Genomic DNA, 72089 nt, shown 5'->3' with positions numbered 1-72089 from the left:
ATTTTTGAACACAACATGCCCTAAGATCACCCCATGTTTAACCTAAAATTGGTGTTTAAGGGGGTTGAGGAAAATTTTAATATAGGTGGCACCTCTTGAAGACTAGCTTGAAACATATGAAGTGGTCATCAAGTGCACAAATCATCAAGGAATACTTCTAGAAACTCCCTCAAATATTCTTTAAAGGCTGTGATCATCAGCCTTTGGAATGTCGTGGGAGCATTAACGAGTCTAAATAGCATTACTCTTGAAGCATAGACTCCCCATTCCATATAGCGAACACCATTTTGTGTTGATCAGCCTAAGCTAGAGATACCTAGTTGTAACCAAAGAATCCATTAATAAAGTTGTAGGCTTCTTTTCCTACCACTCTTTCTAACACATGCTTCATGAACGGTAGTGAATATTGGTCTTTTTGCATGCAACATTTACCTTTTTTATATCAACGCATACTTGTTCATGTTTTGAATTTCTTCTCTCACAATCATCGCGCATTTGGGATTCATGGGGTATGGTCATTACCCAACCAGTTTGACATCATTCATGATAAGAATGGTGTGCTATACAACCTAAGGAGCCACACCATTCATATCCATATTCCATGCAAAGCAGTCCTCGTATTCTTGAAAAAGGGAAATTAAGGCCTCTTCCTGTTTTGGCATGAGATCATCTATGATGTAAACCGGTTTAGGGTCTGCATTCAATGATGCTAGGGCCACTTCTTTAACCTTGACCAAACCATCAAAACCTTGCTGATCTCCGTCTTCTTCCATTTTTTTGGCTTGCTCTAGAAGTATTTTACAGTCTTGGACCATGTAGGACTTAAAATGCTTTGGGACTCAGTGTGAACCAGTATTCTTCTCTTCATCATCTTCCAAGTCTTGCTAAATAGGCTACTTCTCCTTTGAAGAAGTCTTTTTGTTTTTAGCCTTTGGGGCCTTTGTTCTTTGGAAGTGGCTTACGTCTTGGTGAAGATTTAGACTCTTGTGGGGGATCTTCTTTCACTTTCATAGACCTTAATTGGACGTTTAGTCTATTCAATCTAGCTCCCCAATTGGAGAAGACCTCTTGGTGGGCGGTAACAGCACCAACATAATTGAGCCAATGAAGGTCAAACTTTACCTTCATTACCCCTTTTCTCTCCTGAAGTGCTTTCAATATATTGATCATATTTAAGGGGACTATAGTCCCAAGTGCCTTGGAATCATGAGCAGCCAATAGTGTTCTGCTCTTTTCAGGCACATCTCTGGTTGCAAGGATATGCATCCAGTTGTGGGAGAACTCGTGCTCTCACAATGGATCATACTAAAGTTCATCCTATCCTCTCCTATAATCTTTTCATTGTATGCCTAGGACACCTTGACTGAAGTGGTCTACTGAGCAATGTCCGACTAGGTAGCAAATTTATTACCAGACATAGGATGGGCTTTTCAAGTCTGAAGGTCAACCCTCATGACCTGCTTGCCCTTACATAGATATATCATGTTTGAACTCTAGTCATGGACCAATCTTGCAGTGCACATGAAAGGTTTTCCTAATATAATATCATTGCCATTCGGGTAGTCATGGAAATCCATTACTACAAGCCACACTTGATAGGCTAGATCAAAGGTCTTAATCTTAAAGTCCCTTAGTACTCCTACTAGTTGAGTTGTAGCTCCATCAACTAGCTTGGCCACTAGGTTTGTATTTTCCATTTTTGGCCGTCCCTACTTGGTCCACCACTATTTTTTGACTATACTCACACCGCCTCCTATCCAAGATTGCCATGGGGTGACCAATTTTCCATAAATGATTGGTCTAGATTGGTCTTAAAGGCTCTAAGGAAGGGTAGAATGTGCTAGGTTGAATCACCATGAGATCCAATTTGCTCCTTCCATGCCCAATAAAATGCCTTTATGATTGGTTTATGTTTAACCAACCACAGATCACACTTCTCCACTTCCCATGGGGATGGTTTCCACAACATGAAAAGAAAATTTACATAAATCATTTGTATTCCTAAGGCTAAAGGGGTCCAAATGACTCATGTAGCTGTGTAAGGATTTAGTGAATGATGGGAAGTTTTTTGTGCAATTGCAAGCATTTTTTCGTAAATGACAAGTTTAGATTGGATTAATAGAGTTCAATCGTCCCATGGTTGTGAAAGGTCTTAGGAAATGGTAGGGAGAATATTTTTGCTAGGCTGAATCATCATAGGATCTCATTCTCCTTGACCAAATACCATAGGTTCCCCTTGTAGACTTCAAATTTTTTCCCAATTTTCACATCATGGCAAACATTTTTGCATAAATAATTGATTTAGAGTAGGCAAATGAGGCTTAACTATCCCATGGCTATTCAAGGACTTACAAAATGGAGGGGGAAATGTTTATGCTTGTGTGGATCATCAATTTAGATCCTATTTACTCTTTCCTTGCTTAATCAAATGCCTTTCTTTAAGTTTCCACATTGTGGCAAATAATTCTACCATTTTGCTCCTTCCATTTCCATGTCCATTCAGTACTTTCCACACTATAGCATATATTTTTACATAAATATTGGTTTAGATTATGACACTATGGTCCATTTATCCACAAGCATTTAAGGCATTGCAAAATAGCGAGGGAAAGGTTTGCGCTAGGCTTTTGGTGGTTTCTAGAGCATGGTGAGCAATTTTGAATAAATGATTGTATCATTAGGTCTAAAGTCAAGGGGGTCCACTTGGCTAATGAGTTCCTAGAACATGCCAATAAAATGCCTCTTTTGGTAGTTTCTAAAACATGGTGAGCAATTTTGAATAAATGATTGTATTAGAGTCAAGGGGGTCAACTTGGCCCACATGTTTAGGGACCAATGGGAAGGATGGTTGTGCAAGCATAAATCACCATAAGGTACCATTTCTTATGCCAAAGCACTATGGAATCTCATTTGTCACTTCCATGCCCATAAAGTGTCTTTATGATTAGTTTATATTGGGCCAATGGGATCCCACTTCCCTAGGGGTGTCTAAGGCCATTGGGGTTGGTCGAGGTAGGCTTATGCTATGCTGACTCACCATGGATCACATTAATGCTCATGAAAATTGTATTTTTTGGAGAGTTTTCATATCGAGACTATTTTTCATACATGTGTGGTCTAATTGGGCAAATATTATCCAATGATAATGATAATAGGAGGGTTTGTACAAGGCCAAAACACTATGAGAGCCCATTTTCTTTCTCAATGCCAAATAAAATGCCCTTTCAAGCAAATTTCACATTGTGGTGAGTTGATTTCCCCATAATATGCTTACATAGAGCATGCTCAAAGGGTTTTAATTGGCCCATGGGTGTGCAAAGCACTAGAAGATGGTGTGAAAAAGTTTTGTACAAGGCCAATTCACCACGATATCCCATTTCCTCCTTTAAGTCCCAATCAAATGCATGCACTACCCCTAAAGACCTAAATCTTGAGCCCTAAACCCTAAAGCCTAAACTTGAACTTGAACCCTAAAATGTCAACCTTAAAACCTAAAGCACTAGATTTAACTTTTGAGCCTTGAAACTAAGCTCTAAACCCTAATCCATAACTCATAACCCTAAACTCTAAATTCTAAACCATAAACCATTAACTTTGAGCTATAAACATTAAGTCCTAATCCTAATCCCTAGATCCTAAACGTTAAACCAAAACCACTAAGTCCTAATCCTTCAAACATTAAACATTAGACCCTATATGTTAAACCCTAAACCCTAAATCATGCTTCTCAACACGTAATTCCTAATCTTTAAACTCTAAACCCTAAACCTTCAATCTTAACCCATAAACCCTAAGCCTTTGATCTTAACCCATAAATCCTATCCCCTAACCTCTATACCCCAACACTTGAAGCCTAAAGTTTAAAGACATGCTTAAATCATAAGTGCTAAACCTTAAACAAGTCCTAACCCCTAAACCCTGAACCCTAACTCCTAATTCCTAACTTTGAAATCCTAAATCTTGGAGCCTTAAGCCCTAACCCCAAAACCATAAATCCTAAAACTTAGTCTTGAATTTTAAAGCCTAATCTAAAATCTAAAATCCTAAAACTTAGTCTTGAACCTTAAACCCTAATCTAAAATCTAAAACCTTAAACTTAGTCTTGAACGTTAAACCCTAATCTAAAATCTAAAATCCTAAATGTTAAACCTAGTATATAAATCCTACCCTGATCCTAATGCTAGACCCTAACCATTAGATCCAAACTCTAAATCCCAAGTGGGAAGAAGCTTGTGTAAGTCTACTTTATCACAAGATTCCATTTGCTTCTTCCATGCCCATGAAAATGCCTTCTTTACTAGTTTTTAGACCATGGCAATTAATTTTTCATAAATGTATAAGGCCCTAGGGAATTGTAATGCAAGATTTGGTCATCCTGAGATCCCATTTTCTTTTCAATGCCCATTAAAAAATGCCTTCTTTTGGTAGCTTTGAACCAGGGCAAACAATTTTTCATAAATGATTAGTTTGAATTGGGCCAAGGTGTCCCATTGGTCCAAGGACCTAGGGAGTGGTGTGGGAAATTTTTTTCTAGGAAAACTCACTATAGGATGCTATTTGTGCCTTTCATTCCAATGAGAATGTCTTTTGGAATTTTCCACACCATGAACATTAATTTTTCATTGATTATTGGTTTAGATTGGGCCAATGAGACGACATGTCCGCTTGATCAAATGCCTATTTTGGTAGTTTTCACACGACAACTAGCAAATTTTCATAAATGATTGTCCATACAATAGAGGGGACAATAAAGGTGGTGAGGGTAAGATTTTTGAAAGCCCAAACCATCATGGGATCCCATTTGACCTTGCCATTGCCAATAAAATGTATTTCTAAATAGTTTCCACCTCATGGCAAACAAATTTGCATAAATGATCGGTATCCATAGGGCCAAGGGGGTCCAATTGGACCACAAGTGTGTAAAGGATTAAAATGATGGAAATGACATTTTTACAAAGCTAAATCACCAACATGATCTAATTTTCACATTCAATTCTCATAAAGAGACATTTTTAAAACACTTTTCACACCATGGGAAGCATTTTTTCGTAAAGATTGGTTTAAAGTGGTGAAGGGGCTCCAATTGGCCCATCATTGTTCAATGGTCTTAGAAAATGGCAGGGGAGGCTCATAATAGGATGAATCACCATCCGATCCAATGTTTTCCTTCCATGCTTAAGCAAATGCATTTGTTGGTAATTTTCACACCATGGTTAGAAATTTTTCATAAATGATTGACCTTTTTTTTTTTGATATTACAAATGCTCATGTACCTATCTAAAATTTGAACATTAGAGGCTTAGCCTAAGCGTATTAACTAACGTGAGAAAAGACAACTTTATTTTTAGAAAAAGCAAGCTATTTTAGAAGTGGCTTGTGGGATTTACCCTAATTTGTGCATAGGGAAGATGTACATGGACCTTGTATGATATTTTCTCAATATCTATTCAATTATAATTAAAATACATGGGAGGTGGAAGGAGAGCACCACTCCTATGGTGGGAGATTGCACCAGCATGCTTGTTTTGTCTCTTCTAATTGTGAGTTTTGAAAGTTTGTGCATATTTTCACACAATGTTTGCTATATTTTAAAGGATTTGAAGGTGTCGTGAGCATTTCCCATCATAATGGTATCAAAGCAAGGTTTTTTCAATCCATAGCACAGGAAGCTGATGGTCTTGCAAGCAAAAAGTGATTGTCCATAGCACAAGATCTTGTAAGCAAAATGCGATTCTCAGTGCATAATGAAAAGATAAAATGAAGGTCACAGCACATCGGGTTGCTTTGTATGCGAACAGGAGAGAGAAAAGAAGTTCGATGAAGCATAATGAACTACAAAGGAAAGGGTACACATGGATTTTTTAAATTATAAAGAAAGTGCGAAGATTAGACATCGCGATAAGTCAGCATAGCTATGATTTTGTGACCAAGGCGATGACCAAGGCATAATCCTTGGCATTGAAGGAACCATTGGATGTGAGTGAGGGAGCCTTGTGAGATTTCGGGAGGTCACCCATCGCAAGTCTATTCTAGCCCAAGGTTGCTTAACAGTTACCACTAGGTCAAGTTAGTTTGTTGCTCTATACTCTGAAGTTTCTAGTGATAAAGATATATTTCAAAGGCAAAAGTGCAAGCAAGGGAGAAACCCAACAAATTTTGGAAGTGGGAATCACTAAAGGCCATAAGTAGGTGTTTGCGAGAGCAAGAGACAACTACAAGCGCAATTGGACATGAGCTTTGCTTTGTACTTTGCAATGTGGACACACTCCTTGGAATCATGTGAGTCTAAGAGGCCACAAAGATACTATACTCAACAAATAGCCACTTCCAATGCTTGGGAATCAAATCATGGTAAGTCTTGTGTCTGTGTCTATTTCCTTTCATAGTGAGTTCTTGTTTACACTAATCACATATTTAACTATGTTGGAAAAGTATATTCTATTAGAGATAGGTCATACTAATGATCCACATCATGATGAGGATGTGGGAAATGATCAATGTCAACTAGGGAGAAGTCCAATGCTAATGACACTTACTAAAGAAGAGTGGTGAGCATGCTATTAGCATGAGAAGCAACATCAAGAGACTGAAGACGCATAATGTCAAGTGACATCAACTTGGAATCCACCTACATCTATTGTGATAACAGAAGTGAGAGAGAGAGATAGAGAGAGGAGTGCACACAATAGAGCTACTTGTACACTAAGTTGTATTGAACATGAACATGCACATATACATGTGAGCCTTAGGGTTAGGGTTAAGGTTAGGGTTTTCCTCTATGCCCTAGAGGTACAATTCTCAACACCTCCTCTTAAATTGCACTGGGTAAGTAGAGGGTGCATGTAAAGGACCTTTTTGTGTTTTGTTTGGTGCATATGATAGCTCCAAAATCGAAAAAAAAAAAGAGTAGTATGTGCACATGTGAGCACGATGACTACATAGCAGAAGCACATAAATGAGTACAACTTACGATGCTGTACATAAATGTGCATTTCCCCCTCTTAGGTTGTGGGTCATCCTTTGCCTTTGAGAATAAAACCCAGAAGATAGGCCGAAGGGACAAGGAAGGAAAACCAAAAAGTAAGATGCCTGCCTAGATCAAAGATTGGTTGATCAAAAGATGACCGCATGAACAACGGTGTGTATGGATGCGTGTTGAACATGTCAAAACTAAACATGTCATGGGTCACCATGGACTATGTGGTTGCTCTATAGAAGAGGCATCTGGATGTGAAGCTAGTTGATATAGCGATGGAGATGTGATCCAGTAGGTTGTGACAAATGTGGGTGTCACCAACCCAAAAGAACTGACAGCGATGGCAGAGGTATGCTGCAATAGAACTATAATCTCTGTAAAATGATGCAAGGTCATAGAAGACTGCATAGTTGGCATGGATAGAGTGATCCAAGGATTGCGTAAAAGCTGGGGCCGAAGGTATAGGTACAATACACTACTCTACTAAAGAAGAGGCTTGTAAAACTGACAAGGTACATCAACCTGTCAAACCTATATGCTCAACTGTCATGAGTTGAAGGTCGTCTGATGTGTGCATGGCTAAACATCCATCGGCATGGGATGTAGCATCTGTCATAGGCTCATCAAGAAGGAGCTGATAGTATAAAGGCATGAAAGCCTAAAATACAACTGAAAAATCATAAGATGTCCTTGAGGCATATGCGTTGCCAAATGCTGATGTAGGGATCAATTCGTAGTCTTGGATCCAACCACCGATCTGCATCAAGTAAGGACTGTGTACAACAGCCATAGTGCATGCTGAAATTGAGTCTCCCTAGGTTGCACTATGGCTAAACCTAGTAATGTCCACTACATTGGGATAGGATTGCACTGATGCATAAATATCCTCATGTTGAGGAATGATCTGCTGATCAAAGGTGGTGATAATTGGATCCAAAGTGGCATGACTAAGCCGTTGGTGAAATGTCCTTAAGATTGATATGATGATTTGTACTGGTCATGGAAATTGATATGCTCCATATCAATGGTAAAAGCATCAATGATCGATGCTAGAATGGAATCACTTGAAGACCTGAATGCACAGTGGCATATATCTCTGCATGCTGCAAAAGATGTGAGTGCCTCGTATTGAGGACTTACCTGTTGAGAATAGTTGCATGATCGTAACTAAACAGTCTTATTCTTCATGAGTGAAATCATCTTTGATTGCATAGCATACTCCCACTTGCATTGATCCTCATGCATCATAGCCCCTCTATAGCAAGAAGGCTCCCTACAATCAGTAAGCATCACATAGTTTGCCCCTAGAACAAATCTCTCAAGTGGTCTAGACACTCTAGCTGATCTTCTCAAGGGCATTTCAGCTTGCTGATCCATCATCTGTCCTTGATTGTGTACTCATGGGAGTATCTAGTGGCACCATATCCTGCAATTCGGTGCATGGATAGCTTACTATCTATCAACATATATGGGTGGATTCACATCCTTGAAAGTGATTCTCCTCTCCCTCATGGGTGTCTTAAGCATCTTCTTCTCATTGAAGACCACATCATGGCTTCGTATGATCTTCTTTGCTTATGGATCCTAGAGATGATAGCCCATCTCTCCACCTTCACCATAACCCAAAAAGATGCATTTCCTAGACTTAGAATCTAGCTTCTTTTGAAGCTCTTTTGGTACGTGTGCATATGCCTCACCCCAAATATACGCAAATGAGAGTAAGAGGGCTTTTTTCCACTCCATGCCTCTTTAAAAATACTCCTATAGGTAATCTATTGATCACATGCATTGTAGTCTTCATTGCCTTAGTCTAAAAACCACAAAAAAGACTTACATTGGAAATCATTCATTGCAACCTTTCCTGAAATGGGTGTTCATCTTTTTTCCAACTAGATTTTGCTTTGGAGTACGAGGGGACATGAGCTCCCTCTTGATCCCATGTATATCACATAAATCTTGAAAGTCATGAGAGAGAGATACTGTCCACCATTATCACTTTGTAGGCATTTAAACATTCTACCTGATCGGTTTTCAACCAAAGGTAGCCACTTCTAAAATACTTGGAACACATGGCTCTTCCGAGCTATATGCCAAAACTTGGTCCAACGATCGAAATCAAGTTGCACATAAAATCAAGTTCCTATGCCAAAACTTGGCCAATCTGTTAAAATCAAGTTGCACTTAGAAAGTGAATTGAAAAGGATGATAAGTGTTTACAAAGTGTTACTCTTCCTCTTAAAATGTATTCATCTATATAAAAACTATACTGGACAATTTCACAATATAAAAGCATAAAATGTAGGCCCTTATGGAAAGGAACCATAAAAATTTACACTAGTCAATGAAGCGGTTGACCAACAAGTAGAAGCTTTATAAGGTGGGGGCCAAAAGATTAAGGAGCCACGTGTCAACAATTTGAAATGTGTATTAGAACCTTAGCCAGCCCCGCCTAATGACCGTGTAGGCATGGGACCACATATGTCTGAATGTACCAAATCAATCTTTTCAAGCTCTTCCTTTCCCCTTCTTTTATGGGCTGATTTAATCTGCTTCCTATATAGACAATGCTCACAAAATTCAAAGTCAGAAAAACTCAAATGCAGTACATAACCCAAATAGCATAAGAGTTTCATTCCATTCCGGCTCATGTGTCCCAACTAACAATGCCACAAAGAAATACTTGGTTACTTGGTTATTGCAACAACATGATCAGACACCCCTGATACATATAAGGGATATAATGTCCCACACTTGGCACCCCTTGCCAAAACCATAGAGCCCTTCTGTATTTGCCAACCCTGAAAGCCAAAGGTGGCTTGAAAACCACATCATCATGTAGCTGACCCGCTAAAAGGAGACCCTTGGTCAGCTTAGGCACATGCCTTACATTTTTCAAAACAAATGCAGAACCATTTGCAAATGAAAACTTTGTCACTTGCTCCCACTGTGTCACATGCATAGTTATTTCCAAGATGCATACTACCTTTCTTTTCACTGTCATAAGTGGAGAATCATTCCCTATAAGGAGTAACATGGATTCAAGCATCAGAATCCAAAGTTCAATCCTAGGAATATGCATCATCTGAAGAGGTAAGCAACTCTGCAGGTAGACTAGACATGAAGAGAATGTCATTGTCACTATTATCAATGACTGCATTTATCTCCTCGATCTTCACTTTTCCTTTCTCCTCCCTTGGACTCTTTTACTTCTTATTTGCACACCAATTTGCACTCTTTTTCTTATACTTTTGCTCTCTTTTTAGCTCATAGCAATCCTCTTTCATGTGGCCCTTCTTGCCACAATGGTAACACTCAATGTTCTGTGCCCTGGATTTGCTACGAGACTTCCCTCTTTCTTGGGATTTTCCCTTGAACTATGATCACTCCCTTTGCACATTTAAGGTTGCATCCTGCTTGTTGCCATCCATAGACTTTTGTCTAATCTCCTCGGCCAACAAACTATCCATAACATCATCAAACTTCACTACTGCTCCACGTGCAATGTTACTAACATATGTATAGAAGGTATCCCATGAGGATGGCAATGAACACAAGAGGAATATTGCCTTAGTCTCCGCATCAAAATTCATCTTCTGAGCCTAAAGCTGATTGAAAATAATATTGAATTCATTCAAGTGAGAAGCAATGGAGACCCCTTCCTTGATCTGCAACTCAAACAACCTCTTCATGACACAAACTTTATTAGAGGCAGTTTCCTTCTCATAAGTGGCACATAATTTCTTCCATAAATCTTTCGTAGTCTGCTCATTTACTATTGTAAATAAACTTACTCTGCAAGATGAACTCTAATAGTAGACTTTGCTAATGCATCCAACTCATTTCAATCATCCTCCTACATAATTGCAAGCTAAGCTACAATCACTTCTAAGGGTTTAATTTGCTTCTTTTGAATAAGCACATCCCTTATCTGTTCTTTCCACAGATAAAAGTTTGTCCCATCAAACTTTTTAATGTTAAAAATTTCATTTTTAGACATGGAAGAGGATGCCATGATGCAAATAAAGCAAAGTCCCAAATGCGAGTGCCTGCAGAAAGAATCACACCAAATACTAGGTGCACCCAAATATGTCTACCACAATCGAGGGTAATATCACCCAAAATTAAAAGCTCAAAGCATCAAAATACATCTGACTCATGTGCATATACTCTGCATCCATATGAGCAAATATGGCCCAAAAGAAAATATCAACCTGCAATGATAAAATAATGGCAAACCCAATGCCAGTAAGAGCCAAATGCCTCAAGCATAAACACCATCCATTGGTGAAAGCATCAATAATGTCTCATCCAAGAGAGCATAACACTATCAGTGCATCAGCTGCAATGTGTCAAAGTTGTCCCTCAACATAAAATAGCATCTGTGTGCCAAATGCCCATCAATAAAGCATCCCACAAGGCAATCTGGGCCTATCAGCACATCAAACAAGGATCATAATGCATCCAAATGGCCTGTAAAGCATTCGCTACAACCTAATGCAAACCATTAATGAGTGCACATGGGTTAGATTGCAACTAGAGTGATCCGCATAAGGTATATCCAAAAAATCATAGTCCCATGGCAATGACTGCTATTGAAAATAGAACCTATGATGCCTCAAAACATGGGCATCATTAGATAATCAGACTCGCAAGAAAATCTGCAAATATCTCTCTTCAGCTAGAACTCTAAAATCCTAACCGTGTTGACGGATGTGAAACTGAGAGTCAACCCTTGCAATTTACTAGTAGCAAATAAACCTTAGGTAACTTAGATCTTAGCAAAAATGCCATGTGGTAAACTAGAACCTTAGAGAAAAGCTAAAGCACAAGACGAATTCATAGACACACAGTATCACAGATTTGCAAAAGCTACAGGGAATCACTCAAAAACCTACAGGTAGAGGTTTTAGCCCATCCCCGATCCATGAAAATAGACGAAATTTGAAATGGCAGCCTGTGCAAGTGTGTTCGAACCACGAGCATCTGGACGTAGGGAGAGCTCTGAGAGACAAAAGTTCTCTAAATCTCCACGGAATTGCGCAAGAGTTAACAAATAGAGGTCTTCAGGCCTCTAAAATGCAATGGAAAAGACGGCTTTAAAAATCGTGGTCCTAATCACCAGGTCCAAAACACGAGTTGAAAAACGTTTTTGCAAATAGATCCATTTGCAAACACCAGCAGAGTGCGAATGATGAGCAACACAGAAGTTTTAGGACCTCTTGAGTCCAACGGAACTAACAGATCTGTAAATGGTTGGTTTAAACTTGAGTTCCAACACACCAGACAAGAAATTCATCATTAGCTCTCAAAACCACATTTTTGGCTTAGAAAACCACCCAAAAGCTTGGAAAACCACTCCAAAGACTTCCAAAACCACCAACAGGTTTCCACAAAGTTCAAATACCACTTGGGTAGCTCAAACAATCACCCACAGGCTTCTGCAAAGCTGCAAATGCCACCCACACAGCTGTATGGATGTAGAATGACCTCTCGGGCTCAGCTAGACCACCCACAAGTGTTAGATAGACCACCTGGGCTGTGATACTAGTTGAGAATGCTCTCAATGAAAAAGAAACAAAAGAGGGCGAGAGAGAGAGAGAGAGAGAGAGAGAGAGAGAGAGATAGATAGATAGATAGATAGTCTTTTAACGTCGTAGGAACAATCCCAAGGAGCCATTTTGGCTCATCCGACGTCGATCCCTGAGGATCGAACACACAACACCCAACGACAGAAACCAGAGCCTTAACCACCAAGACCCACGCGGGTTTTACAAAACTTGGTGGGGAAGGATGGCCTATACACCGCAGAGATAGATAGTCTTTTAACGTCGTAGGAACAATCCCAAGGAGCCATTTTGGCTCATCCGACGTCGATCCCTGAGGATCGAACACACAACACCCAACGACAGAAACCAGAGCCTTAACCACCAAGACCCACGCGGGTTTTACAAAACTTGGTGGGGAAGGATGGCCTATACACCGCAGAGATAGATAGTCTTTTAACGTCGTAGGAACAATCCCAAGGAGCCATTTTGGCTCATCCGACGTCGATCCCTGAGGATCGAACACACAACACCCAACGACAGAAACCAGAGCCTTAACCACCAAGACCCACGCGGGTTTTACAAAACTTGGTGGGGAAGGATGGCCTATACACCGCAGAGATAGATAGTCTTTTAACGTCGTAGGAACAATCCCAAGGAGCCATTTTGGCTCATCCGACGTCGATCCCTGAGGATCGAACACACAACACCCAACGACAGAAACCAGAGCCTTAACCACCAAGACCCACGCGGGTTTTACAAAACTTGGTGGGGAAGGATGGCCTATACACCGCAGAGATAGATAGTCTTTTAACGTCGTAGGAACAATCCCAAGGAGCCATTTTGGCTCATCCGACGTCGATCCCTGAGGATCGAACACACAACACCCAACGACAGAAACCAGAGCCTTAACCACCAAGACCCACGCGGGTTTTACAAAACTTGGTGGGGAAGGATGGCCTATACACCGCAGAGAGAGAGAGAGAGAGAGAGAGAGAGAGAGAGAGAGAGAGAGAGAGAGAGAGAGAGAGAGAAGAGAGAGAGAGAGAGCAAAAAGAGAGCCACATAAGTTTGGGTGGGTGCAGAATACCCTAATCTTCTACGTCATCTCCATATATATGTGTTTGAGTATTGTACATAATTGAGCTTAAGGCACAGTGGCCTATAACCCCCACAAAAGACATCCGCGAGTTATAATCTTTTCTAGGTCTATGTAGTTCCTATCGTAGGTTTGTTAGGAACTTCTCGCACAAGGCACATACGTTGACCAATCTCTTGCACAAGACTCGTGTTTTCTTTTGGGACAAGCATCACACTTTAGCTTTCCAATGACTTATAGAGGTAATAACCCAAACACTAGTCTTAACCATGTTGGACTTCACAAGACCTTTCTTTGTCATGGTCATTGACACTAGTGAAGGGTTTTGGGGCTGTGCTCATGCAAGACAACCATCCAATTACATTCAAGTCACATAAGTTGAAACCAGTGAAGCTTAACTATTCCACATATGACAAAGAATCAGTTGCTATGGTTCATGTCCTTTAAACTCTGGAAGCATTATCTTATGGGTTCCGAGTCACTTATTAAAGACTGATCACCAGAGCCTTAGACATCTCCTTACTCAACTGGTGATCTCAGATCGACACATTAAATGGATTGCCTTCATCGACAGATGATCCGGTATCAATAAGGCAAAGATAATGTAGTTGTCGATGCACTGAGTTGATGACCTAGCATACATAATATCTTAGTCATCAAGGGCAACTCTTTCAAGTCTATAAAAGAGACCTATGCCACTGATCGAGACTTTTTAGAAATCTGGCGTAAAATTAAGAAAGCCAATGGTACCCCTATCGCCTCGTATTTCATTTATGATGACTACCTATTATGAGAAGTGCTTGTGTGTCATTGTACCTTTTCATTGCTTAGTACTAGAAAAGGTGCATCAGCCACCCTACATAGGGCATAGCAGTGTCATTGCAACGTATCAGACTGTAATTCAAAATTTTTTCTCACCTAAGCTTAAAGTTGGTGTTGCATCTTTTGTTGCACAATGCCTAAGAGCTACAAGAACAAATATCAAGGTTTGCTTTTGCCTTTACTAATCCCCGACGATCTCTATGGACTTCATTATTGGATTTCCTATGTCTAGCTCCGATTTCGATATGATTTGGACTATCATTGATAGATTCAGCAAACACGCTTACTTTATCCCTTGCAAGAAGACCTTGACCATTGTTCAGGCTACTCATATGTTCCTTAAGCACATCTTTGTACACCATGGCCTTCCGAAAGTAATCGTGTTAAACTAGGATAGTTCTGTACTAACTTCTGGACCGCACTCTTTGATAACATTGATATGAAAGTAGACTTCTCCACCGCTTTGCATCTTGAGTCCAATTGTCAAACTGAGGTCACACAAAGTACTATTTGTGACATGCTGCATTGTTACGTGTAGGTCACACAAAGTACTATTTGTGACATGCTACATTGTTACGTGTTTGGTTAGACAAATGGGACAAATATTTATACATTTTACAATATGCCTACAACAACACTAATCATTGCACTACATGCGAATCCCCATTTCAAAGTATCTATGGCAAAACCATCCCTACTTTGTTGACTAGTCTTAGGCATCGAGTAGAGGCTGCTGATCGATTCAACGAGGATTTCTCTAGCATTTTGACTACTCTCCGTAATAACATTGAGCACGCTCAGGCTGTCTACATTGCACGAGTGAACAAGGATAGAAAGTGAGTTTTATTCATTGAAGGTGACCTAGTCATGCTACGTATTGAGAAGCACCGACTCAAGAGTGTTGAGACCGATCTTGCAATTAAGCTTGCTGATGGTTCCTTTAAGATTTTGGAGCATATTGACAATGCCTATTGGCTAAAATTGCCCCCACATTGGCACATTCACAATTCTTTTCATGTGTACCTCTTGAGACCTTTCCATGAGACCCACCGACTCGACATGCTATAGAGGATGCACCTTTGCTCTAAGGAGAGACTGAGCTCTTAGAGCCAAACCATATCATTGATAGACAAATCACTCAAACTAGATGTGAAACTTCCTATCCCATTTATTCTATTACATTCAAGAATCACCCCATTAAGGATGCTAAGTGGATGTCCGAGCGATATTTTAGCTAGTAACTTGGTTTATTGACTACTGGCGATTGCGGTTTCAAGCAAGAGGGATGTTAGAAGAATTGAAATTATCCCATTAATTTAATCCTTGAATATTCAATAAAGCAAGATCGAGCATTTTTGTCACGCATGCTGATGCATGTGTGCTCTTGCCGTGGTAGAATTTGCCAATAATAGCTCTTGGCATTATTCTCTAAAAATGTCGTCATTTAAGGTTGTCCATGATTAGGATTGTAGTGTACCAATAAATTTCTTCAATCCTATCGACCATATGTGAGTGTCAAGAGAGATGCTTGAAGGTATGGATTAAGGCTCGAAGATGCTTAAGGATTGCATGAGAAAGGCACAAGATAGAAAGAAAAAAGAGCATAATAAGAAGAGCATAACATGAGAATTTGAAGAAGGGAACTACCCTTTTGTGGATTAGAACAAACAAGACTAACATGAGATTGTCAAAAGATGAGACTTTCACATAGATGGAGGACCATTCAAAGGATGAAAACTTGGCTTACGAATTGATATACTTTGATTTCCTTGAGTGGTTCTTGTATCCACGTACACTTGTCAAAAAAGCATGTGGCTAATCCTTGATCATAATTTTTACAAGGTATGCATGATTGTAGAATGATGGCATTCTAAGAGTGGTTCCGTAGGCTGGCATGAATATAAAAACTATAGAGCAATATGGTGAATTTTGGCAGATTGACATAAAGACATAACTTATAGAGCAACGTAGGACGATCAAACGTTGTTTATCTTCAAATTCTTAACCCTTTGAGAGAGATGGATCTATATTTCCTAATGTTCAAAAAGAGGGGAAAATTTTAAAGTGAGTGCGTGTTTAAAAAAGTAAGTTTTGGACTTATAAAGGGGCCATTTATTTAAAGATGAATTGATTTGAACGTTGTCTCAATTTGAGAGAAAGTTTATACATGCAAAGCGACAAATTGGATTGAGATTAAATCAACGTTTTGAGATTTAAGTTGCAATTGATTATCTACCTCAGTGATCATGATTGTGATGGAAATAGAGAATGAGGGTGACAATGTGATACTTTTGAAAGTATTTTCTCTTGTAAGAAATCTACGTTGGAATAAACGACTTCCATCATCTTCAATTTTCAAATTGGTGTTTTGTGTGAGTTCTTGATTTTTGTAATTTGGCACCTTACACCAAGTGATAGGCATAAGCAGCTCCTATGTACATAGGGCTACACCCAAGGAAGGGATACAAGGAATGGCTGAAAAGAAAGCGTCACATAGGTGGAAGAAGTGTATACGGACAAAGACATCCACTAAATAAGATGTTTGTATACTATGAAGATGAGAAAGATAGTTAGAACTAGCCATAATTCCAAAATATTAGATAGATCATTGAAATGATGGTAAGAACAATTGGGAACAACAAACGTATTTCTAAACCAAGGGGAAGAACATCTAGATGTTCCATTTAAGATTGGATTACTATTTTATCTTAAAAAGGAATATTTCAACGTTACAAAAGAGGCAAACCCCCATGTCCACAACTGCACAGCGTAAACAAAACATATACAACTTTGGAGATGCAATTTAAAGAATAATTGCCTAAAGTGTGGTTGCATTCATAATATTCAAATCCGAATTAATCATATTATTTCTCACGTTGCATTCTCAGCATTGTTTTAAAGAGCACGAGTCTACTTGTAAAAATAACAAAACTATATCTTTGACACTTAATTGCAATGATAAATGAGGACAAAAGGGCTACAACATTGGAGAACACTTTTACTCATTTCTTTGGGCAATTACATGTAGATATTTCAACATTTTTACAAGAAAACTTGCATTGATTGCAAGGAACTTCATGCCCGATTCCAAGACTTTTGAGCCTTCTATGATTTATAAGCCACATCAGCAGAGGAGGTATCCATATCATTAAGACCAAACTCATCATTTTGCTCCCATGTTCTCTCATATTCTTCAGCTGTATATACCAACAAAAAGGCATTTGAAATTTAGTACACACACACAGACACACACATACACACACACACACACACACGTACATACGCATGCACACAAGAATGCATGCAAGCACAAACACAAAGGAGCAAGACGAGGAAGAAATAGAAAGGTCAAATTTAGATGGAGACAGTTGAAATTTTAGAGGTAGAGCAACTTTTATGATTCATACAATTCAAAAGACTGAATTGCATAAGTAGAAGAGGGTTGACTTGAGTAATAAGATTACAATCATGTAGGTTGAGTAAGATGGTTTGGCTATAACTAGAGCAAGTCGCTTGACTTCAAGTAAGCAAAACCCTCTTTGGGCTTTAGATTTCCTTAGTGGATAGGGATTGGCATTGGAACAAACATTGATCTTGACGTACTTTATGCCAATCATGTTGTGCTCAACTCATACGTAACAAGGGCATTATAGATGCGTCTAACAACTCTACAACCTTTTTGTGAGAGTCCGGACGTGAAGGTCAACCTTTTTGAAACTAAGGTTTTGATTTTCAATACCAATGAAGCTCAACTTCAGCACAAGTCATTCATCGTTGCACGTGAGCCAATTGGGATAGTTAAGTCCTATGTATACTTCAGATGTAACTTTATGGGTTTCCAAGTTCACCATGAAACTATTGGCTCATACACACCTGACTAAAGAGCATGCATCACTAGTAAGATGGAAAGTCTATTGATCATCTACCTCCATACCAATATTTTCATGACACTCATGTCTACCACACCAATAGATTTATCAATCATCAAAGATTACCTAGAGTATGTGTGTGAGTGAGTAAGTGCGTGTGTGTGTCTCTGTGTGTGTATGAGAGGGAGAGAAAGAAAGAAAGAAAATATATTAATGTCTTTAAAAGACCTCATAGGTCTATGAGACAAGTACAAACACAAAAAACGTGACTTACTACAATTGGATAGCCAAAGAGTCAGGAGAGTGTACAAGGCTAGCTCCTTCAGAGCTATTATAGGACAAAGCTACATTCTGATACTATCATAAGGTGGCCTCTATAACATCAGTTTAAGTCTTTGGGTTTAGATTTGGATTTGGATTTAAAAGCTTAATTAATGCTTGCCCATTTTGATACACCGCCCATTTGCCTACCTTGTGTGCTTTCTTGACTTTGGTGAGTTCATTGTTTCTTTGTTTGAGCTGGATTGGAGTGAGCTCCTCAGATATCCAAATCTTTGAGAGTATGGAGCTTCTTTTATTTAAGGCTTGGGAGCTTATGTGGACGAGCTTAGATGCTCATTGCTTGGCAGAGGAATAGGCACTTGTGCTTTCTTTTGAAAAGGTCTTCTTGATTGAATTGGAATATTAGGGCTCTTGCCAGTCTCTTTTTGCTGGCATGTAATTACATTCACAGGTTGTGATAATATGCTTGCCGGCCCTAGACTTTGATGGTCCACCCTAATAATGTTGATTGGGACGTCAAGCCTAGTCTCATTTTGTTGTGGGATGGCTAGCAGCAACGCTGGTATATTTGATTAAGCCAGATTTGATTTGGTGATGGCCCGAGATTGATTATATTGACTCAACTAGTTGCCTAAGAACTTGTATTTGTAGATGGAGGTTGGGCTATGATAAGTTGACCAAAAATCTCACCAGCCTAAAACCTAATTTAAAATACGAAGTAGAACTCCATGGCCCTACTTCCTGTTAAGCAACTACAATCCCCAATTTAGGGGCAAACATACCACCTATCAGCAATCCCTATTTTAGGGGCATTAAGGCCAGCCAAAGGCACAAAAGGCACCAAACAGGCCAGCCAAAAGGACAGCCAGCAGGGCCAAACAAGTGGCCAGAAAGGCCAAAAATGGCCGACCAGAACTGGCCGACCAGCTGGCCAGCCTGACCAGCTGGTTGACCAGCTGGCCTACCTCCTGGGTCAGGCCTATAAAAGACTCCCTACCCCCTCACTCTCAGTGACAGGACCTGCAGCTGCTCCTCACCACCTCCATCCTTTGCTGCAGCCCCTCCTACTCCAGAACTGGCTATTAAGCCTGCCCCAACTCATTCTCTGCCTCCTCTCCTCCAGTTCTGCCCCAACTCCTCTGTCTCTCTATTCCTCTCCTCCAGATCTAGCCCTGGACCTCCAGCTGGTGCTCCAGATCTGCTCCTGACTGCTGCCTAACAAGCTTCCACATCTCCTCATCCTCTGCTGCTCATACACCTCCAAATCTACAGCCAAATGAGCTCTTTTTCTTCATCATCTTCGTCATCATTGAGCTACACGGAGGACTGCGTTTCGCTCCCTCAACTGCTATCTTTTCTACAATTTCTCTACATGGAATCATCTTTCTGATTCGCCTCAGCCACGGTCCTTGAGACGCGACAGCTTGAGGTTCTTGTATTCAGTTTTTCATATTACCAAACAGGCACTATGTTTTCTGAGTTCCGTTCTTCAGTTGTGTCTGAGTATCGTCTATTTTTTATCGCTCCACTGCAAACCCTATCGTTTCTCTATATGGTATCAGAGCCATGGTGATCTAAAGACCCCAGATCTCTAGTGATCTAAAGATCCTGCTTCTTCATGGAGGCCATAGGTACAGGGAGCATCACTCCTATGAACATATCACTTTCCTCTTCATTCCGCTGTGCACTACGGGAGAGAACTCCATCTTCTACTCCCATCCCTCCCTCCCTTTCTAAACTCCATCTTCTACTCCCATCCCTCCCTTTCTAACCTCCATCTGCTACTCCCATCCCTCCCTCCCTTTTCGGTTTCAGGCTTGACACTCCCCATTCCTTCGAACAAGGAGGTCGTGATCCTTCACCTCTACCAGATCTCCATTGGCATCGACTTCCAGGATCTACAAGTTCTCCCTATGAGGGACCCTTTCTGTTCAGATGTGTCTTGATGACTGTTGTTTCGAATCTTCTACATTCATGGAGGCGGGAATAGACTCTTCTCTCCCGAGGTCCAAGATCGGGCACACACTGGCTCACTGTTCAGCTATGACCTCTTCCTTTGGAAGAATCAAGATGCTGGAGATATTTGTTCTTTACCTTTGTTTTTCCTCCACCTTTCGGCGGTGAGAGAGGGTGGCTTATTCTCTGGAGCTTCACAGTATTCTTACTTCTGCTGATCATACGTGTAACTCAGGCAAGTGAACAACTCCCTTGCAAGGGCACTCCTCTTGTGACTGCATTTTTTGCATTGCATCTCTTGGGCATTTTGCAGGGATAGCCACCACCACCGTCGACATCTCTACACGAAGCTCCACGCGCACAATGTCTGCCCCTCCAAATTGGCAATTGAGAGGGGGTGTTAAGCAAGTACAATCCCCAATTTAGGGGCAAACATACCACCTATCAGCAATCCCTATTTTAGGGGCATTAAGGCCAGCCAAAGGCACAAAAGGCACCAAACAGGCCAGCCAAAAGGACAGCTAGCAGGGCCAAACAAGTGGCCAAAAAGGCCAAAAATGGTCGGCCATAACTGGCCAACCAGAACTGGCCGACCAGCTGGCCTACCTCCTGGGTCAGGCCTATAAAAGACTCCCTATCCCCTCACTCTCAGTGATAGGACCTGCAGCTGCTCCTCACCACCTCCATCCTTTGCTGCAGCCCCTCCTGCTCCAGAACTGGCTATTAAGCCTGCCCCAACTCATTCTTTGCCTCCTCTGCTCCAGTTCTGCCCCAACCCCTCTGTCTCTCTATTCCTCTCCTCTAGATCTAGCCTTGGACGTCCAACTGCTACTCCAGATCTGCTCCTGACTGCTGCCTGACAAGCTTCCACATCTCCTCATCCTCTGCTGCTCATACACCTCCAAATCTACAGCCAGATGAGCTCTTTTTCTTCATCATCTTCGTCATCATCGAGCTACACGGAGGACTGCGTTTCGCTCCCTCTGCTGCTATCTTTTCTACAGTTTCTCTACATGGAATCATCTTTCTGATTCGCCTCAGCCACGGTCCTTGAGACACGACAGCTTGAGGTTCTTGTATTCAGTTTTTCATATTACCAAACAGGCACTATGTTTTCTGAGTTCCGTTCTTCAATTGTGTCTAAGTATCGTCTGTTTTTTATCACTCCACTGCAAACCCTATCGTTCTCTATACTTCCTTACATGGGGCCACTAAGATGGTACAGATAATTAAAAGAAAGATCGATTATTCGAATGACGTGTCCACTTGTAGTCAAAGCAAAGCAATTTGAAACACCGTTCTTTTAACTGTAGGAAGAGATTTCAAGAGCCATTGAAGAGTAGGCAAGTTAAGAATGTCAATCCCTCCACCTATGTCATATACCTCAAATGTCGAGCGGAGAAAAATAGAGATAATGAGAGAAAAGAGGTGTTTTGGCTGAAAGAAAGTTTCCTCCATTTTATGAGTGTCCTATAAGGAGAGATCAAGGCAAACTGCACATGTAGTTGAAGCATCTTCCTTGTTTAGTCCCCATTATTTGTTTAAAATCTACAGAATGTCAACAAAGGATTGTGATCGTTTGGATGATGGTTGTGATTATCATCTTATTAGTGACCGAGTTGGTAAACCTTTCCATGCAAAAGCATAATACACAGGACATCTAGAAGCAGAATGCTCCTCTGACTCGATCTTCTGCCCATCACATAAGGTGTGCAGAGAGAGAGAGAGAGAGAGAGAGAGAGAGAGAGAGAGAGAGGCAATGGAAACTGTATAACCCAGAGCGCAGGAGGGAAATGTCCGAACAGTGAAGTGGAGGACTTTTAGCCTGCCTAGTGAGCTGACCCAGGGGCAGTCAACTGGCCGACCCCAGGGTCAATCAACTGATCAGGCTGGTCGGTTGACCTGACCTCCAAGTCGGCTAAACCCGATGACCAGGGTCAGGGCCCTAAAGGCCTGGCCAACCAGCCCTAGAGGCTGAGAAAAACAGCCCCCGTAACAGCCTTGAAAAGCCTCCAAATATAGGCCTATCCTCAACTGAATAAGGGCGGGCACACCCACAAAAGAGCCCTCACACACTATGAGATGCATATAACTCCAACCCCTCCTGCCCTGGTACTCTGCTGCTGTTTCTGCCCTGTCTGCACACCCATGCGGCAGCCTCTAGTTGGCTGCTAGCAGCTCTGCCGACCTGTACAGCAGGCCTCTTCAACCAATGTGGCAGCCACTTGTGCAGCCCACATGTCAGGCTATGGTGCAGCCACACGGCTGCCACCCACATGGCAGTCTATGCAGCCCACAGATCTACCCATGTATACCCTATACTGGGGCTAGCTATGAGGCAGCCCTAATCCACTCATTTTACATGTGTGCTCCCCCTTGTCTATTGATCAGGCAATTATGAGTTTTATCGCTTTGACTCTGCATTGAGAGTGGGCGAAAGGAGGGCATATCGAGAGAGGGTTGCATCTCCACTCTATGTGATCTACAGAAGATTGAGTATAGAGTGATCTACAGAAGATTGAGTCAGAGGAGCACTGTGCTTCAGATGCCTTGTGTACTACGACATTTGAGGTTATTACCTTTGTCTTTTTAGGGATGGATTTGGATCCCTCTCTAGACTCATGTCAGAGATGTTTGACGACCTTCATTGTCACAATCTATGACGTATTCCTTTCTCTATATCTAGACTTATGGATGGTTTGATGAATGGACACTTGTGGAAGGGTATGCCCTTTCGACAGGACACTTCCTATAAGGCACAACCCTTCACATATGGAAGAGACACTTCTATTGTAATGTACCCTCTCATCAAGGGTCACACCCTTCACAAGGGGTACACACCTCTTCATGCTCATACACTTTGGAGTACACACCTTTTCATGTGTGACTCTTCACTCTCTATATAAGAGAGGCCCAATTGTATGGATGACACTACAGATACACTACAGACACTCAAGCAATACAATTATTCCTTGTTCTCTGCTATTTCAGTCTCCTTTCTGTTCCTTTAGCACATTTCTAAATATAGTAAATCTAGGATTTCTTACAGTGGTATCAGAGCAAATTTCACTCCTGCTTGTAGGAAATGTCCCCCACCTTCTAGCGCCTATTTGATACATCTTTTTCCGCTAGAAGGATATCCGTGCACATAGTGCATGGAAGAGATAGAGAGAATGAGCGTAAAAATTTTTAGCGCCAACCCTGCCTAAAGTCATCATTGGCCTCTCCATCTCCCACACATCACGAGTTGATGTGAATGGACACGACAAAAATCGTGTCTTTTCATGTGCTTGGGCTGTCTCAAAACCAAGGGACGCACCTTTTCCACCATCGGACACACCTTTTGATGAAGAGTTTTGACTCCTCACCCAAGGGACACACCCCATCGTGGAAAAAAGGACACACCTCTTCGTGTGGGGACACCCCTTTTGAAAACAGGGTCACACCCCTTCATGAAAAGGTACACCTATTCCAAGGGTCACAACCCCTTAGGATAGGCACACCTTTTGGCACCAAGCACCTTATAAAAGGGTACCTAGAGGGGCTAAAAAGAAAAACCCAGCCCCATACCTTAGGCCTTACCCTAAACTACCCAAGGGTTAATTAAACCCACACTTTAATTTTTGGCAACCACCCAACCTAGGCAGCCACACACAAAAATGATGATCCACGATTGACACCCGTACGGATTTTTCGTCACGCGGGATTCGCCTCCCTTCCACGCCATACGCAGCCCCCCCCCCCATCAGCCGGTTTGCTGCCCTAAGTTCCTGCCAGTCTTTCAGCGCCAGATCACTACCCTTGCTGCCGCGATTCAGCCTTGGAAGCACGCAGCCAATTTCGCCACAGGCAAGCAGGCTGCCCCTTTTTCGCCACCATACCTGCCTTTGCCCAGCAGCTGTTCTGCCCTCTATCGCGATTCAGACCAGCCTGAATCCTGCTGGCTTATCTTAGCCTGTGAAAAGCACCCTTTTGCTGCCTTCCAATCCTGACCAGCCAGGCCCAGATCTGCTCCTCGCACCCCACTGGTACTTGCCTCTGAATTTCAACGCAGGGAAAGCGTGATTGGTTCCACGAAATCTGCCTTTTCTGCACCCAGCCTCTGCCAACGCCCCTATCTGCCTCGAAAGTCTACCAGACACCTATTTCTTGTTCACACATCCACGTGGATTTGCAAGGACAGCAACATGGACCTCCGGATAGTGATCTGCAGGCCTTTTCTACGCAACTAATTGGCAGATTAAATCTATGCCAGGTGGATTCTTTCCATTCTATTTCTAAGGATTCTCTTTCATATTGTCATTTGACGCTTATTATCAAATTACAGCAAATGAAAGCCGCTTCCTTAAAGCATGGAAACCCCTAGAAATTCACCCGTCCCTTCAAGGACACCTCAGGCATCATCTACCACACAATATCGTGTTCAGATTGCACAACCAGCCCATTTTGGAGCTTTTGCATCGTGGGTCTTCTGTGTCACGTGCCCTTCCAGTGATTTGGACCACATCCTATACCCTCTGCGTGAGGCACCTCAGTTACATTACTTTCTTAGCACAGTCCAGGTTGTGTTTCACGAGACACGTAGATACCCAGAACCCGATATTCCTCACGAGTTGGCTGTCCATCTTTGGAGAGATTTTTACCCCTCAACTTCAGCATCTCCAGGGTAGTCTCCACCTCCTATACAGGTTGTACCTTCCCCAAGACAATATTTACACTCTGAAGGCACTCCTTCTCCTGGATATCCTCCACTCCCGACAGCAGCTCCTTATCCCTTCTCAGATCCGTGGACTCTGCAAACTACCCCTGTACTTTCACGAGCACTATCACCCATTTCGGCATCACCAGTGTTACCTCAGACAGGACCTCCTTTACCAGATTTCCACGGCTGGTTCCATCCTGCTTCTCCTGCCTCCTCCAACATGAGCAACCTTAGGGAGCAGCCCAAATCTTCTTCCACGAATGGTACAAACTAGAGCGCAGATTCGTGCTTTTCTCACAGGGACCTCAGATATGTCGCAACGCTCGCGTGCAGCCTCTCCGGAAATAAGTGACTCAAGTCCAAAAAAGACCCCTGAAGTCGACTTACAAGGCGAAGCACTACTGCAACTTCAAATTTTCCAGCTTCAAGACTGCATCTCCGACTTGGTCCAGAAAGTCAAACAACTCCAAGATTCTCGCAGTACCACACATAGAGAGGATGACGTGACGCAACCAGACGACTATGTGGACTCATTCCCACCAGAGGTAGAAAACACTGAACTCCGTGCCCTCTATGTGAGAAAGAGAGAGAGCAACAGTGAGAGCAAGAAACGGGAGAGAGAGAGAGCTGAAAGCTTAGTTGCGAATAGATGAGTGTGAGAGTAATATAACTGAAGGAGTGAGATAAGGTTTTGTCCTAGTGACAAAACCTTGGTAGTCACTAACCATAGTTAGTGGACTAACTGCGGTTAGGGGAAAAAACCTCTTAAAGAGGGAAAAGTGTCCCTAACTAGCTTATTAAATTACATTGGTCACTGATGAATTATATCTATAATTCTAACAGTTCCCTGCAGTGCCAATGTCATGTACAAGGATGATTAATCACCAAACAGATATAAGTTCAGGGCACTGCGAAATGCCTCAAACTTTTCACGTGGAAGTGCTTTGGTGAAATATCTGCAACATTGTCATGTGTGGACACAAAGCATACTGATCTCTCCTGCATGCAACTTCTCTCTGACGTAGTGATAGTGAACCTCAATGTGCTTCGTGCGAGCATGAAACATTGGATTCTTTGCCACTGCAATGGCACTCTGAATATCAGTGTGAATTGGAGAAGGACCCTCCAATGACAGATGAAGATCAGCAAATAGACGACGCAGCCAGACACATTCAACTGTTGCTGTGAAAGCTGCCCTGTACTCAGCTTCACATGATGAGGTAGCCACTGTAGATTGTTTCTTGCTCCGCTAGGAAATGCAAGCTTTACCCAAAAAGAAACAATTGCCACTAGTGGACTGCCTAGTGTCATAATCACCAGCCCAATCTGAATCACTGTAGGCATGCATCTGCAAGTCACCCCCCCTGGGAAATAACAAGCCAAAAGACTTCGTGCCTTACAAATAACGGAAGATGCGCTTAACTGCCTGCCAATGCATAGTTTTTGGGCTGTGCATATACCTGCTCACCTTAGATACTGCAAACTGAATATCACGTCTAGTGTTGCAAAGATAAATGAGGCATCCAACAGCCTGACTGTAAAATGTGGCATCAACTGATTCTCCTGCATCATGTGAATTTCAGCCCCGGCTCCATGGGAGTGGCTATGGGCTTACAATCATGCATGTTAAATCTGTCCAAGAGTTTCTGCACATACTTGGACTGAGACATAAGAGTGTCACGTCTCTCTTGAGAGAACTGGATCCCCAAATAAAAGTGAAGCAGCCCCAAATCTGACATGTCAAAGTTGGTTTGCAAATCAGCTTTGAAATTTGCAATATTATCTTCATTGGACCCTGTGAGCAGTAAGTCATCGACATAAGGAATGATGACTAAAATTTCCCCCCCATCCTTCTTGATGTAGAGGGTGCTCTTAGTAGGACTATTATGCAGCCCCTTGCTGGTCAAAAAGGCATGAATCTTGGCATACCATGCACGAGGGGCCTGTTTCAGCCCATACAAAGCTTTATTTAGCTTGCATACCTGAAGTGCATTTTCTGAAATTTCAAAGCTTGGAGGTTGTTTGATATAAACCTCTTCCAACAAGTCTCCATTTAGGAAGGCTGTTTTAATGTCCAACTGATGAACATTCAACTCAAAATGTGCAGCCATTGCAATAACAAATCGGATGGTGGTCATCTGGGATGTAGGAGCAAAAGTCTCCTCATAATCTATGCCCTTTTTCTGAGCATAGCGTTTGGCAACCAGCCTTGCCTTGTATCTGTCGATGGAGCCATCTGGCTTTCGTTTCACCTTGAAAACCCATCGTGTACCAATGGCATGTTTACTTGGTGGCAAGTCTACGACATCCAAGTCTGATTTTTCTGAATGGACTGCAATTCATCGTGCATGGCATTCATCCAATGCACATTGTCCTTTGCTTCTTCGAATGTTGCAGGCTGCTCCTCATCGAGAAGACTACCTGCATATGCTGATTCCACTGAATTAGCACCTTCCATGTGCCTTACTGCACTGCGAGTCCTGCTAGGTAATGGAGCATCAATCTTACTCCCCCTGAGAGTCTGTAACAGCCAATTTGGGACTGTTTTTGCTGCATGTATGTCTGCAATTTCTTGCTGAACCACCTGTTCCACTGCCTGTGACATCCTGTGGCTGAACTGGAGCATTGGGAGGTGGCTGTAAATTCTGATTCGCATCAGAAATATCAGCAGGGGAACCCAAGGCAATGGGTAGTAACCCCTCAAAAACATCCTCTGAAGAAGAAGGCATATGAAATTCAGCCTGAGTGTGAGCTGAATTTTCTGCAAATATGACATCTCTACTGACAATGATCTTGCGTGTAGCAAGATTGTAGAGACGGTACCCCTTGCTTTCTGCACTGTACCTAACAAATATGCACTTAATTGCCTTATCTGACAACTTATGCCGAAATTCGATTGGCACTGAGCATATGCAAGGCATCCAAAGACACGGAAATGATCCACCGAAGGCTTTCTCCCATTCCAGACTTCATAGGGAGTTTTTGTTTTCAAAGCCTTACTGGGAGACCGATTTAAGATGTAGTTGGCACACATTAGACCTTCAAGCCAGAATTTGTGAGGCATGTGTTTGCTTTTCAGCATACATCTGTCCATCTCCATAAGAGTTCTATTTTTCCTCTCAGCTTTGCCATTTTGCTGAGGGGTCAGCCTCACTGTGAGCTGATGCACAATACCCTTGCCTTTCAGAAAAGCATCAAAATCTGCAGACAAGTATTCCCCACCTCTATCTGTGCACAATGTCTGTATCTTGGGTCCAGATTCATTTTCAACCATGGCTGAAAATGGATTGCCCAAGAATATCATATCCGATAGAGATCCTAAGTTTACCAATCACTTTTGGATTTCACTCTTCGAATCTTTGGGTACAACTCTACTGTTCAGTTCAGCCTACCACCCAGAATCAGATGGCCAGACTGAAAGAGTCAACCAAGTTTTGGAAGAAATGCTTCGACATTATATTCAGTCACGCCTAGCAGCTTGGGAAGAGTATCTACCACTCCTTGAGTTTGCTTATAATAACTCTTTCCATAGTGCCATCAGCATGACTCCATTTCAAGCAGCTTATGGACACACTCTGATTGTACCAACGAATTTTGTACTTCAACATCGAGTGGCCCTAGCTGATCAACTGGTTCAAGAAATGCAAGACATTCTACTCCAAAGTCAGGGATCATAGGCGAAAAGCGCAAGAGTGGTATCAATGGTCTGCCAACAAACATAGACTTCACTTGGAATTTGACACTGGTGACATGGTGCTATTATTTGTAGCCCCACATCGCTATAAGACGGTTAAGTCTGTGTTTCCTAAGTTGCGACCAAGATACTATGGACCTTTCCGGATCGTCAAGAAAAATTCACCTTTAAGTTACAAATTGGAATTACCACCATCATGGGGTAAAATCCATCCGACATTTCATATTTCTTGGCTAAAGACGTACATTCCAGGCGATGAAGCAGTTCCTCCCGCAGGTGATTATGTCCCAGAAATCGAAGACGATTATGTTCTCCTTATTCCTGAGCGTATTCTGGACCATCGACAGCGAGAGACTCGACATCGACTTATCACAAAAATTCCTTGTTCTTTGGCAAGATCTAGACGACTCCGACACTACTTGGCAATCTAATGAAGACTTACAGCAGTACCCTGACATTTTACAACAGTATTTTCAGAATTTACCGTGATATTTTCTGCATCAGTTCATTATCTCCACCAGGGTCTTATTTTAAGTGGGAGGGGATGTCACGATCTGTGACGTATTCCTTTCTCTATATCTAGACTTATGGATGGTTTGATGAATGGACACTTGTGGAAGGGTATGCCCTTTCGACGGGACACTTCCTATAAGGCACAACCCTTCACAAGAGACATTCTATGGAAGAGACACTTCTATTGTTATGTACCCTCTCATCAAGGATCACACCCTTCACAAGGAGTACACACCTCTTCATGCAACACACCTTTTCATGTGTGACTCTTCACTCTCTATATAAGAGAGGCCCAATTGTATGGACGACACTACAGATACACTACAGACACTCAAGCAATACAATTAATCCTTGTTCTCTGCTATTTCAATCTCCTTTCTGTTCCTTTAGCACATTTCTAAATATAGTAAATCTAGGATTTCTTACATTCATTCATGAGGACAGAGAACATTTGCTCAAGGCACAAACACAAGATCATGGTGGTACTCAGCCAGATTCCACTAAGAGTGTGATCACTAAGTTTTTCCTATCGCATAGCACGGACAAGCCCAAGTGAGACAATGTAGCCAAGGCTTGGAGCAGGAGATATGACAGACCCGTCAGCGATCAATCCACATATTAGGCTCAAGGATCTTTCCTCCATGTTCACTAGATTTGAGGCACGGCCAACAGATGTGACAGCGGCACTTGTTTGACGCAGCGCCACGACTAGGAGACCATAATATAAACGTCACACACTGATCGTCCTAAGTGCCATGGGTTTTATGCCATTGCAGCCTCATACATCACCGAGACCCCTCATAGGCTCGACTCCTCTGCCAACATCCAAAGGTTCACCGCACTGATGCTACACCACAATTTCCATCCTCTCCATGGGCTCAGACATTCTTTGTACTAGTGTTTCTAAGTTTATGTTGCACTTATCTTGGGTGTAGATGCCCACTTCGAGGCTCCACGCTTTCAGCTCATTATATATGATATTTTCATTCTCATAGACCCTTCGGCCATTCAAAGTTTTTCCATAAACTTTCTTTCTTTCTCTCACCTAGGCAATTTGGACACTATATTAGCACGTATCAGGTAGGAGTTAGGACTTCAATTGGGTGGACAGAGGAAATCATGAGCACGACTGGTGTCAAACAAGGTTGTCCGTTATCAAAGACTTTGTTTGGCCTATACATCGACGAGCTGGAGTCCTTCCTCATGACTCTAAGAGGTGCAAGTTTCCCCTTAGTTGACTCCTTGGTTCCGATTCTACTATACGTAGGTGATGTGGTCCTAGTCTCCTTGACCTAGCGTCTCCAATGGCATTTGGATACACTCTAGTCATTCTGTGACACACATGATTTGAAGGTCAACCTGAATTAAAAAAAGAACATGATCTACAACACATCCCAGGTGGCAACGCACTGAGAGCAATTTACCTTTGACAAGGCTTCAATAGAGATTGTTGCATCGCATAGATACATGGGGCTCCTCTGTTCAGCCCCGATCATCACGATGTGACCAGCCATGCATGCTTGTTTCACTAGAGGATATGCCGCATTAGCCAAACTCGAGTGTCACTCACATTTTCAAGACCCAGTACCGACTCTCTTCTATTTGATTCACTTGTCCACTAGCTAGGATGTAAGGCAGCCCCTTTCAAAGGATAGATTTATCAAAGATAGATTGGTCCCGCATAGACAGATTGGTCCCACATGGAGAGACTTGAAGTTTCGCTTCTTGCTCGGATGATTTGCAACAAGCCACCGGTCCCACATCAGGTCTTACTAGCAGAGTTTGTGGCTACCCCTCTTCAAATCGATATAGTCTTCAAGATGGTCATTTATCTCCATAGAGTCACGGACTTCGGTACCACGACATCCACACGATGTCGATTGCCATGGCTAGCCCTAACTTCATCTATAACATCGAAGACAAAGGGGGATTAGAGGAGTTTGTATGCTCAACACGCAAATGGTTTGCAGGCTTCAGATTACGAATGGACAGGTTGCCACCATTTCAGCATAGCCTTGAGATTCCATCCATTCCACTCGTCTACGAGGAGGTGAACTAGGTCATCAAAGAGGATCTCTTGTAGCTCCACACATACAAGACTTGGTTAGCACCTATTGAGCTTCCGGTTAACCTCAGCTTCTACTGAGATCATTTGCTTATTACTGAACAAACGGGCTAAACCCAGAGCCATCTCCCACATGCATTGACGATCTCGATTAGTTAGTTCCGGGGTATCTTCACAAAGGCTATGGGTAGAGACACAACGGGCAAAGGGAATCTCATGAGAGACAGATGTGTACTTTATGTGATATGCAAGAGATCGAGACAAAGGATCATTTTGCATTTAGATGCCCTATGTACTATGAGATCCGTGGACAAAATCATTGTCAAATTAGTAGTAGTTTTGGCCCACTCAAAGAAATATTGACACATCAGGAACAGTAGTGTTTGGCCACTTCCTTCTTGAGGCCCAGAGACAGAGAGATCAGCTCATATGAGCACAGAGGAGAAAGCAGTAGGGACAGGTAGAGCCCAATTAGAGCACGATCAAGATTTCTCCAGCGACTCAAGCTAGGGGCCATAGGGGGCCAGACTTAGCAGAGAGCCAGAGTGCACAACTTGACAAACTTGACCCCAAGTGGATACACCCACATGAGGGTTGCATACATATCCTCTTTCGTCAGACCACTAGAGTAACGCTAGCACTTGTTAGACGGCGAGCGATCTCACAGAGACTAAAGAGGAGGGGGGAGGGGCTTGGATAAGCTAAGCATCAGCAACGATCCATCACTAATTTTCTTCCTCGTCGTCAACCTTGCCAAATCCAACACCACTGTTATCACACTCCTCTCTCTCTCCTCGCTTGTTGGGTGGAGCTCGTCCCACAAACAGTGTTAGCACTTAGCCTTGGTATGGCCTTACATGCCAGTTAGGATTCAATCAACCCCTCAGGTTGACTTCGTTGGTCAACTCTTGTGGTTGACTTTTGGGGCCTATATTAGCCACCACTTGTACTTTCACATTATCCATTTGCAAGTACCTCGTGTTTCTTCAGCTTGTTGTCTGCATCCTTGCATTCCATTCCACTCTATTGCTCCCCGCACCCAACATTGGTATCAAAGTAGTGTTTTTGACTCCTACCTACTTTCCTTGTGCTCAACTTAAGCTTTAGCTCCACACCCAGAAGCTCACTTGCCAAGATTAGCAGCTCGTTCTTTTAAACAGCAGCTCATTTTTGCACTCCACTAGCAGATTTAGCTCCTGCGACAGCTTTGCATAGCCCCGTGACTGTTCCTAGGACATTTTTGGTCATTTTTGTCGTCATTGCCTGCTGATAACATAAGATTTGGAGCTCCAAAAAGGAGCTCATCTTGCAGTCTCAATTGTACAAGCTACTTTTGGAGCTGATAAACAATTTTGAGACTGTTTTTTCACGTTTTCAGGTGCAATTTCACATTTTTTGTATTTTGACGTGTTCTTACAAAAGCGATGTCATTCTACTGCTGTTTGTACATGTCTGCTGCAGATTTGCCGATTGTGATTCCAATCTATCCCTACAACCTCTGCGTACATGTCCGTACACTTTTTTGTGACTTTGGACATTTGTTGTTTTTCTTGCAGTTCAGTCCCATTTGCTGTTGCAAAAGTGCATTTGCAGATTTTAAAGTGTTCTTTGGGGCTTTTGAGCCTTTGCAGTATTTGTTCTTTTTTGGCTCAATTTCATCTCCAACTTGGGGCTTTTAAGTCTATTACAGGCTAATTTCAGATTTGCAAGTTATTTTGTCATATTTGCCCTCTTTTTGACATATTTGCCCTTAGAATTTGGGACTTTTGCCAGATTGGCTGTCAATTGTAGTGACATTTACTTGGTATAGCTCAAGTTAGGATTCTCTTGCGTTTGCCCCTTGATTTGGGTAATTTGTCCTTGAAAATTTGGGGGTTTTGTATCTTGTGCCCTTGTCACGGGGACGTGGTGGTGATGGTGAAGTGTCTAAACTAACTATCATTGAATTTAGTCTAGGGTACCAGGCTAGGGTACCAGGCTAGGGGCCTTAGTTAATGCCCAAAAGGTACCTATGATTTCATGTGCAATAAGTGCAACTCCTAGTGCTATTAGCTAAAATTGCCAAAACCAATTCTGTAAAAGGGAAAGGCAAAGCATCCAAGCAGGAGGGTGAGGCTTCTACCTCCTCATCCCAAGACTCTACGGTGAACATGGAAACCAAGAGTAAATGCTATCCATTCAGCCAACACTAGTGTATGGTATGTGAACTCAATAGAGAGTAGGCATATTCATTGTAGAGTATGGACAGAGAATAAAGAATTTTATCCTCCATGTAGAGCGTCTTATGGGATGAATAGGGCTGAAATAGAAGAGTTGGAAAAAGAGAGTGATGATCGATAGTTCTATAGATTAAGAAGCTCTTCATCACAAAATCATCCATAGCCAAGGTCCACCTAGTTCATTGAAACACTTGGGTGAGAGAATCGTTTTTAATACTAACCAGTTTGTTGAGAATATGTTTCAGCTTATTGAGCAAGTTACTATAAAGATATTTCAGCAGCTAAGTATTCAGAAGAGGATTCTGAGCATCAAGAGATACTGAAGAGGCACTGCAGTGGTACTTCTGCATTTTGAATATTCAGCATCAAGAGGTGTTGGGGTAAAGGCACATTGCCACCCCTTTATTAAAGATAGGACACCTATGACTGTCTTAAGACAGTCATAGGGTAAAACCTAATCCTAATAAAACTAATGAGTTTGTGGTGTGGCTCATCACTTTACACCCGCACATTTGAGTCTCTCTCTCTCTCACACTCTCTCCCTCTTGCTCTTCTTCCCCCTTCCTAACCCTTCAACTGGTATCAGAGCCAGCCTCTCCTATCCTCCTTCTCCACTCCCTAGCCCCTCGGGCCTTGAGCCCTCAGCACCCTCAGCAGCGCGCGCGAGCAAAGCAGCAGCAGGTAGCGCATCGCAGGCCAGCGGGGCTGCAGCGAGGCAGAGCAGGCAGCGGCGCAGGTCGCGCAGGCAGCTGCAGCAGGGCGGCGCGGGGCAGCGGGGCAGCGCATCGCGCAGGGCAGCGAGGCAGCGCGGGCTGCAGCGGGCAGCGTATCGCGCAGGCGCAGGCGCCATTTCGCGCGCCGTACAATAGTACGGACGTACGTCGTCCGTACATCCGTACGAACAGACGTCGGCCGTACAGCCGTACGGACAGCCTTCTGCCGTACAGTACGGACCGCCGTACGGACGGTGACAGGGAGTTGTGTCAGGGAATTTCGACAGGAAGGCATTTTTTTTTCTGGATCTGCGTCAAAGGAGTACATTTCTCCTTGGATCTGTACCCTGCACAGGTACAGCAGGCACATTTGTACCCTGCACAGGTACACAGGTACGAAAGTACAACAGGTACATCTTTTTTTTTCGGGAAGAAAGAGAAGGAGAAAGAGCACTCTGCTCTTCATTCAGGATCATCTTTCAGTTCTCAAAACTGTGTTTTCTTGAAAGTACAGCAAGTACCTTCATCTCCCTCGTGCTTGAGGTGAACAGAACCACAGTGTGTGGTTGATTGCACAGTTATCTGTTTTCGTGAAGGAAATGCCTTGATTTTGCAGAGGACTTTTATGCTTTTACTGGGTTTGAATCTCAGTTTACGGGTGAGCAGATCATAGGGCTTTTGCCTGGCAGTTGATGCTTTGTATGCCTTGAGGTAGTGTGGTGCCAGAGAGCACACATTTGTCTCGATTTTCGCAGTGTGGAGGTGACATTTTCATGCAGGTCACATTTCTTGTGCAACACTCAGAGAACCTCAGTTGAGCCACGCTTGGCCAGGGCGCATCGAGTTTACTCGGTCCCTAACTGTCCATCGTTGACAGTGCTCAAAAGGTTCCTCATTGAGTGTTTGTACGTTGGGATCTGTGTATGCCTTTTCTACACAGGGCAGTATTTGCATTACACTGTTAGTTGACTTTGTCAGAGAGATTTGCACATTGTATGCCTTATCCCTCATTGTTGAGGTTGTTTTCACTTGGTACAAGTGTCAGATCAAGGGGCTTTTGCCCAGATTTTGCTTGAGAACACTTGGGTTACTGTCAGAGATCTTCAGATGCCTTTTATCCCCTTGGCAGAAGGGTGATTGCTTGATTTATCCCATTTTCTGTTGCAGTTTTGTGACAGGCTGAAGTGTCTGATTTTTTTTTGGTGAACAAAACAGTGTATGCCAAGTGGTTTATGCATATTAAATCAGTGCAATACCTCATCTGAGGTGGGAGAAGTGATCAGTACAACAGTGTTTACAGCAGTGTTTTGTGCTTTGTCAGCTGATGATGCACTGTTAAAGCACTTGTGGAGCAACTGCAGCATTCTGAAATTTTTTTTTTCTGAGAAATCAGAATTTTATGCCTGTTTGAGCACAGTACAGTGTGTCTGAAGGTACAGTAACTGGAGGAAATTTACTGTTTTGCTGCAGATTCTTTTGACAGTAAAAACAGCACTATTGTGAGTGCTTCTGGCTCTTGATAGAGCAGGTTTTTTCTGAGAAATCAGAATTTTATTCAGTCTTTTTACTTCCAGGGAATCAGGCACTTTCCTTATCTGATATGGCATCAGGGGGAAGTGAATCATCAATTCTGAACATAAAGAAGTTGGAAGGGGCACACAATTATGCATTATGGGCAGAACAGTGTTTGAATGTACTTCTGTTAAAGAAGATTTCTAAGCCCATAAGGGTGAAGCTTATGGAGGAGATGAGCAGGAAGAATAATGCGAGCAGCAAGTCTTCAAATGCCTTGCAGGTACAGGATAGAGGCAGGACTCAGCAGAAGGGCAGATCTGCTGGTAAGTCCAAATCCCGCAGTCAGTCCCGTGGTAAAAAGGATATTGAATGCTTTTACTGTGGCAAGAAGGGACATGTGAAGTCTAAGTGCTTCAAGTTCATACGGGATCAGAAAGCCAAGAAGGCTGAAACAAAGGATGCAGGCAATGGAAGCAAAGGCAAAGGCAAGGCCAAGGCAGATGACTTGGATGCAGTGAATGTTGCAGCAGAGGACAGTGACAGTGACATACATGATGTTTTATGCTCTTCTGCTGTAATAGCACATACTTTGGTTATTGATGGCCATGACATGCACACCTGGCTCTTGGACTCAGGTGCTTCTTTTCATGTTACTCCTCATAGGGAGTGGTTTACTTCCTACACAGGTACTTATGGAGTTGTTCATCTTGGGAACAACTATGCATGTCAGATTGCAAGGATTGGCAGTATACAGATAGTATTCCCTGATGGACGCATATTTATGCTTGATGGTGTCCGCCATGTGCCGCAAATCAAGAAAAATCTGATTAGCACTGGCTTGTTGGATGACAGTGGTTACCACACCACATTTGGGGATTCCAAATGGGTGATTACTGATGGCCAGGTTGTAGTGGCTGAGGGTTATAAGAGTGATACCTTGTACCCTCTTTATGTTTCCAGTGTGGGTAATCATGTTGTTGCCATAACCGAGCTGCCAAAGGTTTCATTGTGGCATAGCCGGTTGGGACACATGTCTGTTAAAGGAATGCAAGAACTGTCACGTTTGGGTTATCTGCCGTCTCTTTCTTTTTCAGATTTGCCTACTTGTGATCATTGCATATTTGGCAAACATTCTGTGACTCCTCATAAGAGGAGAACTCCCCAGAATAGAGCACCGCTTGATCTAGTGCACACTGATTTGTGTGAGATGCCACAGTTATCACTAGGGGGTGCAAAATATTTTATTACTTTCATTGATGATGCCACACGCAAAGTGTGGGTCTATTTCTTGAAGCATAAGGGTGATGCCTTAGATGCTTTCAAGAAGTTTGTCGCTCAGGTTGAGAATCGGACAGGTCGTAGGCTGAAATGCCTCAGATCCGATAATGGGGGTGAGTATGTGTCACATGCTTTTGTGCAGTTTTGCGAAGCTAAGGGCATCAAACAGGAACTCACAGCCCCTCATAATGCATCTCAAAATGGTGCAAGTGAGCGGATGAATCGAACTATTCAGGAGAAGGTTCGATGTATGTTGTCTTATGCTGCATTACCCCATGGCTTTTGGGCAGAAGCCGTGCAAACAGCAGTTCACATTATTAACAAGTCGCCAAACAAGGCTTTGGAGTTGAAAGTGCCAAAGGAGGTGTGGTCTGGCAAGCCACCTTCATATAAGCACTTACGTGTATTTGGCTGCGAGTGCTTTGCTCATGTACGCAAAGAACTGCGCACCAAACTGGATCCAAAGTCTATCAGATGCATCTTTATGGGTTATGGTGACGAAGGTGAAATGGGGTACAGGTTATGGGATCCCGCTAAACGGAAGATTATACGCAGCAATGATGTCATCTTTAAAGAGGATAGTGTACACAAGGAACCCGTGCAACCTGTGGAATACAGGAGGGTTATTTATGATGATGTTGGACAGCAAAGAATGCCCATTTATATGCAGCAGCAGGTTGCTGCAGATAACCCTGTTCAAGAGGGTATACAGGCTGAAAATCAGCCAGATAATTTTGCCAATGATGCAACTGGATATGCCAGCAGATGGGGCTGTAGAACAGCCAGATATGGTGGTACAGCCACCCGTCATGCATGACGAACAGGCTGGACAGCAGCCTAATCCGGAACATTTTGTTAGGAGGAGCACCCGTGTACAACGGCCTCCTGCCAGGTTTGTTCCAGGAGCCAATAATGTGGCTGATTTTATCATGCTGACAGATTGTGGTGAGCCTTCCAGCTTCAAGGAAGCTATGGGAAGAACAGAGAAAAAGAAGTGGGAGAAAGCCATGCAGTCAGAAATGGACTCCCTACTTCAAAATGATACATGGGACTTGGTGCAGCTACCTGCAGGCAGAAAGGTTTTGCCATGCAAGTGGGTTTACAAAGTCAAAGTGGATTCAAATGCTTTACCGAGGTATAAGGCCAGATTGGTTGCCAAGGGATTTAAGCAGGAGAAGGGCATTGACTTTGATGAGATCTTTTCCCCTGTAGTCAAGATGACTACTTTGAGAGCAGTGTTAGCTCTTGTTGCTCATGACGACATGGATTTATGTCAGATGGATGTGAAGACAGCTTTTCTTCACGGAGATCTCCATGATGAGATCTATATGAGTCAGCCAGAGGGATATGCTGTTAAAGGGAAAGAGCAGCTTGTGTGTAAGCTCAAGAGGAGCTTGTATGGACTCAAACAGGCGCCAAGAGAATGGTACAAGAAGTTTGATGCCTTCATGCAGTCCCAAGGGTATCATAGGTGTGAGACCGATCATTGCTTGTACACCAAACGGGCAAAGGATGGCAGTTTGATGCTACTCATTCTATATGTGGATGACATGCTTATTGCCAGTAAATCTCAGCATGAGATTAGTGCTTTGAAGAAACAACTGCATAAGTCTTTTGACATGAAAGACTTGGGTGATGCAAATCATATTCTTGGCATGCGGATTACTCATGACAGGTCCAAGGGACTTTTGTTTCTGTCACAGAAGGAGTACATTGACAAAGTACTGCAGCGGTTTAAAATGGAGGGGGGGAAGTCTATTAGTACCCCGTTGCCTCCACATTTAAAACTCAGCAGTAAGGACAGCCCCAGATCAGATGATGATAAGGCTGAAATGGCCAAGGTTCCGTATGCATCTGCAGTTGGTTCTTTGATGTATGCCATGGTTGCCACTCGTCCAGATATTGCTTTTGCGGTGGGAGTCATCAGCAGGTATATGGCAAATCCAGGCAAGAGGCACTGGGAAGCAGTGAAAGGTGTCTTGAGGTATCTCAAGGGTACCAAAGACTTGTGCATATGCTATGGTAGGCAGGATGCATTGGTGCATGGTTTTACAGATTCAGACTATGCAGGGAATGCAGATAACCGGAAGTCTACTACTGGTTATATTTTCACATTTGCAGGAGGTGCTATATCATGGGTGTCTCGGTTGCAGAAATGCATTGCACTGTCAACCACTGAAGCTGAATATGTTGCAGCCACTGAGGCTTGCAAGGAAGCAATATGGCTTACTCGGCTGGTGGGAGATTTGGGCATTACAGGAGATATGCCAGTTTTGCATTGTGATAGTCAGAGTGCTATCATGTTGGCAAAAAGACCAAGCACATTGATGTGAAATATCATTTCATCAGGGAGGTACTGGAAGACAAGCGACTCGAGCTTGTGAAAGTGCACACTGATGATAATCCTGCAGATTTGCTCACTAAGAGCTTGCCTACAGAGCGGTTTGCACATTGCCGCCACATCATGGGATTAGGATAAGACCATTCTTATTTTATGGTCTTGTATACAGTAACTGTATATTGCTGTAATTTTTATTCTTTTCTCCCCTTTAGGCACATTGGCCTTTAGGTGGGAGGTTGTTGGGGTAAAGGCACATTGCCACCCCTTTATTAAAGATAGGACACCTATGACTGTCTTAAGACAGTCATAGGGTAAAACCTAATCCTAATAAAACTAATGAGTTTGTGGTGTGGCTCATCACTTTACACCCGCACATTTGAGTCTCTCTCTCTCTCACACTCTCTCCCTCTTGCTCTTCTTCCCCCTTCCTAACCCTTCAAGAGGAACCAGAACTTGAAGATGGGATTTGAGTTCTGATTCAGAAGAGATCATATTCTACCATGAGAAGACTGTTTGCAGATTATGAAGAGGAGATGCATATGCAGAAGTAAAAGAGAAAAGTGTATGCAAGAGAAAGAGACGAGAGAATCCAGAAGAGGACTTCTGCCTATTCAAGCAAGAGGGAGTGTCATGACAAGAGAAATCACTAATCCATGATTAGTAGACATTAAAACATTATTATGTATTATACGCCAATGGTGTAACATGTATTTGTATTTATGATGGACACCGACTGATTCGTTATGGCGGTGGATCATCTCAGTAGATAGGACTAGTCGAGCTGGAGCCACTACTTCAGACGGCATCGAATTTGAACATGTGATACTTATTCTATTAAGAAAACTATGCACACATGTGTCTAGGTCCTAGGGGCAATAGGAAGGGTGCATTGAATGGTAGATGCATGGGTCATAGGCTAAGGGTAGGTGTAAATAGGAAGATGGAACTTGAGTGATCTCAAGGGACATTAATGAAAGGGTATCACCCTTTCATTGTGAATCTCACGTAGCATTCTTCATTCACCTTGCATTCATCCACCATTTCTCACACACCTTGCATGTAGGTTGAAAATAGAAACAAGTACTCTCACGAGGGCGCTCTTCCCCATTGGAGGACCAATCGGCATTCAAATTCTGCATCATTACACACATTTGCATTCTCGAGAAGGCTGATTCTTCACATACAGTTCTAGTAGCACTAGTAATCCCTACACACACACTTTTTTTTTTTGTAATATCCAGTGCAGTATATTTATATGCTCATAAATTTACATGATGGGAGGTCTCCGAAATGGAGAGTATCCCAAAGATCAGAAACATAAAAAGAAAAGCTCTATGCAAGAAGCATCCATATCACCCTCATGGCAGGCATCATATAAGGATTGCCGCAATGAGGCTCGGAAAGATTCATATGACTTGTGAATCTGCCGACCCAAGTATGCCAAATTATGCTTCTGGAAATAATTTTGGCATTCATCTTGGAGATCAGAGAAAGCGTGCGTCCAAGAGCCATCTAGCTTCCTTACCCTTAGACATGAGTTTTTCTTTCGAGTAGCATGTAGGCCCTGGAAAAAGGCTTTTGATGAGCAGCATGTGAAAGGGAATCATTTTCTGATTCAGAGAGAGGCCTTAAATGTGAAAATTCAGTCAATTGTTGTGCTGTCCTTTTTACCCATTTAACCTCATTCCGTATACAAGAGACAAAGCTGTCCCAAGCATAATCCATGTCCTCCTGGGCATGCAAAGGCAAGGGATGAATTGCAACTCTGATCATTTGCTGGAAATAGTGATGTCGGAAATAAGCCTGATTAACATGCAATAATCTACTGGAAAGGGGTGCCAAATCATCCAGTGGCATACCAAGGTGCAGATTCATCCATAATGGGGCATGATCTGACAAGCCCAATGAGAAATCTGTGAGGAGATGAGGGCTAAAATCTGCATATTGTTGTGGGTAAAACAAATACCATCTGTCAAGCCTTGCCCAGTATGTAGTAAGTGCATTATGATGAAAAGTATATCCAGGCACTGACCCTTGGAGAAGCAGCCATAAATCTTCAGCCTGCACAGAAAGAAGCATGCTATCCCATTTCTGCCTTTCCAATGATAGCATATGAGATCTTGAAGTGGTGTTATCTCTTGGCAGAGGGGAATTATTAAAATCTCCACAGATGAATGCATTAGATCTCCATGGATATTTGCTTAAAGAATCCCATAAAGAAGCCCTCATGGCAGAGGTCTGGGAGGCATAGACTGATGCAAACTCAAGAATATCACCATTGACATTACATTGTATGACCATCCATCTGCCACTATTGTCATTGAAGGCTAACTGAGGCTCCAGCTCATGTCTAACCATCATGCATACACCTGAGTAGGTAGTGGTACCAGCATAGTATATGTCATAACCGCCAAAATAATCATGATGACCAACCTTAGAGTGTTGAATATGCTCTTGCAAACAAACAATATTTGGCTGCATTTTACGTACATAATTCCATAAAAGCCTCCACTTTGAGACATTGCAGAGGCTCTGTACATTGTATGTAAAGCACTTAAGTGTTTGATGCATGAAAGAGGTATATACAGTAAAGTATAAGTATAGAACAAGATGTCAGAGAGGCAAAGCCTCTGCCTGCATGGGCTGCGTTCCCTCATGATCCATGAAAGACATAGCATTCTCCCCTTCTTTAGAATCACATATGGGGAGGCCCTTCTTCAAAACCCCCACCTAATTTTGAAGGACAAGAGCTGAAGTAGAAGCCTGTCCTGGTGAGGAAGAAGAAGCATCCCGTTCATGAGATTGAAAGGGGCGTTGCTTCAATACAACCACCTTCTTAGGCTGTTGAAAACCATCCCGATCAGATCCCTACACACACACACACACACTTTTTTTTAAAAGTAGAATCCAGTGCAGTATATTTATATTCTCATAAATTTACAAGATGGGAAGTCTCCAAAATGGAGAATATCCCAGAGATCAAAAACATAAAAAGAAAAGCTCTATGCAAGAAGCATGTATATCACCCTCATGGCAGGCATCATATAAAGATTGCCGCAATGAGGCTCGGAACGATTCATATGACATTTGAATCTGCCAACCCAAGTATGCCAAATTATGCTCAAACTCCAGATTGTCCAAAGAGCCCAATATCTCACCCATGAGAGAAATAGTGAGTATTGAGACAAAGACCTCATAAATCTGCCAAATAACTAAAAATGTTTCCCAAATCTGTGACTCGGGAAACGAAGTCGAAGATGATCTGAAATTCTCCCAAGGAGGTTCCTAGAACCCGGGCAGTGCCATAGCAAATGAGGGACAGTCTCTGAAGGAGCCTGACATCGTAAACATGTGGATGGTGCAATGTGACGTTTGGCAAGTGTGATTCCCACTGACAATGTGCCAGTCATGCATCTCCAAAGAAAAAGTCTTTGTTTCAAAGGCATTTTACACTTCCACAATATCCGGAGATTCTTCCGCCACCATGAGAGGGGCTTCCTGATATGCCACAGCGCATTAGCATATTGCTGAATCCATGGAGCAGGCTGAAGAAGCCTGTAGGCTTGGATAGAAGTCAAGGCACGCAGAGGAACAGGATGAGAGCATGTAGCAGAGGGTTGCAATTGCCAATCCATAAGCCTATCTGTGCCAGCCACAGGAGGAACAGGTAGAAAAGGAAGTAACAAATCAGCAATTTTCTTCCATATCGACCTGTGATGCATTCCCAATGCATAGGAAGCGGTGGCCTGAGGGAAAGATAAGACATAGCCTTGATCATCTACCACATCATTGATGTATCTAATTCCTAATTTCATGAGATTATATGCCCTAACAGGTTCTTGTAAAGCAAGTGGAATGTCAAAGATGGCACTCCAATGAGTACTTTCTTTCCTCATTGAATTTGTCCCCGAACAGTTATCGGGAGCCCATTTGACCTTAGAAAGTACCTGTTTCCGATCAAGTATCAGAGCAGTAGAGAAAGGACAGCCGGGTATCTTCCCCACAAATCTCCCAATGACAACCTCCCAAGGATCAGTAGTCCAATGGCCATAAGCAGGTGTCCTCATGTTGACACACATGGATGCTAACATGCAAGTCCATGGCTGTTATTGACGGAAGAAAGTATGGAGCAGAGTCACCTTCCTTGCTAGAACATGATATCTTATATTGAGAACATTAAGTCCACCATGCATTCTAGGAGAGCACACCATTTCCATCTTCATCAGTCTCAATGCTTTCACTGCAGTTTTTGTCCTCCATAATAGCTCCATAGCTTGAGACATAAAGGCCGAAATATCTCTGGAGGACCAGTGTAGCAAAGGCAAAAAAAACTTAACATAGGACATTACAATAGACTGTACTATTCTGAGCCTGACATGAAGTGGCCAAGTACACACACACACACACACACACACGCGCACACACGCGCACACACAGAGTATGAACCTTGTCCACAAAAGGTTGCATTTGTACTAATGTGTACTCACATTCTAATTGTGTGTCATCTTCAATAATCTCACTAGCTGGAGCAATGAAGGAATTGGCAAGAGCATCATCCAAAATTAAAGTCCATGGTTCCTCCACCTCAAGGACCTACAAGGATTTGCAAAAAACTTTAGTGAGCCAAACATATCACAAATGCAGTTCTTGAAACCAAGAAATAACAAAAACACCAGAAACATGTGAAATGGAAAGTTTTGTGCTTGATAACATCTTTCCAACAACATTGAAAAACTTTCATGGCAATAAACACAAAACTCGAAAATTTTCAAGGCTAGCGAATTTGCATTCTTTGATAAAACCTACTTCCTGATACCCTCATTTTTACGAGCCAATATTTTGATAAAAGCTACACATCAAGCTTTACTTTCAAAGCTCTAACCTCAAGCAGCCCACCTAAACAAACTACTCTAAAGCACTTTTTTGAACTGCCCATTTAGAGAAACGAAATTAGCACTATCCTAGGGCTGCTCATAGTTCAAAGGCTTTGGTAGTAAAATGACCTCTGCAAGCATCCCTCTTTAAAAAAGCACATTTATTGATCATAATAGGTGTATAAACATGTGCACAACCAAATCCTTAGATATACAAAAGTGATGGTAGACAAAACAACTGTCTACATGAGAAAACGCATGATTCAATGACGGATATAATGTTCAATTATTTTAGACATGCAGATTCGTGGCGGTCACTAGCCAATCAATTCACACATCAGCATACTATGTTCTAGTCATAGTTCTCACCACAAATATTTTAGTGTTAACTGGAAGGGTACATGTGAAGACAATTCCTGGTCAGTATTGGACAAATGTATTGATGAGGTAGATTAGTAATAAATGATCGACTCATATTTCAACTTGATGTACATACATGAGTTCACTTGATGCAAGTCAGACGTTGCCTTCCTCCTACCCTATGCAATCGTCCTTATACGTTTACTACTAGCAAGGCAACAGTGTGTGAGGAGAAGTATCAATGTGCACACATGCAAAACCAACAGAAGCGAATGAAAATTCAAGAATTGTTCACAAATATAAGATTGAGGAAGAGAGAAGCCTCATTGTAGGCATGATCGCAAGAGCAAGTTGCACTACCCTAACTGTCGCATCTCTCCTTTCCCTTCTTTGCCCAACCCTTGCCCACTCTCGTTACGTCCCATTTGTACTTTTCCTGCCAAGGGCCTTACAATACCTAGTTTTGTCAGAGTATATGGTATTTGACATCTATTAAGGGGCAAACCGCGAACTTTTCAACATGTCGTGGGGACTTCGAGGTGTCACCTACCCTTGTTTGAGAGCGTACACTTTACAATGCTGTCCACGGATGTCACCTCTGTAGCTCCCAGGTCACATCTCACGAGCTGCTCCACAAGAAAAGAATACGACGAAGAGAGAGAGGAGAGGTGAGATCGGGGCATGGTGAATGGAAGGGAACATAGGCATGGAAGCAACAAGGAGAGAGTAGACACAAGACACCAATGCTTAGAAGCATGAGGGCTTGTATTCTGTGCAATGTCTAATGAGCTCTAAAGCCAAAAAGTTGGCTTTTATACATGACCCTTGTCCAAACCCTAATTCTGACCTAATTACCCAACCACTAGCCTCTATTCTCATTCTTTGGGATTAATGTGACCCAATGGCTCTATTCTCTGCTAGTTCTGGTGAAGGAAACAAGTTGCATGGCCCATCTAATCAATGATATTACGTGTCTTTTCTTGCAAATCATGAGATATTACAAGTATTCCCGTACATATTTGCCAAAGACACTATTAACCAAATCGGTTAACATGCCTCCCCTTCCTATTCTTGATCCAATCCCATGGATCATACAAAGGTCATGGTTATTGGACTATTGTCGATGAAAATCATTTCTTTTGTGCACTTATTGGAGCCTTCCTGGGCTACATTGCTTCATAGGTCTGTAGTGGATCCTTTATTGTGGAATTATTGCTGGCAAGATTGATATTTCTTCTGGTAATGTGGTGCTTCCAGTGTAGGATTCCATTGTAACTGGCACCGCATGGCATGAGCAATTGCCATTGGCTAGATGTTTGGTGGATTGATCGGAGCTGAGTACTTGTGATCTCTCATAAAAGAAAGTACCACTATTATCAAGCTCCTCCTTAAGTCCAATATTTGATTTGAGTGGGCCTTATATTGGATTCTCATCAGACTATGTTTTTGACATGCTATGTTTGTATATCTAGAGTGATGTAGACATTTTTTCTTGCTTTCCTGCATAGGGGCTTCTTTCTTAACCCGTTACCCATCCTATGGATTACTCTTCATTGAGGCTTTTGCTTTGAAGTTTCTTTGAGTCCAATAAGGTTGTGGCACGATCTAGAGCTCTATTTGTCTGACTCATCAAATCCTGAGGAGTCTGATAATACACCATACAACTCTTAAAATAAGGACTATGGTTGAAGAGGTTTATAGCATCATGGATTCAAGGAAAATTCTTTAAGTTACAAGTAATATCACATGTGACATTGGGAGGCTCTAGTGTTAATCAACAAAAAGAAAAAGGATAAGGAAGAATCAAAAGAAGAGGAGGATTTAGAGTTAGCTAATGAATGGTGGTGTTGGTAAATGAATGTGGGAAAAAGCTTTGAGGGTCACAAGCAACTCATCCAAACCCATTTATGTGGTCATCAAATTCACCCTGCAATCGAATTCATCCTCTGGAGCTGTTGGTTAAAACCACTTGTGTTCCGTATGTGAACTAGTGCCTTCACGGAGGGGGGGGGGGGGGACTCTAATTTGCATGCTCTCAATGATTCAGATTGAGCTGGCAATTATAAATTAGACATTCCACTAACAGAAATTATTCCTTTATTGGTGGTTCATGCAATTCTTGGTTGAGTAAAAAATAATCCACTGTGGCAATTTCATCTTGTGAAGCTCAATGCAATCCATCTTTCACATGAATGTATATTGCTCAAACGATTGATGGCAGATCTTTGTGATGGTTTGTAGCCATCTACTCCCATACTCACTGACAGCCAGAGTGCTATTGCAGTGGCACGGTATCCGGTGTTTCATGCATGGACAAAACACACGAAGATCCATTATTATTATGACATGCAGAGAGATCTGTTTGATCTATTGTCCTACACATTTAAACATTGCAGATCTTTTCACCATTATCAAATCCAAACATCCCTCAACACGCAATAGCAAGAACCTCTGACAGTTTCAGGGGTATAACAATTGCCAAAACAAAAGTTCTGTCACAGCACTATTAAGACCAGGGCCTCTTTACAATGCTTAAAGAAGTCCCTTCACCATTTTGGGATCTAGAAATATCACATAGCTTACCTTCTTCAACTTTGTGTGGAAATCTTGCCATTTTTGTTTCTTCCACACATCTGCACTGTCACCAATGCTAAATCCATGGACTCTTTTGAGACCTGAGATAAACAGTGAAGACTTTCAGAATTTGAAACTTGCTGGTGTATATTTAGTCAAAAGCCCATATATATTTTTGTTTCTTCCACACATCTGCACTGTCACCAATACTAAATATATGGAATGGTTTCAGACTTGAGACTAACAGTGATACCTTTCTTGAGTGTGTGTGTGTGTGTGTGTGTGTGTGTGTGTGTGTGTGATATCCAGATGAATCCAGGAGCATGCCCAAACTCATCCTCTTAAAGCACAACACATAGTGCAGTTTCAATCTCATGATAGTCACTCTTAAGGTTGAAAAACAGCAGGGACTAGCTAATATGACATCCCCACTAACGTCATCAGTGCCCGACGATGGGTGTAGACCATACTATAAACATATGCTCTCACACATACAAATCCACGAACATGCCTGAACTCATCCTCTTAAAACACAACACATTCAAAAGGCCATATATCTTTTTACTGTACTAGCAGAATCAGTTGCGCAAACAGAATCATTTGCATTACAAGTATCTTACATCTGAAGACTAGTGAAACAGATAAAAAAGTTTACGTACTGACTTAAAAGGAAAGGAAAGTCTCCCAGCTCGACCCTTCTGCCCCCCCTCCCCCCGCCCAAACCAAAAAGCCTGCTGGTTCTCGTCTTCCCCATGCTCAGCTGCCATCTGCTGCTCATCTGCTCTCCCTGTGCTGCATCAGCTTCTGCTCATATAGTATGCCCCACTTTATTTGCTGCTGAGCTGCACATATGAATCGTGACACATGTAGGCATATGTAAGCATGCTTCCTTAAGGGCAGGACTCAGGATGGTACAGCTAGCACTTGCATTGATGGGACTTGGGAGCTGCATTGACAAACAAGGATGGTGCTTGCATGAAGAGCGGGGCCTCAGGAGAAGAACCGGGTGACAAAGTGGGTCCCCTTGGGTCACAGAACACAAACATAGGTCCAAACATGGCAGTGTCCTTAAATTCCCCCCCGCCCGTTCTTCCCACCCACCCCCTTCGTCCTTGTCAATAGACTTCAGCAACAAAAGGAACATAATCGAATTGTTCATTACAAGGCTTCAACTACATAAGAAAAACTCTACAAACAACAGGATACTGACAGGGATCTGCAATAATCTTCAACTCAACCTCTCCCTTCTTTCTCGTTTTCACTCCACTAGCATGTTAGAAAACAGAAGGAAAGAATCACTCTAACCTCCAGCCAAGATCTCTCCCGCTCTAGCAACACTCAACTCAGATAACTGATCACAGATACAATACTCACTCAGAGAAAACTTAGACAGAGAGAGAATATATTCATCCACCGGATGGTGGGCAGAAAACTGGCTCCAGGGGAGCAATACAAAACTCAGCCAAGTGCTGAGACAAACTGAAGGAACTCTCTCTGTCAGAAGATGCCAAATCTGAGTGCACAGCACAGCCTAAAACTGAGGCTTTCTGTCCTGCACTGGATGCCAAAATGAAGGGAAGTGTGGGCCTTTTATAGGCACTGCCCAGGCCTGCTGGTATGGCCGACCAGCAGGGTCGGTCCCCAGACTGGTGACCGACCAGATCAGTCTGGAAAACCGACCAGGGTCGGCCCTGGTCGGTGGCCCTGTAGGAAGGCATGGAGCCCCCCCCAAATCTCTGCTGTTTGCTGAGTCTCTCTTTCCCATCCCTCCTTACTCTCACTGCCCCTTGTCCCCACAAAACGTGGGCTCACAGGTGGGAACAGTGAGTCTCTAACACCCCCCCTCAATGTCACAACTGTGGGCCAATCCCCATGCGTTTGATGAGGTGCTCCATCTGTTCTCGAGGGAGTGCCTTCGTGAAAAGGTCAGACAAATTGTCGGCGGTCGGGTAGTAGATAAGCTCGATCATGTCGTCGATGATGAGCTCTCGAACAAAATGGTAATGAACTTCGATGTGTTTGGTCCGCGCATGGTACACTGGATTCTTGGCAATAGCTATGCAACTCTCATTGTCGCACATCAGCAGTGTCGCATTCTCCTGACACACGTCCATGTCCTCCAGAATCCACCTCAACCACAATGTCTCACAAGCGGCTGTACACGCGGCTCTGTACTCTGCCTCTGTAGATGAAAGGGACACTGTGGGTTGCTTCTTACTTAGCCAAGAGATGGCTCCAGATGCAAGTAAGAAACAATATCTTGTCATCGACCTTCTGGTGTCCACATCACTTGCCCAATCACTGTCATAAAACCCGCCTAGTTCAATGCCTTTGGTGTAGCTAATCCCAAAGGTGCAAGTACCCTTCAGATACCTCAGCACAGGTAAACCTGCATTCCAATGATTCTTCCTGGGAGAAGCAGAAAACTGACATAATAGCCCAACTGCATAACAAATATCAGGGCGCGTATTGGTAAGGTAAAGCAAACTTCCTACCAATCGTCGATACAAAAGAGTATCAACCAGCTGAGATGTGTCGTGAACACTGAGCTTCAGCCCGACCTCCATGGAAGTTAATGCTGTTCTGCAATCCTCCATCTGAAATCTCTTCAGAATTTCTCTGCAATATTTCTCCTGTGAAATGAAGATCCTGTCTTTAGCCTGCTTTACTTCAATCCCAAGGAAGTAATGTAATAACCCAAGGTCAGTCATCTCAAACTCAGACATGAGTAGCTCCTTCACCTGTGAAATCTTCTTGACATGATCACCTGTCAAGATAAGATCATCAACATAGAGGATGAGTACCAATCGCAATCCCTTCTCAATGAACAAGTAAAGGTTTGCCTCAGAAGGACTCCGACTGAGCCCTATCTTCTGAAAGAATATATCAATCCTTTGGTACCAAGCTCTGGGGGCCTGTTTCAGCCCGTATAACGCCTTCTTCAACCTGCAAACCTTTAATGGGGACACTGGATCTTGAAAGCCCGGTGGCTGCTCCACATATACCTCCTCCTCCAGGGTTCCATTAAGGAATGCGGACTTCACATCCATTTGAAAAATAGGCCACTGGAATTGGGCAGCAAGGGCAATCACTGTCCGGATAGTAACCATGCGAGCTGTGGGAGCAAAAGTTTCATCAAAATCCATGCCTTCAGTTTGAGCAAAACCTTTCACTACCAACCTTGCTTTATACTTATCCAAGCTGCCGTCAGATTTGTATTTAAGTTTGTATACCCACTTAGTGCCGATGACTTTCCGTCGAAGGGGCCTGGCCACTAAGTCCCATGTATGGTTCTTCAGAATAGCATCCATCTCTGCCTGCATGGCAGCCTGCCATTCGGGATTGTCTTTCGCCTCCGAAACGTTCTTGGCTCAACAATCTGAGCCCACAAAGCAACATTCACGGATGGGGTCTTTTGAAGACGTTGAGACCGACGTAATCCGGAACAGCTACTCTCAGGTAATGAGGTGACACGAGACTCTTCCAATGTCCGGAGGTACCATTGGGGCAACTTTTTTTGCTTCTCTGTGGGAGGAGGAACGAGAACTTCTGCTGGAACATCCTGCTCTTCCTGAGTATCAGGTGGAATATCAGCTTTTGATTGGGTAACCTCTTGAATGGTCAATCTGGGACGGGGTGGGATCGGGGGTTGAACAATCTCCTCCTCCTCAATCTGAGGCTCCTCCTGGGATTCAGGTTCTTTTTTCGCGAAGACAACATCACGACTGATGAGTATTTGCTTCTTTGCTGGATCGAAGAGGCGGTAGGCCTTGGATTCTTCACTATACCCAACAAAGATACATTGTCTGCTTCAGGAATCAAGCTTGGTCCTATCTTCCTTGGGCACATGCACCCACGCGTTAGAACCAAAAATGCGGAGATGAGAAATAGAGGGCTTCTTACCATAAAATGCCTCATATGGAGTCTTGTCCTTGACGGCCTTCGTCTTGGTCCGGTTGAGAATGTGTACCGCTGTATTGATAGCTTCACTCCAATAGGCTTTAGAAAGATTTCTCCCTCGGAGCATAGCAAGCCCTGTCTTGGTGGTGGTTCTATGCTTTCTCTCGGCTACCCCGTTTTGCTGAGAAGTATGTGCCGTGGTGAGTTGTCGCTTGATCCCATGCTTGCGACAAAATGTATTAAACTCACTTGAGGTGAATTCTCCCCCCCTGTTTGTGCGAAATGTCTTGACATCTTCCCCTGTCTCCTTTTCAACTCTAGCCTTCCAGTCTTTGAATTTCTCAAAAGCCTGAGACTTTTTAGCCAAACAATATACCCAAGTCATTCTACTGAAATCATCCACAAAGAGAAGTGTGAATACTTGGATCCTGCCCATGATGCAGTAGACATTGGACCACAAATGTCGGCGTGAACCAACTCAAGTGGTTTGCTGGCCCGAAACGAAGCTTCTTGTGGGAACTTATCCCTGTGCTGCTTGCCTTCAAGACAAGCCCTACAGACATCATCCTTGCCTGTAATTGGTGGAAGTCCATCCACCATCTTCGACTTTGACATTTCAGCCAAGATTCCATAGCTGACGTGACCGAAGCGCTCATGCCAAAGTTTGGACTTTCCGTGATCATCATGAACCAACATTGCACTGAGACGGTACAGTCCATTCTCTTCAACACCCTGTGCCACCACTTGCCCACTCCCTTTGGATGTCACGGTAACCTTGCCATCTTGAAAAAGAACTGCCATGTTGTTTTTGTCCATCTGACTTACAGATAGTAAATTCTTGCAAAGGTCGGGTACATAAAGTACTCCAGAGATATCCTTCTCCTCACCCGCCGTGGTAATGAAAGGAATGCTACCGATGCCCTTCACAGGACATGTCCGGCTATCCCCAACAGAAACTTTGGAATCCGGGTGTGTACTGTCCATGGTTTTGAACCACGTCCTTCTGTTGGACATGTGCTTAGAAGCACCACTGTCAACATACCAACCCTCTTTACCTTCACTAACTGCATAAGCTGAACAATGTTCACTGAGTAAGAATAACTGTCCAGTTGTCACATTGGCAGAATCACTCTTAGGCTCTTCTTTGTTTTTGGCTTCTCTTTTCCGCTTTTGATCCGCCTTCTTCTTCCGGCATTCTTTGGCGGAGTGGCCAAGCTTTTCACAGTAAAAGCACTTCATTTTCTTCTTACATTCAGCGTCCTCTAATTTCTTGGAATCTTTTGACTTGCCTTTGCCAAGCTTGTCTTTGGCAACCAATGCCTTTTCGTCGGTTTGCGTAAAGAGTTTCTCTCGGGCCTCCTCGGAAGTAGGAGTGGACAAAGCTCCTCAAAGTTGATTGGCTTTGTCCGTTGACCCGCAGTGACCGTAGTCACAAAACTTTTGAAACTCCGTGGCAACTTGTGGAGTGTGAGTAATGCTAATTGACTCGAGTCCACCTTCTGACCAACCGCTGCGAGCTGGTCCCGCACAACTTTCACCTTCGTCAGATGATCATGAACACTATCACCCTCATTCATATCAAGGTTATAAAGCTGATGCTGCAGTGTGATGATACGAGCTGTATTATCGGTTTCATACAGCTCCTTCAGTATGGTCCACACCTCTGAAGACATTTCTGCCAACTGGATATGAGGAATCACAGAATCTGCTGTCGTGCCTATAAGCATTGCTAAGGCCTGAGCATCCCTCTCCTCCCATGCACAGAGTTCATCTGCATCTGCTTCAGCTAGAACTTCACCTCTCTTGTCCACAATATCCTCCGGCTTTTCTTCGGTCCCATTGACAATCTTCCACAACCTCCGTGCCAACAGATGGCTTCGGATCTTGACTTTCCAGATTGGAAAGTTTGTACCATCAAGCTTTCCAGCTTCACCGAAATTAGGGATAAATGAAGAAGGAAGATGACTGGAGAAGGAGGAAGGACGAGCAATGGATGTAGAGGCTTCTGATCGTTGATCCATCTCGGTGAATAGCTAAAGAACTTGAATAACTGAAACAGAAATAAATGAACTGACCTTCTGTACTGAACTGATCTGAAAACAGAGTTGCCTTACAGCCAAGGAACTCCTTCCTTCAGAGAGTGTTTTTGATGAGGAAGAGTCGAGAGCCTATGGCTCTGATACCATGTTAGAAAACAGAAGGAAAGAATCACTCTAACCTCCAGCCAAGATCTCTCCCGCTCTAGCAACACTCAACTCAGATAACTGATCACAGATACAATACTCACTCAGAGAAAACTTAGACAGAGAGAGAATATATTCATCCACCGGATGGTGGGCAGAAAACTGGCTCCAGGGGAGCAATACAAAACTTAGCCAAGTGCTGAGACAAACTGAAGGAACTCTCTCTGTCAGAAGATGCCAAATCTGAGTGCACAGCACAGCCTAAAACTGAGGCTTTCTGTCCTGCACTGGATGCCAAAATGAAGGGAAGTGTGGGCCTTTTATAGGCACTGCCCAGGCCTGCTGGTATGGCCGACCAGCAGGGTCGGTCCCCAGACTGGTGACCGACCAGATCAGTCTGGAAAACAGACCAGGGTCGGCCCTGGTCGGTGGCCCTGGTTGGGCCGACTGGCCCTGCCACAGGCCCCTATAAAAGGGTGCCCTGTGCAGCCAGTCCATGCTTCTAGGAAGGCATGGAGCCCCCCCCAAATCTCTGCTGTTTGCTGAGTCTCTCTTTCCCATCCCTCCTTACTCTCACTGCCCCTTGTCCCCACAAAACGGGGGCTCACAGGTGGGAACAGTGAGTCTCTAACATAGCAGTAGTGCACCTTCTTGCCTCTTCCTTTCCTGTTCTATTCCACTCCCTCCTCCGCTTTCACCCCTATCTTTGTGTTTCTTCATATCTTTGTTGGGACAATAGAACCCTTTCATCTAGGTTAAGATAGAAATTCTGGTGTCATTTGGTCCTGTACTGCAATATAGGTGATGACATAACTTTGGTGAGGAACAAACTCAGCAGATCCTGCATCTGCCCCATTTACTTTTAAGAATTCGCTACTGCATCTTAGTTCTTGGTCGCCTCCTTAATGCTGGATGCTTTGAGGCTGAGGATGCTTTCTTCTGGCCTCGTCATTGAGCTTGACGACATAATCAATGATATTCCAGAGGTGTCTTTTGAGGGATCATCTTGCATCCCCTACCCTTATAGGCTCAGGCAATCTCTATCAAAACCCCACGTCATGAGGGTAAAGGTTACCACAGCATCACCTTATCTGAGTCTAGCACCAGAAAGCTGAACCATCTATCACTAGTGCATTTGCAAAGGCATCAGCCAATTAGCTAGGCCTTCCCTCATCATAGCCAAGGTATTTTACACACTTTCAGCTCTTCCACAGCATCAGCAAGCTGATCACCGAGAAACCCAACCTATGCAGAATCTTTCATTCCCCCTGTTGCAAAAAAAGTTTCATTAGCAAAGGCCAGAGAGGACCATGGTTACCCAACGGCGCATCTTACGCCTTCACATCCAGACCAGCAAGGGAATCAAATCACTACGGACAGCAACTTTATCCCCAGTACAAGAGCAGCCTTCCAAATCCATTCCCCATAGAGCACACACCTTCTATGCACATCACAGGTAGGAAACAAGAGACTAGATACTAGATATTGGTCAGCAATAAGATAGTGGTCAGCAAAAGTAGTGAGCCTAGGGCTAGCGGTGTCTAATTAGGACAGTTACCATCTTTCGTACTAGCTTAGTAGTCCTACGGACACTAAGTGTTCTAAGATGATGAAACCCCAACTAAGTAAGTGGCCACCAGGCTTAGATGCAAGTAGTGCTCCTGGATGGATCCCTCTAGTCATGAGAGAGAACAGGTCAAGGCCATGGCTGAATGGTCAATAGTCACGTTGTAGTAACCTTCAGGAGTAATGACATATCTATAAGAGCTATGTTATAGATAGTGTCTCAAATGCAGAGAAATGGGCTATCTTTCCAAATCTCACATGTTGCGGCTCTGCGCGGAAAGTGGAAGATAGAGCTCACAGGAACCCTCAGCTTGTCCACACCCACCACTGCAACTCAGCTCCCAACAGGGGGGTCCCAATCCACCAGGTGCCATACTATAATGGGAATGAATTTTACACAAAGAGCAAGAAGAAAGGGAAATACGTGATCAAGAATGCACGAAGAAGGAGACAGGCCAAGGATCCCATGGACCCTAACAAGCAAGCCTCTGAGTTCACAGAATGCTCAGACCCTTCCCAAGAAGCAATCATGGAGTAGGCACAACCAGACATAATGTATCCTTTTGCCATAGCTGGCTCCGACTTCACCAGATCTCCTAAGGGCGAGCCTACACAACCAAACCTTGTCCACCCCGTGGTAGAGGGAAAGCAGTCCCCCCAATGAGCATTCTCAACGCAGACCTTAACGGCAATCCGCCCACTCAAGCCTCTCAATGATCCTTGACCCTGAAAGCCACCCCTATCTTCCCACAGCTTCAACCTTCAGCACCCATTCCTTGGTGCTAGCTCCAGGGGACAAATTTCAAGTTTTCATACATTATAGACAAGAACTACAACTAGAAAATCTATCCAATTGCACTGAAGGATACAGAAACAACTTTGATCTCCACTTACTTTCGCCAATCTGTAGGAGAAGCCCTTCTACTGTAGTGACAAGACCACCAAGAGTGCCGGGAGCTAACTCCAGCTCTAATTCTGGAACCCTTACCGCTGCACTGTCTGACTGCAAGTTAAGAGTCCCAAAAAGTAAACTCCTGAACAAACCCTCTTCAAAAATTCTAGAAAATTACCACAATAACCCGACCAAAACAGAAAGATCCTACAAAGATAGTCTGGAAGCATCCAACAAGGCCACTTGACAAGAAGTTTTCCAGTAAGTACCCCAATGGTCTGCTGTTGGCGAAAATGCATGCACATGGAAAAAGGAAACAAAATTGTTCATATGCATTGTTGATACCTTTATCACATCTCGGCTAAGGTCTTCCTTGTTCAATACCTTCACAGATATCTTTTTCCCCTTAGCAGGAATACTGCCACCAGGTTTCAACTGTTCATGTCAAAAGCAACCAATGTCATTTTGCTTCCACACAAAGCAAGAAGTATCAATGAAGCAATCGACCTTGCAATGTAATGTAAATAAGATTATCTGCAAAAACAATTTGTAGAAAAGCAGCACAAGTCTGGTGCAATGACTGCAGATCTTGCCTCGGAGTTCCTGTAACCACAGATGTCACAGGAGGAGGCCATAACGATCACTTCCTTGAAATAGGGTATGTCTGGTTCGCTTTTCTGTTAAGATACATACATACATGTTGCCATACAAATGCTGTAGGAAGTTTAATAATCAAGAGATAAAGCTACCACCATTACACAAAACATCTTTGGTTCTTTCTTACCACAGTCAAAGACAACAGTGTCTTGCAGACAAACTGTTAGAAGTACATCTCTAATGCAAGGATACTTGTAACAAACATACGAGTCTCGCAGCTTGCCGCACAGGCACCACATGTTGAAGGAAAAGTCATTACCTACACAGCCAAAATGATGATTGATCTTCAAATTTCTGTACATAACAAAAGAACAGAAGAACATATGAAGCACTCTTTACCATAATATTTTCTAACCTCCTCTGGTGCTGAGTACTTGAATAGCATAGCAGAAACCTCTTCACTGTTACCCTGAGCAATCGCCCTTTGTGCACTTTGAGCTCCCACTGCACCATGTGGAATCCCTTTTGTACCTGCTGGAACATATATGTGTCTTTCTTCAGATCTGTCATCCTCCTCGCCAGAGAGGGCATTACACTGTCCTTTCCCATTTGTATCAACAAGAAAACCTAACGCTGCTTGCTCCTCAGGGCTGCAATTATAGAATTGGACTGATAACAAGGGATCTGGAGCTGGTGCATTCCTGCAGCATAAATTTTTTGGTCAATGATCCTATCTACACAATTTGTCAATCTGTCAATGATCCTATCTATGAGTCATATATATACTAGATGAATCCAGGAATATCCCAAACTCATCCTTTAAAAAAACAACAAATACTGCAGTTTCATGTCACGATAGTCGCTAATAAGATTGAAAACCATAAACTCCATCATGTATAGCGGGGACTAGCTACTATGACATCCCTTCAAACAGAGATCCTCTATATAGACCATGCTCAAACACGACACTGCCAAATTAGGACAGAACGTGCAGAAAATGGCAGAAATATCATAATCTTATCAAAAAATGATGAGCCTTACTTTGTGTTGTAACCGGCTCTGATAAAAGTGCCTAGACGAAATTAACCTGTCTTGGGTAAGTTCTACTCAGACAAACTACCTTTACATGTACCATCAGCCTTTGTAACTAAGACCATCCATGCCATGCTTCAGACTGCTACTTAAATAAAGTACCCATAACCTCGGTCAGCTAGCTTTGATAGCGTTACAAGTAGAGCCAAAAAAGGAGCTATCTATCCAAGGAAATCGATATTCAGCAAATGACGTGGCAATGCAGTTCATAACTGAAAATGAGAAAAGAGAAAAGATTTGTCCATACCTGGTGTTATCTTGTGCATTGGGAAATGGTATTACATGCCATTTATGTTTCATTCCATGATGTGCTTATGGTGAAATACCGAGATTCTACAATGAGGGGTATTGGGAGGTCAATAGGGCTAGGATAAGGCCAGATGAGGGAATAGGGAAATGGCAGGGAAAGTATTAAGGACACTAATGTAGAGAAATAGGCCGAAGTGAAAAAGGGGGCAGTTAGGGCAAGTATGGCATAAAGGACAATTAAGACCATTATGATGGGGCAATAAAGAGGATTGTGCTAGTTATGAGGAATACGACATTTGCAGTAGGGGATCACAGTAGCCCTGGTTAGACGCAGAGCTACGACCAGGAGACATGCCAGGGCGGCACCTGTGAGTGGCCGACATCACTCTATCGCCGATTTCATACCCCCATTGGCACAAGCAACTTGACCGAAATCCACACCAGATACTTGTAACACCTCAGATTTATTAAAAAACTCCACATTGGTAATAAATGCACCAAACAAAGAGGATTCGAAGAAAGGAAAACTCACAATATGTCACAATGCAAATCGGGTAAAAGGGTTTGGAGAGGGAAACAATCATGGAGGGCGCAGGTTTCAAGCTCCAAAACTTTTACATATATACCTTTATAAGACTAGAACATATCCAAAATTTTACTTGGAAATACCCATATATGAAAAAATATAGAGACCAAAGGAAGATTGAGACTAACTTATTAGGAAAGGCAGTACATAGCTTTAAAATAAAGGAAGACATCGGTTGCACATACGGGTTTTCTATGAAGCTATTGCCAGCCGGATCATAAAGTACAAATGTAAAAGGAATTTCCCCGGCTGCAAAACTCTTCAGCTTCTTCAAAAAGTGGTCAAGTGCTTCAGCTTTACTTGAATCAACTTTCTGTAGCATCAAATCCATGTGTAAGCATGAACATAGAAGAAATGAATATTTACACATCCACAGGTAATCTCAGTTATGACAAATGGAAATAAATACAATCAAATACTTCTGTAAACACAAGCAGGAAAATAAACATAACCCTGCGTTCTTCTTGGAGCAGCTCAAGCTCTTCTGCAGCTCGTAGAAGCACTCCTTCAACCTGCATGGCATCAAACGGTGAATATCCCAAAAAGAAAAACCCATAGTGTATTTACAACAGAAAATACAACCTTCATTCGAAGGCTGCTAACCCAAGTCCACTAGATTAAACAAGCATGTACTCATAGATATCATCAAGCTGAAGCCAACATTTTTACGCAAATCAAAAATCATAATCCTCAACACAACATGAGCACGTTGACAACATAAGACTCTACCAGACCATACACTTGGCCATCCATATTTAGACCTCATGGTGGTGCTATCCTTGCTCATATAATCAGCGCCCAAAAGCAGATGCAGATTGCATGCATGTAGTTCAGTACGCATTTAGATTTGAGCATCTAACTACAGACCAGCATGCTAAGATTATATTTTTTGGGGCAAAAACAGAAACCTTTGGCAAAAAAGAAATACAACTCACCTATCCACAAGCCATTGTCCAGACCACGGTTCCCGGCTCTCTACCTAACAACCCGGGAGCAGCCGCAATTAGCTAGGTAGGGGGCAATATAACCAAGGTATATCTTAATCTATGGATGTGTAAATAATGCATTGAGATCTGGGCTTACAAAACTGCTTGAAAAACTCGGATGTCCTGTAGAACCTCTCTTGATCTTGCTCCCAAACACAAAGCAATGTCAACACAAGTGCCTACTGACGAAGCTAATGGTCTGATCTGCAGTTTGCCTGCCACCCTGGTAAACCAGCAACCCATATGTGCAATGCTATAATGCTATATATCATCTCCCACACGCCGTCACATGAGGAAGGGAGGCTCTCTGCTGATTGTCGGGAATGCCTAGATTGCCTCAAACCAGATCATAAAGGCATCGTGCATCATGTATAACTGGGCAGCCACTGTTGGCCTCACACTGAAATACATGCTCCCTCTTTCAGAGACAGCAACCGTACCCACATCATTCCTTAGGCTCCCTACAAGAAATATGCAAGGACACGGAGGATCTGCCTCCAAATTTGATGCTTCTATATCAGTGGAAGCTCCCATCTCGCCTCATCTGCTCCAGCCAAGAGAGAATAGAGAACGCTTCATGGGCATCGAGCCAGGAGACATATGATGGACGCCTCAATCTCTGCATGGATCAAAGGCAAGCTCAAAAGGTGGAAAGTACCTATAAGGGAACCTGCTGATGCCAAGGCAGGGGGCTGCAAGTGCCTTACAATACAAGCAGTATATGCAAAGGAGGTTCAAGCTCTGACAGATATGTATGGGCGGTCCATTGCCAGTCCCCAAGGTCCCACTAAACCTCCCTAAGCAGCTGACCCTCCCATAGCCAGCCGCGCCACCAGGTTAGAACCAAAATGCTGCTGAAACCACAATCTATTACAGTGCTTCCCCCTATCTACCTACTGGCTACTACCCAGACTCTCTGCCATGGAAACTTGTCCAAGGACTGCTCCACTAAGGTACAAGTGGAGTAAAAGCTCTAGCTCTAGTCTCAAGTCACCCATGATTCTACAAACCTAGAGCTGACTCATCCCGCCTTCAATCTTAATGGAAGTCTTTATTGAGTATCCCCTGGTTAGCTCTTCACAAGTGCAAGAGAGTTTAAACTCTGCTTTGCAACCAAAATTGACTACTCCATGCTCCAAATGGACTCACTGGCACACTATCCAACTAGCTCCAGCAAACGTACATGCCAATCCCCCGGGCCCCAACATCTCACCATCTAGACATTACCCTGCGGTATGGGATGCAGGTCAGCACTCCTTACGATCGAATTTCTTGGATGCTCGGATCACAGGCTTAAGTGTATTTGGTGATCAGGAGTTTAAAGAGAATATGGGGGCACCCTTCACTCGGGGCTCTCTGAGGCCAAGCCACATGTGGAGAGGAGAGTAGAGAGGATGACTGAGCGACAAGAGTTCACAATGCACATTCCACTATTCCAACATCAAGTTTAAAGGGAAAGGGTACTAAAATAATGCCTTAGTTCATATTGTTTCTCTGGAGGTGACAGGAATACAAACACGACAAAGGCTAGCACTCATACAATCTCACTCAAAGAAACAATCACAGAGAAAAGATCTCATGAATAACAAAATAGAAAGCATAAACCGGAGACAACATCTTAACAAAAAGTCTCCATTCTCCAATTCCAATACCAAATTGAAATAACAGGGTACCAATAAAAAATTCTAAGTCCATAATGTTTCTCTAGAGGTGACAGGAATACAAGCATCATGAGGGTTGGCACCCATGCAATTTCATTCAAAAGAAAAATTATAGAGAGACATGATTTCATCACTTTAGTGTGCTTCCAACATGATAACCACAACAACTTTCTTAAAAGGGTGCGAATCAACAAGTGTGGGATAGAAAGCATAAACCAGAGACAACAGCTTTAAAAAAAATCTCAAGGTGGGCCATCCAGGCCTCTGTGTCTCTAAAGACATCTTTGAACAGATCGGCTGCATCGTATTTTAGATGTAGTTTGACTAGGGGTACAGTCGTCCAGGGTTGCCTGACCTCTAGCTCCTTCCTGAAACACCCCCAATCAGGTCAAGTCACTTCTGACCTCAGTAGGGTGTAGCCCTTTGAGCGAGAATTATATATTAATGAAACATATAGACATCCAGGTCAAGTCACTTCTGATCTCGATAGGATGTAGCCCTTTGAGTAGGAATCATATAGTCACAGTTGAAACCCCTTAGGGTTGAGCTAATGGCTCACCCCTTAGCCATAGAAGCCTGAGGTCTAGACTATAACAACAGCTTGCCAGCTTCGGGATCAGATCACGCGTCCCGTGTAACATGACCCTTCCACTAGCTACAACTCCCTGGCCAACAGGTCCAACATCCACATGAGACAACCAACTCCAAGATGCTTCAGGATAATCCAATACGACGTCCTAGTCTTGTATTTATAAGCCTAGCCTTCGATGCCTAAGAGTAGCTGCTTGGCACACCGCACCCCCAGGAAGCAATAAACAAATAGTGATGAAAATTCTCAAATGAAGGGATGCTGAAGGTCCATGTTTTCAATGCACAAATTTGTTGAAGTATCCTCAGACTTAAGGACCAACCGTTGAAAGTGTGCCACGCTGCGCTTCTGGTGGAATTTCGAATTCCAGCTCTGGAACCTGCAGAGAAAACAGAAAACTGTTCAGACAGCATTCTACACCTCACCAGAAGCTTTACTTCACAGAACTTCAGAATAGGTGACAACTATTTAAAACCTTCCAAACAATTGTGCGCGGAATCTAATAAGTGCAAAAAAGCCAACAGCCTAAACCAACAATCAATAGCATCATCTCTTAACCTTAGCTGTTGCAGAGTCTGATTTTACCACTTGGCGACTCAACACCTGAAATAAATTAAGCACAGATTCTTAGTCATTGCAACTGAAAGAATCGGAAAGCAACAGAATTTTTCCAACGAAGAAGATAAAGGAAAGATCGATGGGGATATAACACCCAAAAGGAAGCCAAAAGTTCTTGATTTTCACTAGAAAAGAAAAGAGCCTTCCCTAACACAACAAACTCAACAATTTGCAGAAATAATACCTTTGAATCACCTGCAGGGACCTTCAAGGTATAGCAACATCCTTGAGGCTGTAATTGACCAGCAAATTGAACCTCATTGTTCCTGGACATCAATAGACGACAGAGAAGTTGGAGCCAAAGCCTGAGAACAACTTCACAATTTGTATTTTCTTTGCCAGAATATTATTCATTAAATTCTCTTAGAAAAACTTCATATCAGAGGACTGATAAATCAAATAACAGAAAAGGCAAAATACGACACATGCACAGACAACACAGACAAGTTGGTTTAAGTCTATTCATTTTCAAGATTTTACAGAACCACACAAGCTATGCACTTGTTGATAGAACTACATAAACAACAAACCAGGTAATAGCCTTGGTCCAAACCAGCATGCCTCAGCATCAACTAGATGTTAATGTTTTTCATTTTTTAGAGAAAAGAACAGTCTATTAATAAAGTCCTTAGTGACACAGACACCAAGAAAGAGACAACTTCTCAATGGAGTACAATAGAAAAAACACAAGGCTATCCTCCTGGCTGGCTGCTCTATGGGGGATTACCTCTTACATAGGGCTGAACAAATAGCCACTCCAATGGTTTAGCCATGTTCTGTGAGATGAAGGAAAGGGCCTGGCTCCCATATACTGACAAAAGCCTCTCTCTTATGCCTAGTGCAATCCAAATCTCCCTATTAATAGTGGAGGAAAGGGAAGCACTCAAGGCCTCACATACATGTAACCATTGTGGCTAGAAAGGTCATTATTGCCGGCAGTGTCCTCAAAGGATTAGTGAGGGGACCAGTGAGCAGAAGGGAGCTGTATAGCTCTGAGATACAATAGCCCATGAAGGGAAGCAGACCTTGCACCAAGGGCAGTATCAGTTGGATTATTGTACCAGTACCGGACTAGAGGAGTATATCTAGCACCTATGGGCTAGGGGCACCAATATCACGTTTCCAGTGATCGTGCTGAGACGGGTCGTGCCAAGAGGGGGCTTCTTCGACAGTACTTGTGGCGGTCTTCAGCAACGGAGCATCACATGACGATTTCCTCCAGTTGTTCCAGCAGCACACCCAACTCCCTGAGGTCAGGCCTGGCTTGTGGGTGTGCCCGCCTTGTGAGAGGTTAGGTTAGGTCGAGTGAGGGCCTTTGTTGTGGGTGTGCCCGCCTCCTGTGAGTGTAGAGTAGGGTAGAGCTGAGGGCAGATCTGCCCACTGTGGAGGCCCCACTTGGGGGACCATCTGGGCCTGTTGGTTGCCACGGGTCAGCCCCTTCTATGGCACATTTTGTTGAACAGTGTTGTGGAGCTGTAGACCCACTCCTTAGGTCTTTATAGGCTGAGGTGGGCTGACCACCTTGCCCTGTTGGTCAGCCTATAGGCAAAGGGGGTTCAGCCCCTCTATATGGCTGCGTGGCAATCTATGAGAGGGCTGGAGGGGGTCGGCCCCTTGGAGCAGTTCAGTTGGGCAGAGGGGCAAAGGATCATAGAGCTTAGCTCTTCTGGCCTCAATGAAGTGAACTTTCATAATCCCAATTCAACCCCTACATTATGGGTAACTAGCAGCCTATGTGATGTCCATGCATACTTTTACCAAATCAATGTTGAGGCTACGTGTAGTTAAGCCCTTCTCAACTTTCCAAACTATCTGTCTCATGCCTAGTTGAGCTACTGTCGCTCTTGGTTCCTAGCCTCTAGAATTGACTTACCACACAATTCTTTAGTAAGGAAAAACTGACCCAACACATGAGACAGTTGGGCAGAGGGGCAAAGGATCATAGAGCTTAGTTCTTCTGGCCTCAATGAAGTGAACTTTCATAATCCCAATTCAACCCCTACATTATGGGTAACTAGCAGCCTATGTGATCTCCATGCATACTTTTACCAAATCAATGTTGAGGCTACGTGTAGTTAAGCCCTTCTCAACTTTCCAAACTATTTGTCTCATGCCTAGTTGAGCTACTGTCGCTCTTGGTTCCTAGCGTCTAGAATTGACTAACCACACAATTCTTTAGTAAGGAAAAACTGACCCAACACATGAGACAGCTTGTACAAATCTATGTGTCGTACTGAAGTATTTCTCAGAGAATACATTCAATAACTCTCCACATCATCGAGACTGAAAATTACAGTATCTTTGATGGCTGATCTCAATCCATAACAAAATGGCGTCCCATACCATCAAGATATACCATCAAAGTAGATCTACTACATAATCAGTATCATGCCTTCTAGCAACTTACCTTGTTGTCTGTGACTTGAAAGTTACACCAACTATACACTTTGCTAAAGATATTGCAAACTTTCACTTGATTATTAAAAGTGTGAGAAAGGTTCAAAACAGATTGTCCAATACTTTGGTCAACTTCCACATTTATAAATCACCCCCCTGCCATGCTCTTAAACGCTGTTTGAAATTCTTATGTAAGCATTCTTGTGTTTGTGTATCGTCTAAAGGGTCTTCCTTCCTAGAGAGTTGATGACTTCCACCTTATAGATCACTCTCCTCCATGCTTCCACGATGAAAAAGTTGGTACAAACTACACTTTACAGTACAGCAGCGATTCCCAAAACAAATAACATGATGTAAAAGTTATGAAAATTCAGAACAATCATTCAAACGTGACAGTCCATACCGTTCATTGCAGTGTGGGCATTCAAATGCCATGAGCACAACCTGAAAAGCAGGGGGGGGGGAAGTGACACGGTCAAATTTTTCCTATAAAAATGTCATGCAAAGTGGACTTCAAATTATTTTAAATTAAAGGAAAAGAATGTTCAATTGCTGAATCAAAGGGGTAGTGCAGTAGCTTGCCAAATAGGGTTCTCTGGACTGACACCTTTTAACTATAGTTTGTATGGTTATTGCTTCTTCTCTGTTCAATTGCTCTAAAGTTAGGCAATGAGTTTGAGACAATTAAATTGTCTTTCTTTTCAAAGCTAGAAAGTAGAGCTGCTGTTTTGATTCGCGTGTTGATCGTGTCTACACAATGTACAAAGTCTTCTAACCCAACGGCTGAGATGGACCACCATCCCCCACAATCACCGACTCTTCCGGGATAGGGGAGACAACTTATAATTCAAATAAAACATACACAGAAACTCACTTATTTATGTGTCCAGCTACGATGAAATGTACCTCTCGAAAGTGCGGAATCCGGGTTAAAAGAAGACGTGTGATGCCCTGAAATAATGACACAATCAGGTTTCTTTTCATTTTGCGCCTCATGACTATGTGTAAGGAGTTTTGGAACATGGGCACCTGGAAATAAACAAACAGACAATGAAGTAAGAAATGCATTACGTTCTCTCCGCATCTCATGCAAAGGCTCTCAATCTCCTGCACAGGAGATACGTCGTCGTCTTCTGCAACGGCACCTGAGGCAGCTGCAACTCCGGTGGCATTTGCCATCATTTCTCAACCTAGAAAAGAGACTGATGAATGTTCATGAGAGTAAAATATAACCCCCACCCCCGGGAAAAGTAGGACAGGTTCCTAGTCCTGCTTGGAACAATAGCTGAGGCGGGCCCGGATGTGGAGGAAAAGAAATAGTGTCCGGCTGCAGTAGGCCGCCCAACTCCTTTCTTTTTAACTTTTTTTTTGGGGGGGAACATACAACACTCACACACCCGTAGTGGCACCCTGCCCTGGACCGGTGGGAAGCTGCGGCACTCACACCCCCCCAATCACAAGCTAGGATTCCTCCAAGACTTGTACCCATGTCCTGAGGCTTGGCAGTGCAACACTCAAACGACTAGGCCAAAGCCTTGGAGATAGCTGCCCAACTCCTTGGCTAAAGAAAAGAAAAGGGTAGGAAATGCATTGGTTGGGGTTGAACCTCTTCAAATTGGACCTACAAGATTCCTCTCCAATCATATCATATTTTAATGTAATAATGTGGTAGCCTTTAATTATATTATGACCACCAACCACCTCTCCCAGCAGCCATCCTCCTCCTTCCTCCATGTCCGGGCGAAAAAGGTATGAACCCAATGGCAGTGCTATAGTGGAGAGTTGGAAAGTCCTTTTTAGCACTGCCTCCTTGGGGCAGGTTCACACCACCCGCCCGGCCATTGTCCAAAAAGGAATGCACGTTCGTAATCGTACATGGCCCAGACATGGAGGGTAAAAAAAGGTGACTGACCTTGGAAGGCTACCCACCTGCTTGAGCAAGGAGAGAGAAAACGCGCAAATCATGCTAGTTGGGTTCAAGTGGCTCGGACATGGAGGGAAAAAAAAGGTGACTGAACTTGAAAGACTACCCAACTGCTTTGAGCAAGGAGAGAGAAAATGCGTGAATCACACTAGTTGAGGATTGAACCCCTACTGCATGGCAAGACAAGATTCTCTACTAAGCCAATGAGGCTTTCATGCAATAAAGTCTTTATTTAAATGATGTCAAGGTGGGTGGTATGAAGTATATACCTGGCGCCCATCTTCCTCTGCATTTTCTTCCTCCTTGGCCGGGTGGGTGGTGTGAACTCGGCCTTAGAGGTAGTGCTATAGTGGAGGATTGGAACTCGTGTGTGAATTTCCAAGTGGAAGTTTTATGAGTTTTGTTTTCAAATTGCCATTAAATTATGTACATTATCCTACAAAAATTGTTAGCATGTCTCCTTAGAGGTAATGCTGTGGTGGAGGATTGGAACTCTTGTGTGCATTTGCAAGTGTAAGTTTTTGAGTTGTGTTTCCGAATTGCCATTTATGGAGATTATCATACAAAAATTGTTAGCATTGTCTCCTTAGAGGTAGCGTTGTAGTGGAGGGTTGGAACTCTTTTGTAAATTTCCAAGTGTAAGTTTATGAGTTGCGTCTTCATGGAGATTATCCTACAAAAGTTGCCTTTTGATTGCCCAACGCCCTTAAAAAAATTGTGCGCACAAGTGCTTGGTTTTAACATTGTACCAAAAGGCAATGTCCAACGTGCAGTTGTGCACTCTTGATGAATTTTGAATGTAATTGTTACATCTAAGATGATTTAGGCAGTTGCCACTAGTCGTCTCTGTTAAAAGGTTAGGGGTGCACAACACTAGCTCCTTTACCTCTTAAACTTGAAGTTGCCCAGCCCATCTTTGCTATGTTGCCCATGCTTTGCTTTTCCCCCCTTTCTACTACACAGGCAGTGCTCACAAGTACTTCTACTCCCTTTTTTTCTTTATTTCTTATTTTCTAGGGTGACCTTCCCATTAATAGACTTTGCAAAGATTACAGCTCCACTATATGAAATGGCAAAGAAGGATGCCAAGTTTCAGTGACCTAGCTTCCATTGAACAAGTGGATTGAACAAGTGGAGAATTAGCTTCCCCTGTAAATCAAACAGTTGAAGTGTGCCGTTGTTGAACGTTGACAAAAGCCACTTAAGCTTGCGTCAAAGGTGGTTGCACATTTTGAGCACTTTTAGATAGCTTATTAGAGGCTCATAAGAGCTACAGATGAAATGAAGCCATGGTGGACTTTGTGAAGCTTGTACTAAGGCTAAAGCCAAAGAGTCTCTCACATATACCATAGAGGAGGGCTCTCTATTATATCATAGAGGAGGGCTCTCTATTAACAAAGCAACAGCAACAATTCTAAATGAGTAGCATTAAGCCCATTTGAAGTGCCATATAGTGACGCTAGTAGTGTCAGGAGAAATAGTGTTAGAAGAAATAGTAGTAGTGATGCTAGTAGTGTCAGAAGAAATAGCATGTAGGCATGCCAAAAATACTCTACTACCATGTATCTTTTAGCTAGGATTTCTTGCATTTGTTGTTCTTTATATTCCCTAGTTTGTTCAAAAGCAAAAACTAGAATATCTTTATATGACATTAGCATATCATCTAGGCATAACTCTTGTGTTTGAATGCTCTATATGGGAAGCTTTATGGTGCTCTTTCCAAGAGGCTCACCCAATCTTCTTCTTCACCCTTTTCCTATAGATGAAATTCATTGCTTTGTGATCAATGGAGACTTACATGAAATTTTTGATTAAAAGTGGTTTCTTCTATGCTAAAGTCTTATGTTAACTATTTGCAAAGACTACTTCTTTGACAAATGGCTTATTGTTGACCGTGTGTCAACCCGTAGTTGACTTGGGTTCTAGGTTACCAAAAGCATCTAGGTTATTGTGGTTACCCAAGCGGCAAGTCTCCAAGCAACCAAGGCAAGCATTAGAAGGCCACACAGGCAGTCTAGTCAATGTCTGGATTTGGAAAAGTTCTTGGCAAAATTTAGAAAGTCGATTGTAGAACTGCTTGGTAGAGAAAGCAAGTACTAGGATTTATTTAAGTAATGAGTACAAGTTAGAGCAAACATGACTACTTGCTCATCTATCCTAAGTATGAGTGACAAAGTCAAGAGACTAGGAGTCATGTTGCTTAGAGAGAGCATTTTGTCTCGAGCCGAGGCATGAAGTTGTCTTTGTACCTATGGTTTTTTGTATTGGTTGAGGCCCCTTTTCTATAGTACAAGTACGGGTTTGCATAATTTACACACACTCGTTCACCCATCTTCACATGGTTTTTCCCACACATCACAAACACCTGTCTAGTATTTCAATCGATGATCAAACCTACATCTTGAGCACCGAGTAGGGACTTTTGCCAAGCAATCATCAAAGTGCAAGCGAGGGCATCTTCCCAAGCACTATGCACTACACTATTCTCCGAGCATAGTATATATGGGTTAATTGAGGGGTGAGAGAAACTACTGTGAACATTTGGTGATCTCGCTTGGGATAGATGTGTTGAAAGAACAAATGGGGAATTCAGTATAGAAGTCTTTAGAACCAAGCACACAAATAGTTCAAAAGAGTACTTCAAGTGACGAGCTACAACAATTGCTTAGATTGACATACTGTTTCGTGTCATCCAATGATGTTAGGATCTTGAAGATCTATTTGACAACCACCATTGTCTAATTCACACTTGGAGAGATGACAAAGATACACGACCAAAACCAAGGCAAAAGACGACAAAATCCATGCAGCCATGAGGCTGCAATGAATTTTGATCCAAGAATGGATGAACACTGGGACCAAGAGGAGGTAGCAGAGAGCAACCACAATGGAGAGCTTGAGGTAGAAGAAGACATGGCCATGTGCAGAGAGAGAGCTTCTGACTATTATGCCAACATAGAAGCAAGACATTTTTGAGTTTACATCTAAGATGGCCTCAGGTTTATGATAGAGAAGAAACATTTAGGCACTGGCAAGAAGATCATATACAAGAAGTATAGCTTCCGAGGAGGCCAAAATGCCTATCTATGAGCTGAGCCATGAGCACGGATCTCAACATGAAAGAAATCAATACGGTATAGAGACAGGACATGCCTCAAACCGAGAACAAAGAAGAGGACCTGCCCATGAGTCATAGGTGGAGGAGAAATTGAATCTCACCCTTGGCCAAGGATCAAACCAAGAATCAATCCACGATTGCCATTGGGGTAGTCAAGGCTCACAACATGAGACAATACCTAGACAAGGGGTAGTCAAGGCTCACAACATGAGACAATACCTAGACAACGGGCACCAAGCCTTGCTATATCACTGATAAGATATGGAACACCAAGCCCTGTGCCATTACAAGTGCACAAGCAAGCTAGGCAACAACACCAAGGATTGAGTCTAGAAGCACGCCAAGCAAATGTGGTTGGGTGACATGTTAGACCAAAGGATGTCCACACAAAATTGAGCAAGCTAAAGCAAAGGAAAGGCGAGTCCATCCAGGATTTCATCTTAAGTATGTGGGACCTTATTAAATAGCTAACCCACAGATTACAAATCATTGAATGCTTGCTTCTAATGGGTTGCACCCAAGTGGATATACACTTTCCAAAAATTGTCAACCTGACTAGGACCTATGATGACCTGCTGAACTGAGCAGTAGCCTTGGATAAGAGTGGTGGAGCCAAGTCCAAGCTCAAGAAAGAGGAGAACGAGAGCAATGACGAGGAAACCTTCCCAAAGACGGATAAATTGAAGTCCACTTTAAAAAATGCATTGAAAGAAATGGGGTTTTGAAAGACACTTGGTCAAAATAAGAAATGGTGCAACAATTGTTCACAAAAGGGACACAGTAAATATGAACGTGGGACAAAGTATTGCGAAGCCTATACCGAATTCGGTCACAACCACTCTGAGTGTTGGTATGCAAACAGTACCAGATCAGATTTTGAGACTCCCTAAATGGTTCTGCCTCAGTAAAGTCCACCAAGACGACTAGTTTTAAGATAGTGACATCTAAAGGCACACTGTTGATTGGTGCACAATGAGCAGGCACTCAACACAGAGTGTGTAATTTTGATGATAAGTCTATTGCTGAGCATCTTTCCTTCTTGACACCTCACCTTGCCTCTTTGAACATGTGCACTAGCCTCATCAAATATTGAATAGGGTCCTCGTTGGCTAGCACATCCACTCCTTCTCTTCCACTTGCACGTGGGACAAAGTATTGCGAAGCCTATACCGAATTCGGTCACAACCACTCTGAGTGTTGGTATGCACGTGGGACAAAGTATTGCGAAGCCTATACCGAATTCGGTCACAACCACTATGAGTGTTGGTATGCAAACAGTACCAGATCAGATTTTGAGACTCCCTAAATGGTTCTGCCTCAGTAAAGTCAACCACTCTGAGTGTTGATATGAACGTGGGACAAAGTATTGCGAAGCCTATATCGAATTCGGTCACAACCACTCTGAGTGTTGGTATGCAAACAGTACCAGATCAGATTTTGAGACTCCCTAAATGGTTCTACCTCAGTAAAGTCCACCAAGACGACTAGTTTTAAGATAGTGACATCTAAAGGCACACTGTTGATTGGTGCACAATGAGCAGGCACTCAACACAGAGTGTGTAATTCTAATGATAGGTCTATTGCTGAGCATCTTTCCTTCTTGACACCTCACCTTGCCTCTTTGAACATGTGCACTAGCCTCATCAAATATTGAATAGGGTCCTCGTTGCCTAGCACATCCAATCCTTCTCTTCCACTTGCAAAAATTCTTCCTTCACCAATTGATGTGTTTCCAATGCCTTATGTACCCTGAAAGATATTTTATTGGCCATTTAGGAAATAAGATTTTTGGATGACTTACCACACCAGCTTTACTAGAAGATCATCATCGAATTTGAGTCTCCTATGCTCCTACATATCAATTGCTAGCCCGAGTCACACCATTAGAGTACTTTCTAGATGATGTCTTGCTTTGTGATCGTGCAACTCATGATTTGATCTAGTAGTAAAAGAAAAGGTAAGAAAACAATGGGCAACATACAAAGTAGAAATACAAGCTCCCTTGGCATGTATACATGCACTTCCTTGGCCAATAATGTTAACCTTGCCCGAGTACTACATCGAGCTCCTCTACATGATCAAAAAGCTCCTTGCAGTAGTGGGTTCTGAAGTGACTACAATGTGGCAACATCTTTTATAGGTCTACAAGAATTTGATCACTAAATGGATAGAGAAACAAGTGTAGTAGAAAAGGTATAAACACAAATTTGTGCACTTGGGCATTGTTGATCCATATGTGGTTCAAGTTATCAAGCAGTGGAGAAAGAGTGGTGCATACATCTAGATGAATTGGTGATGGGCATAAATGCATTATACCCTTTGCCACTCATGCCAAC

General features: G+C 43.0%; 1 protein-coding gene across 3 annotated transcripts; it reads right to left on the bottom strand.

The window, feature by feature from the left end:
* Positions 1–17272: 17272 nt before the first annotated feature.
* LOC147887698 (uncharacterized) lies at positions 17273–66019 on the bottom strand. Of its 3 annotated transcripts, none has more exons than XM_087393153.1 (16): positions 65783–66019; positions 65618–65662; positions 65115–65155; positions 62499–62580; positions 62255–62299; positions 62019–62075; positions 58913–58972; positions 58646–58773; positions 56949–57234; positions 56786–56852; positions 56530–56600; positions 56321–56371; positions 55939–56047; positions 47405–47496; positions 44075–44180; positions 17273–17637 (listed from the first exon to the last, which is right to left on the bottom strand). In XM_087393153.1, the coding sequence occupies exons 1-16, from the start codon at positions 65891–65893 to the stop codon at positions 17546–17548; spliced, it is 1443 nt and encodes a 480-aa protein (XP_087249279.1). In that variant the 5' UTR covers positions 65894–66019; the 3' UTR covers positions 17273–17545. The 3 variants fall into 3 exon arrangements, with proteins under 3 accessions (XP_087249279.1, XP_087249278.1, XP_087249277.1); XM_087393152.1 differs by having other exon boundaries at positions 56282–56371; positions 65618–65740; positions 65857–66019; XM_087393151.1 differs by having other exon boundaries at positions 17275–17637; positions 56282–56371; positions 65783–66018.
* Between the last annotated feature and the right edge of the window lie 6070 nt (positions 66020–72089).

This window comes from Dipteris shenzhenensis, chromosome 22, assembly GCF_047967505.1.
Source record: "Dipteris shenzhenensis isolate YYH24624 ecotype China chromosome 22, Dip_SZ_1.0, whole genome shotgun sequence".
In the NCBI taxonomy this organism is placed as follows: Eukaryota; Viridiplantae; Streptophyta; class Polypodiopsida; order Gleicheniales; family Dipteridaceae; genus Dipteris; species Dipteris shenzhenensis.
Note: the sequence above shows the minus strand (reverse complement) of the source record. Positions and strands in the feature narration are given on the sequence as shown.

What these genes read in the sequence shown, in the direction of transcription:
- LOC147887698 (XM_087393151.1), bottom strand. Translation starts at nt 65,893, where the DNA reads ATGATGGCAAATGCCACCGGAGTTGCAGCTGCCTCAGGTGCCGTTGCA. An exon ending in AGTACTCAGCACCAGAGGAG is followed by an intron (nt 56,853 to 56,948) that starts GTTAGAAAATAT and finishes TTGGCTGTGTAG; the next exon opens with GTAATGACTTTTCCTTCAAC. An exon ending in TTAGCCGAGATGTGATAAAG is followed by an intron (nt 56,048 to 56,281) that starts GTATCAACAATG and finishes CTTAACTTGCAG; the next exon opens with TCAGACAGTGCAGCGGTAAG.